Genomic DNA, 63,946 nt, shown 5'->3' on the forward strand with positions numbered 1-63,946 from the left:
GGACAATGGTAAACATTTCGGCAATTTTTATTTTCTGGCGTAAAAAAGTCAAAATTTTCAAAAATTGAAGGCTGATGTTCACGCTTTTTGAGAAATTTTGGAGGTTTCGGGGCCGATGTCGCAAAGTCTTGAGAGTTTAGGGAATACATCTAGGGGTCATATAATACCGTTTGGAACCATATATGATCATTATAATATGTCATCAGAGATTTTACTGGTAGGCTTGATTTAATTTAATGAAATCGGTGCAAGTTGTAAACTGGTAAATTGGTCGTTTAAAGGCAAATTGGATGGTTCCACCTACCAAATTGGAATCCCATAGGGTATTAGGGACCATGGTAAAAATTTCGGCAATTTTTATTTTCGAGCAAAAAGAAGTCAAAAAATTCCAAAATTGAAGGCTAAGATCCATGCTTTTTTAGAAATTTTAGAGGTTTCGGGGCCTGGTGTCGAAAAGTCTTTAAATTTTAGGGCATACATCTCGGGGTCATATAATGTCGTTTGGAACCATATATGATCATTATTTGTTGTTATAAATGTTTGTGGTAGGCTTGAGTTAATGAAATTGATGCAAGTTGTAAACCAATAAATTGGTCGTTTAAAGGAAAATTGGATGGATACACCCATCCAATTGGACTCCCGGAGGGTATTAGGGACCAAGGTAAAAATTTCGGCAATTTTTATTTCCGGGCGAAAAAAAAGTCAAAAAATTCCAGTATTCGGGGCCCGGTGTCTGAATGTCTTAAAATTGTAGGGAATACATTTGGGGTCATATAATGTTGTTTGGAACCATATATGATCATTATTTGTTGTCATAAATGTTCGGGTAAGGCTTGAGTTAATGAAATCCGTGCAAGTTGTAAACCGGTAATTAGATTGAGGTCGTTTAAAGGCAAATTGGATGGTTCCACCAACCCAATTGGACTTCCCGAGGGTATTAGGGACCATGGTAAACATTTCGGCAATTTTTTATTTCCGGACGAAAAAAATTCAAAAAATTCCAAAATTGAAGACTAATATCCACGCTTTGTGAGAAATTTTAGAGGTATCGGGGCTCGGTGTCAAAAAGTCTTTAAATTTTAGGGAATACATCTCGGGGTCATATAATGTCCTTTGGAACCATATATGATCATTATTTGTTGTTATAAAAGTTCGTGGTAGGCTTGAGTTAATGAAATTGGTGCAAGTTGTAAACCGGTAAATTGGCCGTTTAAATGCAAATTGGGTGGTTCCACCCACCCAATTGAACTCTCGAAGGGTATTTGGGACCATGGTAAACATTTCGGCAATTTTTATATCTGGGTGAAAAAAGTCAAAATATTTTAAAACTGAAGGCTAATATATATCCACGCTTTTTGAGATATTTCGAATGTTTCGGGCCCGGTGTCGAAAAGCATTGAGATTTTAGGGGATACATCTCGGGGTCATATAATGCCGTTTGAATCCATATATGATCATTATATGTTTTCATAAATGTTCGTGGTAAGTTTGAGTTAATGAAACCGGTGCAAGTTGTAAAACGGTAAATTGGTCGTTTAAAGGCAAATTGGATGGTTCCACCCACCCAATTGGACTCCCGGAAGGTATTAGGGATTATGGTAAACATTTTAACAAATTTTATTTCTGGGTGAAAAAAAGTCAAAAAAAAAATTCCAAAATTGAAGGCTAATATCCACGCTTTTTGCGATATTTTGGAGGTTTTGGGTAAAGTTGTCAATTCGGGTAAACGGGTTGGATTTGGGTCAATAAGAGTGGATCGGGTTAACTCAGGTCGGGTCAATTCGGATTAATTCCATAACTTATACGGGTCTGGTTTGGGTTGAGTCATGTTTTAGTCGTGTCACGTCGGGTCATACTTCTTATCGGGTTTAGGTCGGGTTTAGATCGGGTTTAGGTCAGGTTAATATAATAGGTCGGATGAATAATAAGTCGGGTTTAATTTGGGTTTTCACGGGTTAGGGTAATTCTCGGGTTCGAGTCGGGTTTGGTTCAAGTAAATAATTTGCAGGTTAGAATCAGGTCGTGTCATTCCTGGGTTTGAGTCGGGTTCGGTTCAAGTTAATAATTTGCGGTCAGATTGGGTCATTTTCAAGTCGGGTCATTCTCGGGTTCAAGTTAATAACTTGTAGGTTATAATCAGGTTGGGTCATTTCGAAGTCGAGTCATTCTCGAAGTCAAGTTGGGTTATGTTCAAGTCAATAATTTGCAGGTTACAATCAGGTTGGGTCATTTCCAAGTCAGGTCATATTCGGGTTCAACTAATTGTAAGTAGATAATTATCATTTTTATCAAGCTAATTATTTCCTTTGACTATAATATATATGGCAATATACTACAGAACTAACTATAGTTTATAATTTAGGAAGATAACTATCTCCTTTGACTAAACAACAAATATATACTATATTTAACTCTTAAATTTGAGGATGATGCTCCTTTCTTTTGCTCGTCTGGACCGACTTGGTCTCCCTAGCTAGACAAAATGCTTTGATCAACAATAATAAGTTGGTCTAAATTGCATTTAAGGTGATTTGAAATTTGGGTTAAATTTAGGTCAGGTCAATAACAAGTCGTGTTGATTTCGAGTCGGGTTAGTAACAGATCGAGTTGAATTTTTTGGTCGGGTTAGTTTCAGGTTTGGTAAAATTTTGGTCGGGTCAATAACAAGTCGGTTTGAATTGGGGTCAGGTCAATAACAAGTCGGATTGATTTCGGGTCGTGTTTGTAACAGGTTAGGTTAAATTCGAGTCGGTTAGAAATGGATCGGGTTGAATTCAGGTCAGGTTAGTAACAAGTCGGGCTAAATTAGGATTTTGACGGGTTAAAACAGGTTTGGATCAATTTCGGTTCAAGTCGGGATCGGTTCAATTCAATAATTAACGGGTTACATTCGTGTCGGGTCATCTCCAGACCAGTTCATGTTCGGGTTCGGGTTCGGGTCTCACATACTCGGGTCAACTCGAGTCTAGGGTTGGTTTCAGGTCGGGTTCAGATAGAACGGTTAATAATCGGGTTTGAGTTGGTATTTCGGGTCGGGTCTGAAGGAGTTATGTCTTCGATAAGTGCAACTACTAGATATATCAAGGATCACTATTATGGAGATAATAAGTTCGTTCTCTTGGGGCGTCATCATCTGTTGCTAGACTATGAGAGATGATCTTTGGGCTAGTAAAATAGTCCAAAGCCCGCTAGAATGGATCCTATGAGGTCACACACAAAGGTATTGGGTTAAGCAAGTAAGAGGCCCATTATTGGGCCTTATGAGTATTTAACTAATCATGAATAGGATTGGGCTAGTGTAGTTTGATTGGGATTAGGAATTGGGTTTGGTCATGGACTCTTATTTATGGATATGATCTATAAATAAGATCTGTGCCTAGGATTGCAGACACAAGAGTCACAATCAACTTACAGTGAATTGTGAATCAAGGTAACCAATCCCAATTCCCTCATCTCTCTCTCTCTCTCACGGCACCCCTCTCCCCCCCCCCCCTTGGACTTGCGACCGACCACCCCTCGTGGTGTTCGCGGTGGTTCGTGGTGGTTCGTGACTATTTCGTTGCTCATACCTCTCCGTAGAAGGTCGATTGAAGAGTTCGATCGCGACTAACTAGCATTAGTGGAGGTCTTAACCTGTGCCTGTGGACCAAGTAGAGGAATCACGTTTGAGGTTCTTTGTCTCCCTTGTTCTTGCTCGATTGCTAGTGGAATCACGCTTCAAAGGTATAATTCTTACTCTTTATGTGTTATGCATGAGATCCTTGGTTAGGTGCTATATGAATATAATTCATGATTATTTCCGCTGCGTAGTACCTATAATCCCCTATAGTGGTATCAGTTAGCCTCTTGCAATTACATATATTGAGTATTAAACCTTTGTTAATCCACAATTTTAATTCAATTAGGAGGGAGAATAATTTAATTATGGGTCAATTATTATATTAAATGTGATTTAACAATATAGAATCATTAAAGTTGTTTAATTTGCTCCATATTAGCCCTAATTTGATTCGAAAATTGCCCTATGAAGTTCAAAAAAAAAAAATTCGAACCTCCCCCCCCCCCCCCCCCTTAATATTTCGAAATTTTCGAAATCATTAACCCTAATTTGTGAAATTTGTGTTTTTTGATTTTGATTTAATTCGAAAGTTTTATGTTTAAAGAATTTAATCTAATTGATTTCATGATAAATTATGAATTTTTCATGATCAACCTATTTAATTTAAAAGTTAAATTGAATTGGGATTAAATTCATGAAGAACCCTAATTTTAAAATTGAATATGATTTAATTTTAAAATTGGATGGACCACACTAATTTTAATTTTAATAAAATTGTTTTGTTTTAAATTAAAAATCAAATAATAAAAAAATAATAATAATAATAAAGGGAATTGAGGTGCGGCAACCGCGGCTGGGTGGCGCGGCCACGGCGACTGCCGCACCGGTGGTGGTCCAGGAGGGAGGGCGGCTGGGCACGGGTAAGTCAAAGGGGCAGCGCAGCAGTGCACCATCCCGATAGGTGTGCTGCTACTGTTGTCCGGGCGTCGCTGCAGGGGCAGCGCACACTGCAAGGTGTGCGGCCACCGTGGCCGGCTTCGGCTGGCCACACCACGGTGGCTGACGCGGGTTTTCAAAATAAAAAAATATAAAAAAAAATTTATTTTATTTTATTTTATTTTATTTTGAATAAAATCTGTTTTCAAAAATTAAAATTAAAAGATAAGTTTTGATTTTGAAAGGATAATTAACAAAATTAAAGTTGTTGATTTTGTTAAGATAGGATAACTATGGAGCAAAAGATTCTATTTGGATAATAATTGATTAAATAATATGATTATCCCATAATTATTTTAGGATATTAATTGATTTAAAATATGTGATTGGCAAGTAATTAGGATAGAATCTCCTAAAAGTTAGGATAATCATGGAAGATAAATATGATTTATCTTCCATAATTTAAATAAGATTTGATTCTATCTCATACCTAAATTAAAATATATGATATTTTATAATTGGTCATGAATAATATATGATATTATCTAATTACAGTAATTAATTAATTAATTAAAATATGAGATATTTTAGGAGCCATGTTTCCTTTACTGTGAACATTCGATGTTGTAGTTTAGGAAAGCATGATGAGTGATTTATTATATGGCATATTATAATATATGATGTTATATATTGCTATTTAGACTAGTATGGCCCGTAGATTCTAAATACGATCTGCGCATCGTTTCGTATTTTTGTAATCTAAATACGGTCTGCGTACCGTTAAGTATTTTTGTAATTTATTTTATTTAAGTAGTAGATAGAATAGAATAAAATTACAGGTTGCAGTTAATCCAAGAATCCATGGAGTGGAGGCCCAAAGGAGCAAGGTGGATGAGATCCATGAAGGTTCAAGTGGGAGCTTTTGCTTTATTAGTTTTCTTAGGATTAAGGGGCCATACTATGTCATGTTTTATTTATGCATTAGTAGATTATGCATGTTAGATTTTATTTATGTTGTTTGATGATGCGCTAGAGTTCACTAAACAATCACCACATAATGAATCTAGGTCCCAGTAATATTGAGATTGCTTTCCCAATCAAAAACCCGATGAAACCTTTGATATTTATGATGGGTCATGCCAAAGCAGGGTGTCATATTATATCTTAGGGGGGTGGAGGTAAAACAAATTTTACACTTTTGATTGGTTATACTCAACAAGGTTACCTAAAGAGTTTAGAACCTTGAAGCTAAGGGTAATAATTAAACATGTGATGGTTAATTATTCAACCAAGAATTACTAAGAGTTGTAATCAGTAAAGAGTTTACTCACCTTGAAAATGTAATAGTTGATGGTAGGGCCAAAGTCCGGTCAATCATTGCACAAATAAAGGATCTTAGAATCATTTTATTCAATAGGGATCAATTAAAATTGAATAAATGCTTTAAAGTTGCCAATTTAATTCGCTTATGGTACTTTAAAATTTTTAATTAAACATAATTGAATTTTGCGTTTACTTTTAAGTAACATGTCGTTCTAGTTTTATTATATATAATCTCCTCGATTGAAAATAAAGTTGAGAAACGTTCTCAAAAGGTTAAAAGATAATCCATAAAACTATATTCCAATTTTTCTAAGATGGTTCTAAAAGGCAAGTTTTAGAAATCCATGTCACATGTCTAAGGTTGGTTTTATTCAAAATGTTTGAGTAAAATGTCAACACATCTTCATTTTGAAAATCGTTTCAAGGGATATAATGAGATGGGAGGTACAAACCCTCTAAAAGACAAGTATAAAAGTCCAATAACATCTCTTATCTTCAATATGATTGAATATAAGAAAGTGATTGGAAATCTCTATGATCAAAAGTTGATCAATTGACGCTATTCTTCATCCACTTTATATAAGAGTTAAATAGTTGATTAAACTCTAATATGAATGATGCTTGAATAGACTTAGCAAAATCATGAAATTTGCTTAAAGTAGTTAAGCAAAGCATCATTTTGAACCTAAGAGAAGTGTTCTAAGTGGCTCAAATGGGAAAGGTTTAGGAATATATGAGGATTGCATTAAGAAGTTATGGGCCAAGAAATGCAAACAAGTTGCTACCTCTCAAACCTAGAACTACTTACATGCTAAAAGTTGTTATGAACAACAAATGTTTCAAATTAAATGGACCAATTCCAATTGATTAGAAACTACCTCATATAGTTGGAAGGTAAAAGAATGGAAGTGTTCCAATTTAAGAAGTATATTATAGAAATTGATTTAGCACATTGCTACTTCTTGGACATATGATGTCTTGTTTAGTTCTCTCTCATTAAGAATGAGGTTGAACTAAATGAAGAAGTATGGATAAGGGAGAAATAAATCTACAAGTTTAGAAGCAAATGTTGTTACTTCACTAGTAGAATCTACAAGTCTGGAAGCAAAAGTTGCAACTTTACAAGTAGAACCTATATTTCACCTAACCTTGTTATTGGCTAAAATTAAATAAATGTTATTTATTCTTGCCATTATCAAAACACCATTCAATTTTAGTAATGACTAAGCATCGAAGATTCAAAAAACATGGAATAAATGTTATTCTATGCTTCATTGAGTCATAATGTGTTTTGAAATTGCTAAACAGGTTTAAAGTTCTATATGATAGAAATAATTAAACCATTTATATATATATAAATTATCTCTAAAATGTCAATTAATTCGAATGAAAAATGAACATTGCATGTGAAAGATCCAAAGGGATGGACTTTCAATATCATTGGATTATGAATCCATTGATATATGTAAATATCATTCTAATTTGAAAGTATTGACAAAGTCACCATTTAGAGAAATGATGATGAGAACTCAAGGTCGAATACATATCGATGTAAGAAAACCAAAGGTTCAAAGGCTAGAGATGGACAATGAAACTTCATTTGTGATATGATCACATGTGCTTAGTTGAAGCATAAGAGTGAAATTTTTTGAAAAGTTCAAAATGTTCAGTATGAAGTTCAGTATCAACTTGACAAGATAATAATTGCATTACAATATGATTGTATTGTGAAAATTTGAGTCAAGACATTTACTTGGCAACACATTCAAAGTATTGTGATATGATCGTAATAATGAGAATTTAAGCTAAGACCTTGATGAACATCCAAGAGTTGTGAAATCGTTTTACAACATACTCCGAAAGAAAACCTTGTGAAGTGTTTATGAAGGGAGCTATCAATCTATATAAGATATATTTTGATAATGGATGAAAATTACATATCTTCCAACCATTGTTCAAGGGATATACTTTTAAGATAAGCTACAAAACTAAACAAACTATATATGTCAAATCAAGTGTAGCAAAGACTCCATATATGATATGGATAAGAAGAGTTCTCATAAAGTCTTTCTACAAAGCAAGGAATAAATATTGTATTAAAGAGTTTAATGCACGATCAATGCCTACACAGAGCACGGGTTACTACTACACAAATCATACTTAACACAAAATGTTTGTTGCTCAAGTAGATGCCCTTATGGAAATTGTTCCAAAAGGTCAAGTGGGAGTAGTATAAATCTCAAAAGAGTTTGAGAAAAGCAACAAACAAACATGGTTCAAACCATGATTGGTTCACCCTATGCTAAAAGTGCCTCCTAAAAAGGCAAGTGGGAGTATAAGAATCTCGAAAAGTTCGAGAGCCTTGAAAGAGTTCAAGAAAAGTGATTTCGAAAATCTTGAAGAAATTTGAGAAGTAATCGAATCAAAGCAACAATATGAGCATGATTCACCTCATGTTACAAGTGACAACGCATGGTCTCATTAAGTGTAATGGGAATAATAACCATGTGTCGAAGGTAGTACATTCCAAGTGCATATCCTCAATTGTCGTTTCTCAATGAAACTAAACAAAGTTGTTGTATAAGTTTCAATTGTTGCATCAAAACCCATAATGATGACTAGCATATGTAAAACTTAGTCAAAGAAATATGATTTCATATTGATTAAGAGTTCTAAAATATTCATTTTGGAACATGATGATTATGCAAGTAACAAAGATGATTTGACAAGTTATAATTCCAAGTGGTTTAAAAACCAGGAAATCTGAAATAGATTCTAAGCCTGTAAGCAAGTGTATGACACTTGAATAATTTGCCTAATTGGGTGAGACCCATTATAAGCAAAACAGACAAGAAAGAAAAATGTTTTCTAACTAAAGCAAAGACTTATTACAGGATTCAACTAATTCATAGTATGACTATGACTACGATGAAAACTTTATATTAGTCATGTTGCAAAAATCTATTAAAGATATTTTAGTGATTTCTACCTTATAAGATTTGGTAGATGGATTTCAAAACACTTTCTTGAAATTGTTCATGAAATAAGATTTGTATATGATACAATCAAAAGTTTGAAGATCCAATAATCCTAGGGATGCATAGCATCATGGAGTTAGTGTTCTTAATTTTGTGAGTAAATCAAATCGTTTGATGTTTTCGTAAAATGAAGAAAAGGTCTTGTGTGTACAAGATGTTTAGTGGGAGCTATGAAGTCTTCTTGGTCTAGTACAAAGAGCAATTATTCATTTCTTGAAGGGTCAAGTGATGGCTAATGCATTTTGTATGTAAATCTTGAAGAAGAAGATGAGTACATTTGGGATTCAAAATCTATAGAGATAGGTTTTGATGGATGTTTGAGCTTGGTTAAGAAACTTATATTGATAAGATTCTTATAAAGTTCAACGTTATATTGAAAGGAGTTTCAATCCCATGTAACATGGCACATTGCTTATGATTCAATACTTTGAGAAAGGTTGATGAAATTAAGGTCTTGAGTGATGATCCTTATGCAGTTTGCAAAGGATGCATCATGCATGTCATGGACTATACTCGTCTATTTGATTCACATGTTTTAAGAACAAGTGATGATAGATTTCAATTGAAATCCAATGTTACGTTGGAATACAAATTAGAAATTTCTAAGTTCCTTGTGAAAGGACGAAGGAAAATTCTAAGTGTATGGAGATGAAAATGATTATAAAATTTAGAAATTGCAAAATTCATGTTTATGAGAATGTTTCATGAACTCTACTTACTAAACCCCTTCCATTTCCAAAGCATGAGAAACATTCTAATGAAATTGGATTGAGGCAAATGATGTAATTAGAAGTTGTATTTATTTTTGGAGAAAAATAAGTTACATATGTAATACACTCATTTGCAGAATTATGTTTAATCAGAAATTTTATTATTTCTCTTATTTAATGATGGTTTTCAATATTAAATAAAATGTCCAAAATAATTATGAATTGATGGGCTCATCAGGTTGATGACCTGGTGAATGGAACCCCACAGGTGAACTAAATTCATATATTATTTAAGTTCCTAGTTCAGAATCATTAAATTGGACATAAATGATTTCTAATAATGGACTAGCATGTAAGATTGATTGGATAGCGTAGTTTCATGGGCTATAGGAGCATAGTGAAGCTCGGTCAATCACATGGATATGCATGAATGATGCATGATCGAACTATAGACCTACTTTGAAGTTCAAGTATAGAGCTTCCGGATATATTAGTGGATTCCTTTGACATGAGTGGAACATTGATTTCATTCAATGGATGTTATGGCTGTGGTACACTCAAACGTCTGCCCGTAACTGGAGATTATAAAGGGTGTTTCCCGGTTATTTCTGAAATTGAGTGAGAGCTTTGGTTGCCACAAGATTGGATTGAGTCTACCTATTTAATTAGGAATGTGTCTTGGACCCTTGAAGAGGGAGAATTCAGAAAATGCATGGCCGTGCTCAAATGGATTACACAGTAATCATTTGTTTTGTAATTCTCACTCAGTTTTCAAGAAAAGATTTGTGGACTAATATGATCACGACATGAGATGCAATCATATTATCAAATCGGCACACATTGACTTAAGGAATTTGAATATTGCGCACTTGTCTCAGACAAGTGGGAGATTGAAGGAGTTATGTCTTCGATAAGTGCAATTACTAGATATATCAAGGATCACTATTATGGAGATAATAAGTTCGTTCTCTTGGGGCGTCATCATCTGTTGCTAGACTATGAGAGATGATCTTTGGGCTAGTAAAATAGCTCAAAGCCCGCTAGAATGGATCATATGAGGTCACACACAAAGGTATTGGGTTAAGCAAGTAAGAGGCCCATTATTGGGCCTTATGAGTATTTAACTAATCATGAATAGGATTGGGCTAGTGTAGTTTGATTGGGATTAGGAATTGGGTTTGGTCATGGACTCTTATTTATGGATATGATCTATAAATAAGATCTGTGCCTAGGATTGCAGACACAAGAGTCACAATCAACTTACAGTGAATTGTGAATCAAGGTAACCAATCCCAATTCCCTCATCTCTCTCTCTCTCTCACGGCACCCCTCTTCCCCCCCCCCCCTTGGACTTGCGACCGACCACCCCTGGTGGTGTTCGCGGTGGTTCGTGGTGGTTCGTGACTAGTTCGTTGCTCATACCTCTCCGTAGAAGGTCGATTGAAGAGTTCGATCGCGACTAACTAGCATTAGTGGAGGTCTTAACCTGTGCCTGTGGACCAAGTAGAGGAATCATGTTTGAGGTTCTTTGTCTCCCTTGTTCTTGCTCGATTGCTAGTGGAATCACGCTTCAAAGGTATAATTCTTACTCTTTATGTGTTATGCATGAGATCCTTGGTTAGGTGCTATATGAATATAATTCATGATTATTTCCGCTGCGTAGTACCTATAATCCCCTACAGGGTCAACTATTGACAGCTCTAGTAATACGTATCTACCGGAGGAGGAAAAAAAAAAAAAAAAACTGGAAATAGTCACGTGGAGATTATTATAAAAAGGAGGAAGCATAGAGTCCATTTTGTGGAGTTGATTGAGCGTTATCCTTACTAGGGCCAGCATAATTCAATTCAATATTAAGTAGCCAAGTAGGGCATATACAGATTATTTACATGCCGCACATCAAGCGTTATCCAGTAGTTGTCAAATGTATGTACAAATATTTGTGGGGACGGATATTGTGATCACATTCTTACATTATTCTATCACGTGTTATTTGTCATCAAAACTTTTTATTTATATTAGTACCCCTACACTAAACTTATATGCACATGATGAAAGATTGAAGGTGAATTTTAGGCTCTTCTTTTAGTGGAGAGAAATATTAAACTTTTGTTCTCAAAAAAAAAAAAGAAATATTAAACTTTTAGATAAGACTTGTTAAGACATTTTACAACACCGAAACCTATAAAATAAGCCTACTAATCACAAGCTAAGGTAACTTTTTAACTAACCTATATTAAATTTTGTAGACATTTGCTTAGTACAAGCACCAATTTATTGAATTTAACCCGTTATATAATAAGAGTTTTAGTGTTTTACTAATATTAAAAAATAAAATAAGATTGCAACGAATAATAAAGTTTATCCGCGCTTGGTTGGAGGAAGATTGAGCTGGGCATCATATGACGTCCTAGTCAGTCCATATATTGGTATATATGTGACATGTTTAGTGTATTAGAATTAAGTTTAGTGTATTAGAATTAGGTTTAGTGAATTAGAATTAAGTGAAGACTAACAAATGCAAATTTTTCTTTGAGGGGCTTCGCCTCTCTTAACAAAAAAAATGGCAAATTTGTTGCTTTTCATATTTGTATGAAATGTTTTACTGCATATCTGCATTGTATAGATTTTCCTATTTAAAAATATAGAAATTTTTCGCCACATTCAAATGATTACTTATTTAATTTGGAAGTTGAAAATGTAGAAATTAAGAATGAATAAGCCATATTTGAATGATAACTTATTTAATTTGAAAGTTGAAAATCATAACCATATTTAAATGATTACTTATTTAATTTAGAAGTTGAAAATTGTAGAAATTAAGAATAAAAATTTTCAAAAAATACGTGTTATACAATAATACAACGTTTTTTCTAGAACTATACAATATGTGGCTTGATAGGCCATCAACTTTTTACTTTTTTTTTTTTTACATCGGTCCAAGATCATGTAATAATTATATCAATTTTGACATTTGGTCCTTTTTGGATCTACCGACATGATACAACTTAGTGACAAACAAATTAAAATGAACAAATATCCATCTTTGCTAGTCTAGAAATATAAGGGGTATCTTGATTTTGTTTATCTACATTTTTAATACCTTTACCATTAAAAGAGATTAAGCAATGCTGCTGTTCTTTCCCTTACTAGCAATCTTCTCCCTCACCATAATATATTTGTTTCTTCTTCCAAAGAACACAAAAAATGAGCCATTACTTCATCCTCCTCCTGGACCTAAAGGAATCCCTTTCATTGGAAACCTACACCAATTCGACGCCTCGAAACCTCATGTATACCTTGCTGAGCTTGCTAAGACATATGGTCCGATCATAAGCTTGAGGTTCGGACGTGTGTCGGTTGTTGCGGTTCATTCAGCCAAACTAGCCAAAGAGGTCCTTCAAACACAAGACCTTAACTTTTGTAGTAGACCACCCTTGGTTAGTATGCAAAGGCTAAGTTATAATGGATTAGACATGGCTTTTGCTCCATATAATGAGTATCTAAGAGAAATAAGGAAGATAAGTATTGTTCATCTCCTTAGCTCTAAGAGAGTAGAGTCGTTTGCTTCGATTCGACAAGAAGAAGTCTCAAGGGTTATGAAGAAGATCTCCTCTCTTTCTTCTGCTTCCAAAATTGTTAATCTTAGTGAATTGCTTATGGGGTTTTCAGCTTCGAATATATGTAGGATTGCTTTTGGAAAGAGGTACAAAAATATCCCATAATGCTATCTTTAATTTTAGTGTTATGATATATTATAGCTAGAATCTTTACTTCATTCATGCATACAGCGATCAGTGTGATTAATGTTGTTTATATAACTTAATATTACCTCCGTTAAAAATAAACGGAGGTAGTATATAGTTCACTTCAGCTTTTTAATAGGTATGCAAGTATAAGGATTATACTATGTGACTTACTTATGTTCCCTAATATTAAGGCAAAGCTTAGAGTAAAATCAACTGTGAAGTTGACCGTGTGATGCACTTATATTACTTTTTCTTTTTCTAGTAAACTTACTAAAGATAAAAACATGTGTATATAGATTAGTGCATGTATGATGACTACTTCCATTAATTTTACTCAATTCAACTAATTAAATCATCAATTTTTGTTGCATAAAATCGAATTTTACTTATTAATTGAATGCCTTTTCTAATCAAAATATATTAAAATTAAAGTTTTATTATAGTATTTTTGTCATATGTACTAGTCACTAAAATAAATTTACTGATGATCAATATTATTTTTTAAAAGTTAAAAACTAACTAGACCAAAAATTTCTACTTGTACATCTTTCAATTATTAATTTAATATCAATTCATGTCAATCAAAGATATCGTATTTGTCCTAATACATAGGCTTGCATGCATAGGTACGAAGATGATGAAGAACTATCAAGGAGGAGCAAATTTCATAGCATGTTAAATGAAGCACAAGCCATATTTACAAGCTTCTTCTTTAGTGATTATTTTCCTACTATTGGGTGGCTTGATAAACTAAGTGGAAAGTTTTCTAGACTTGAGAAGATATTTAAGGTTATGGATGCATTTTATGAAGAGATCATAAATGACCATCTTACCCCTAACAAGCCAAAATCTGAGAGGGAGGATATAATTGACATTCTACTCCGCCTTAAAGAACATCATCCCTCTTATCAGCTCACTTTGGACCACATCAAAGCAATTTTAATGGTAAGTATGATGGTTTAAATATATATATAATCTCTCCATATCTTTTTGTTTATCTCTAAGTTGTAATGAGCGGTTATACTACATATAATCTTGATGCGGTGGGAAAAAAGCACAAAAACTTGTGTGAACCCGAATTTCTTCACGTTTGCAACTGGCTTTGTATTAAACATAGTGATCCTTATATTAAATATAGTAACTTTAATTTTAACATAGTAACATTCAATAAAATTTGTGTGATTTTTAATATTGTTGCAAATTTGAAGTATGACGTTATGATCCTAATTTTAACCTAGTGACCTATATTATTCATATTGACTGCTATTTTAAAATTTTAATTAAAAAAATTAATCTATAAAAACATAACAACCATTATTTAACATAGTGACTTTTTTTTAATTAATAAAACGACAATAGTAACTCTACTATAAGTGGTCCACGATAGATTAATGTGAACCGGGTCTATTTAAGAGTTTGTAGGAAAAAATAGTGGAGTAAATTAAAGAGGAGTTGTAACTTGTAAGGACCATCCGAAATGAGTTTGTCTCAATCAATAATTACTCATGTTTTCAATGACGTTCTATTGGCCTTTTTAGATTTCATGTAGGTATAATTATTATACCAATATGAGGTCTAAATATACCAATAAGATTGCTGGTATTTGTAGACTTTATATTAGTACAAGTATTGTGCCAACATGAGGTATAAATGTACTAACAGACACTTATTATTGTCATTCATGAAAATAGTAATTATGGGCATGGACTTTCTCAAAATAAAGCAATTTTAAAGGGACAAAACAAAAGAATTGCAGCCCAGATGAATCTTTTAAAGGTTGTATCATGACATGTTCACATGTTCATGTTAGGTCTCGTATTCACAAAATTCTATCAATAGATATGTGAAAAACTGAAAATAGGATAGTTGATTAGTTTTTTATTTAACCAATATATCTAAACAGATAGTGTTAGATTTCGTGTCGTGTAAATTTCGTGTCTTCTCTCGGTAAATTCGTGTTCATGTTCATGTTCATGTCAGTTTCAATCAAATTGTCATGTCAAAGATTGTCAACACTAGTGTGGAGTATTACTTTGATATTTTTTTTTAGGAAAATATTACTTTGATATTTGAAGGAAAGATAAACTATAACTTTATAATAAGTGGTCTCATAGTAGGACAGTTTTCAAATGGCCACTATAAAATTGTGGTCAATGTATTAAATTAAATCACGAGGGTTCATTTTTATTGACTAATGTGGACCGTTGATATAATTTATTTTTATTTTATATTTAAAAAAAAATGACAAAAAAAAATCAAAAAAAAAAATCACGTTCTTATCCGTTTCTTTTCAGTTTCTTCTTTGATTACTCAGAGCGTATATATTTTTCCCCTTTAAAACTTCTCTTCAATCTTTGTTAGTGATCCATGTATACTGATTATAACAATTGGCTCCAAGTCCAACCATTCAAATAGAGTTGCTTGAATTCAAGATTGCTTTAATTTAATTTTTTGCTTGATTACAAATTTACAGTACTTGATGCGGCAATATTGAAAAGATACCGTAGATAGTTTGGTCTTTAATTATACTTTAACTGCAAATAATTTAAATAGACAACTGGTTTACAAAAGAACACTTCACATTACATTTCTGCGTAGAAGATTAAATTATTTGTCTCCACTTCTAAACAATGAAAACAAAGAGGGAAGATTGAAGAGAAGCGGAGGGAAATAAAATATACTTACCTCCATTTTTTATTAGTTGACACGAATTTCTTTTTATGAAATTTTTTTTTTAGTTGACACGTTTTATTTTTGGGTAAGATTTATACCTTGTTTTTAAGTGTACCCCACTTGCTTTATCATTATCTCTTACTCTCTCTCATCTCCTTAATATGTGTGTCTAAATTAAACGTGTCAACTAAATAGAAACGGATAAAGTAGTAAATAAAGGAGAAACTAAAAGGAAGTGGTATGTAGCTTTTTTTTATTCATTTTTTTAAAAAATATTTTTACAAATAAAATACAAAGTAAACTATATCAACGATTTACATTAGTCAATCAAAATAAACAATTGTAATTTGATTTGATACAATGGCCATAATATTATTGTGGCCACTCAAAAGTCATCCCTCATAGTAACCAAAACTTGTTATAAAATTTATAATTAATAACAAAGGTTACTTTTTGTTTACAGAATATATTTGTTGCGGGAACAGATACAATTGTAGTGACGATTGTTTGGGCAATGACAGAGTTGATAAAACACCCGGAATCAATGAACAAAGTACAAGAAGAGCTTAGGAATGCTATTCAAAACAAGAGTAACATCAACATATGTAACTTTAAGGAGCTTAAATACTTTCAAGCAGTGATAAAGGAAACATTTAGGCTACACCCTCCAGGGCCATTATTAATTGTGCACGAAACAATTCAAAAAACCAAGATTGAAGGGTATGATGTTCTACCTGGAACATTGGTACATGTGAACACGTGGGCAATTGGAAGAGATCCTGACTCTTGGATATATCCCGAAAAGTTCATGCCTGAAAGGTTTTTAGAAAGTACAATAGATTTCAAAGGATGTGACTTTGAGCTAATTCCTTTCGGGGCTGGAAGAAGAATATGTCCTGGTTTACATCTCGGTGTTGCTAATGTAGAGCTCGTACTTGCCAGTTTGTTGCACTCGTTCGATTGGGAATTGCCTAGTGGTGTTAAGAAAGAAGACATTGACACTGATGTTCTTCCTGGTTTTGCTGTGCATAAGAAAAATCCATTGTGCCTAGTAGCTAAAAAATATTAGGGCCAAATAAAACCTTAATTTGATGTTCAAAATAAACTTAGGGTTTTATTCATTATGGATTGGAGGCGTGTATGTAACCGACTAATAAATTAACAGTTTAAAGGTAAAGTGAACGATTCCAACTACCTAAATGATCTCCTGGGATGTCGTGGAGTCCTTGGAACCCTCTAACCTCTTTTCTTTTCGTGTCTATAAATTAAAGTCAAAATTTATTTAAAAATTAAAACAAAAGATTATATGATACACGAAATCAAACTAATTTTTAAGGTTTTGGGATCCAATGTCAATTTGAGTGAATTGTTGTTTAGATGTGCAAGCTCCACCATGTGCAGGACCGCTTTTCGAAAGCGCGCGATATGTATCTACTCTTGCCAAAGCTCGCTAGCTAATTATATTTACTTATAGATAATTTAGAAGGCGAATGTGTGTGCCTGATGTTTATTTAAATGTGTGTGAAGGTTTTTAGAAAATATATACTTGCATGTTTTTTATTTAATGCACATACAGATAAAGAACATACTTCCTCTGTTTGTTTTTTTTTTTTATAGTTGCAACACTTCTCTTTTCACGCTTGCCAATATGCATGTCTTCAATCGTTTATACCTTTAATTACCTATATGTAAAAATTATAAACTCTTGAGATTGTACTGTAGAGATGTATCTAGGGTTAATTTTAAGAAGAATGAGTGGAACCCATCAGGACAAGAGGCTTTGTATTTCCCCAGAACGAAGACAACATTGTGGATCTCATAGAGGGCGGGCATAGAGGAGAAATGGATGGAAGGAGGGGCATGATTGAGGTTAGGGGGTTGGATAGATTGATAAGTGAACAACTGACTGAAATAGTCAGCAATGTGTGAGTGAAGAGAAACATCATGAATGTCCTTTTCCACAAAGTTTTTGAGACTTTGGACTCTATTTCTCCTTCTTATCAAGATAACCAAGTTTTGAACAAAGGAAGTATTTCTATCCCCTTCATTCAACCAGTTGATCCTAGATCTAATGGCCAAAAAAGCCTCCTCTTGCCTAGCTATACACATTGGCTACTCCATAATATAATTATATAAGGTTGCGAAACTCAAATTACTTTAATACTTAAAATATATATTAAACTTTAAGATAAGATATTTTAGTACTTAATCTAAAATTTTGACACGGAAATCTCTATAACAATAAGCCTATTTTTCACAAGGTAACTTTTTAACTAACCTATATTGAATTTTGTAGACATTTGTTTAGTACACGCATCAATTTATTGACTTTAACCCATTATATGATTTAATAAGGGTTTTACTATAGTTAAAAAAATAAATAAATAAAAAAAATTCGGTTTTACTAATATCACAGTCATATGTGATATTAGTACTGTTTAGTCTTTTAGTAGAAAAGACAAATGGCATTTTTTTTTAAACCACAAATGACAAATTTGTTCTGTTGTATTCCGTATTTGTATGCATTTAGATTTAGATTTTATGAATCTATTTCACTACTACAAAATTGGGCTTAAGTAACATCTATTGGTAACACTTTAAAATTTTTATGGTTGTTTGATTTTTATGTAACACTTTTGTAACACTTTGATATTAGGTAACATTATTTATAACACTTTAATATTAGGTAACACTTTATTGTAACACATTGATATTAGGTAACACTTGGTCGTAACACCTATGCTCAATCATTTTTTTTTTCTTATCAAATATTTTACGGAAATTTCACCAAATGCCCTTGAGCTATTTTTTTTATTCACCATATACCCATGAAATTTTTCAAATTCACCGTATACCCCTAAGTTTCACAAAAATGTTACAAAATGCCCAAATGACTAACGGACGTTAACTCCGTTAGTCATTAAGGCTAAATTTGCCACGTGGCAACCTACGATTAGTTATTATTTATATAATTTAAATTTTAAAATAACAATCTAATTAATTATAAAAAAATAAACAAATAAAAAAAATATAACTCACCTACCATAACCATAACCACAGCCCAGCCCCAGCCACCACCCGCCGGCGTGGTTTCCGTCAAAACCCTAGCGCCGGCGCCACCCCAAACCCGACAAAAACGAGCCTACGCCGCTAAGCCACCGCCACCCTAAACCCGACACAAACCACCCACTCCCCAATTTTAAAAGCCCCTTAATGTCTTTTTCGAAAACCCCTCTCCTCCCCACCGTCGGTGTCCGAATTCCCATCACCATGCCAGCGAACCCAAGCCGCACCTCCCCCCAGTCGTATCCATCCCTTGAACCACCACGCCGAACCCCAAAATGAAAAACCCAAGATCGAAACCCTAGATTTAATTTGTAAGGTTTCGATTTTGGGGTTTTAATGTTTAGGGGTGGTAGTTTTTGGCTAAGAGTACCGGTGAACCCAAATCCCCCTCCCCCTGCCATCTCCAACCCCATGAAACACCACGTCGATTACCAAAATCAAAAACCCTAAAAACTAAAACCTAGGGTTTTGATTTTGGGGGTTTAATGTTTCAAGATGGTGGTTTTCGACTTAGGTGGGTCGCAGCGGTGTGGGGGAAGGGATTGGGTTGTCGACGAAAGGGTTTTGGGGGTGGTTGCCGGATTTTCGGCTTAGGTTGTTCGGCGGAGAGGGGTTTTGCAATTCAAAGCAAGGAGGGAAAATAATGCGGTGGTTCGAGGAAGGAGCGAGCACCAGCGCGGGATTGGTGGAAGGGGCGGCATCGGTGTAGTGAGGAGGCTGATGGGTGGCGGTTGTGGGGTGGTGGCTGGGCTTAGGGTTCGCTGTTAGAAGGTGACAGGTTGGGGTTAAAGGTGATTTTTTTTTTGAAATTTTAATTTAGTTTTTTAAAAAAATATATATATATATAATATTTAGTTAAATAATTTTAAAAAATAACCAATTAGATCCAGCCATGTGGCGTACTTAACCCTAATGACTAACGGAGTTAACATCCGTTGGTCATTTGGGCAATTGCTGACATTTTTTATAAACTTAGGGATATATAGTAAATTTGAAAATTTTCTGGATATAAGGGGAATAAAAAAATAACTCACAAGTATTTGGTGAAATATCCGAATATTTTATTTACTTCTAATACTTTTTATTTTCTAAAAAAGGCAGCAAAGGAAAGGGAAGTTAGGGCATGTTCATATTTACTGAACTGAGCTGAATTGGACTGAATTGAACTGAACTGAACTGATTGGAGCTGAACTGAACTGAACTGAACTGATTGGAGCTGAACTGAACTGAACTGAACTGAACTGAACTTAACTTAACTGAACTGAAAACTTAAAATACATAAAACTGAACTGAACTGAACTGAACTGATTAGAGCTGAACTGAACTGATTGGAGCTGAACTGAACTGAACTGAACTGAACTGAACTGAAAATAAGTAAATATGAACAGGCCCTTAATCGTGAATTTATGAGATAGCGGCTTCTATCTCAAATAGCCTCTCTCTATCTCCTCGATGTTGAAGGTGCAGGCTCACGGAGTAACGGCCGCAGCCGCAACCAATGCCGCCCACAAATTCTTTGTCCTCTTTCCTTTTCTCACTTCTCTAGCTTGGTATTCTAGGGTTTTGCGAGCCTTCATTTATGAAATTCTCACATTTTCTCTTCTTTAGCTCGGTATTCTAGGGCTTAACAAAATTTGTTGTTAATTTCGAAAACATTCTTCCTAATTTGTGAAATTTGGGCTTGGTTTAGGGAGATCAAAAGAATTTTCTCTACGCTTCACCAATTAGAGAAAAGACGATCAAAATAGAAAGAGGAGACGATTGCTAGGTCTGGTTTGTCTTCTTCAATTGTTGAATTTCTTAACTATATTTATAATTTCTGGAATTTTTTACATAGTTTGGTTCAATTTTATTTTAATTGCAATCATACGTCATCATTAGACTATGAGTTTTTCTATCAAGCTATTTGATGTCACTTCTTAATTTGATTTTTCTGTTAATTAAATTAAATTCGACAATTATGTATCCGATTTTCTCAAGGAAGTTTCACAATATGACTGCTTTTTTTTTTTTGTCAAATTAGTTTGTTGGGAGTAGTAAATTAACTTTTGAGTTATATTTCTATAATACTGACAAAGAGTATTTTCAGGCAAACTTTTGCAAAGGCATTGACAAAGAGCTCAAAGGAGGTATCAACCAATATTAAATTTAATAGTTTATATAATTGTCAATGCACTATACTCTCATATGCTTGATAATTGGAAGGTTTAGGCAAATACTTGGTTGTGACAATTATTGTTGATGCATTTTGAAACTTGATTGTGTATAAAATGTCTATTTAAAGAGGTATATAATTGGAATGAGAGTTTTATATCTATGCTCAACTGTTCGGGTGCCCGACTATATAATTGACAATTATTTCTTTTTTCTTTTTTTTTTTTTTTTTTTTTTTACTCATTGCTTGTATGTTGCTGCTTGTTAGCATATCAAGACTACTAATTAACTAAAACATTGGTTATATAGTAATAGTCTTATCTTAATTAGTACTTCGTAGTTTTATTGCTTACTTGTAGAATTCAGAGTAGTTTTATTCTTGTAGAATTTAGAGTAGTCTTATTTAGTAGTTTTATTGGTTAAATAGTATTAGTCTTAACTTAATTAGTATAATTCATAGTAGTTTTATTGCTTACTTGTATTTTGTCTAGGTATGGACATTTATAGATATGATCAAGTGACATGTGCATCCCACATAATGACTTGAATTTGTAATTTGTTTATCAAGGCCTTGCCTTCCAAGATATGTGATGTAAATGACTTTTTTGCAGTGGTTGTTGGGGAAATTGCTAATTTGCATCCTATGCTTTTGCACCAGCTATTTTGGTGACTCCACTTGGTGCAAGTTTCTATCATTATAAAGTAAGTAGTTGGATTCGATGTGTTCTTGAAGGCTTAATTTTCAGGTATATGTTGATTTTTTTTTTACTGAAGTGTTTTTCTTATGTTATTGCTTTAGTTCTACCCTTACACATATTATTTCGAGAGAGAGACTTCATATGTTCGAGATACTTGGTTGTATATTATGTGTTGTGGGTTCAATAACCATTGATTTTCATGAACCACAAGAGCACCAAATTGAGTCTGTTGCAGAAGTATGGGATCTAGCCGTAGAGCCAAGTTTTACTCTGTTACCATCTAAATTATCTATGAATTGGTGATAGATGCTAGCTTTCTGATGTAATCTCTAGGCCTTACTCTAACACGTCTTCTGTAGCTTAGTTTGTTATGAAAGAAATTATTGGGTTTGCTATGGTGACTGGGAAATCTTTTTGTTCTTCCACCAATTTCGTGACATATTCTTACTTTCCTTTTTTTGTATTTTTTATATATGTTTCCATTTTTTTAAAAAAAAATTACTATAAAACCTGATTATCCACCATTGGTATTGCAAATGAGAAAGTACAATGTGGCAGGGAAATTAAGTATATGCTTATCCATCATTATATTAAAACGTAGTTGATATTGATAATTGCATACCTTTAACCTTCTTTTTTGTCTGCAACGAAGGATCTTTCACCTTTAGGTAAGTTGTGTGGTTATTGTTGAATCACCCCCTCCCCTAAAGTATCCGTAATTGCATTCCGCTTGATTTCTCAAACCTTCCTAGCATGGTCAATCTCAATTTGATTCTTGGATCTTTTTATTGATTAATATTCTTGGATGATATTACTGTTTCAATTCAACAATGTGGGTAGTGAAGTTTTAATCAATGCTCAGTAGAGAACGTGTAGGAATTATGGTTGTTTTGCTTTCCCTTTCCTTTTATTGGTGCAGGGATTTAATTCTTAGTTTCTTAAAAGTGTTCTTGTTTATGCAGTTTGATGACAAGGTTGCTTTATTTAATTTAGGTTTGTATTCCATTTGGTTAATATATTAGAAGCTGACTATTGAGCATTTGTTCCTCTAAATGTCTTCAATTTACTTGGGCAGATACCTCTCTTATGTTTGATTAGAAATCTAAACATGGTCTGGTTCATGATTGCTAAGTGGTTTATTTGTCCACTGATTGTAGTAATCTTAACCAGCTTTTATAATCATTTCTTCTACTTTTCTCCTCTCTCTAATTCCTTTTGTATATATAGAAGTTGTATTTTGGCATTGCCGCCTCTTTTGTGTGTGTGTGTTTATGCTTGTAGGTATAAGAAGATTTGACAAGCTAGCAAAGCAAATTGAGGAAGACAAGAGAAAATCAGAGAGGGTGTGCACCTCCCTAGGAACGGCCTCTCCTACCACTACACCACAAACTGCATCAGCCAGCAAAAATAGGAGCAGGCTACTACTACTGCCGTTTTTTGCTGTTAATGTTGTATTTTTGCTGCTACTGCTGTCTGGTGCTGGTGCTGACTCCTGCTACTACTGTATGTTGCCACTGCTTGTCCTACTATTGGTTGCTGCCATTGGTGTCTGCTACTGCTGTTTTTTGCTGTTACTGCTGTTTTTTTGCTACTACTGTTGTCTGATGCTGACTCCTGCTACTGTTGTATGCTGCCACTGCTTGTCCTACTGTTGGTTGCTGCCACTGGTGTCTGCTACTGTTGATTGCTGCTACATACTGCTGTTGGTAGCTTCTGTTAATGCTGCTGCTGTTCTTGTTTACTGCTATCGCCGACTTTTTTTTGAAATTCAGAAGTTTTTCTTTTCCTCACTTTTCCAAGCTAAAGATCAAAGTTGATTTTCTTTTTGTTTGAGTTATTATATTGTTTAGCCAAACATTAAAATTGGTGTGTATGGATTTTTTTTTTTAAGAATTATGAAATTATTTCAATCCAAATTGTTGTTTATCATATACTTGTATGTTAATTTCTCATTCATAGTAGTTGTAAATATTCAATAATAATAATAATAATAATAATAATAATAATAATAATAATAATAATAATAATAATAATAATAATAAATGTTACCTATTAATTAATAGAGTGTTACATTAGTTTGTAAAAAGTGATACATAATGTCAAATAAAGTGCTACTGTATGTCAAAAGATGATTGAGAAATGTTACCTAATAATCAACAAAGTGTTACATTTATTCGAAAAAGTGATACATAATGTCGGATAAAGTGATACTATATGATTGAAAAATGTTACTAAGGATAAGTAAGTGTTATATAAGAAGTAAAAAGTAACACTTTAAAAATGATACTAATAATATAAAAAGTGTTATATAGGAGGGCTTATTGTAACACTTTTGAAAGTGTTACCATACAATACCCAAAGTGTTACATAAGGCCTTAGGTAACATGGGCGGAAGTATCACCCAATAAAGTGTTACCTATTATCTATAATAACACTTTTACCACTTTATGTAACACCTTTTGGGTGTTACTTGAGGTTAGTTTTGTACTAGTGTTTTTTGTAAATGCAAACCTTATATTTCCCATTTCTGTTAATTTATAAAAGATTATATATTCAAATGGAATCTTGTTAGATTCATCATATTATATATTATATTAATATCAAATTTTTATAATTTTTACGGGTATAAAATAGAGATATAGAAGTTTAAAGACACGTCTTAGAAAACGTGAAAAGTCAAATGAAAACTATTTTTTTTTAAAAAAAAAACAAAAAACTATATTTAGGACAAAGAGAGTATATATTCATTTTAATTTCCAAATCAAAATAAAGAAATTGTTAGCCTGTTTTGGACGATTACTTATTTAATTTAGAAGTTTAAATTGTAGAAATTGAAAATAGATTTTTGAAAGATACGTGTGATACAATACAATGTTCCTTCTAGACACTATACAGTATGTGACTAGATAAGGAGAGCAATTTTTTAGGTTCTTTTTTTTTAAAAAAATAAACTTGGTCCATTGCATGATCATGCAATAATTTTGTCATTCTTGACATTTGGTCCTTTTTGGATCTACCAATATACTCCATGTGTCCTTATTTCTTTTTAAGGTCTTCAATGCACGTTGATATCTCCATTTTCATACACATAAAAGTTATGAAAAAAAACTAATATTAATAAAATATAAATTGAGATGAATCAAACAATACTGCACTTGACTATATTACCTCTCGTACAGTAATAGAGACAGAAGATAAATACAACTTAGTGATAAACATAATAAAATGAACCGTTACCCATTTTCGCTAGTCTAGTCTAGAAATAAAAGGTGTAGCTTGATTTTGTTTATCTACATACTTTACACCTTTACGGCTATACCATAAGAGATTAAGAGATGTTGCTGTTCTTTCCCTTACTAGCAATCTTCTCCCTCACCATACTATATTTGTTTCTTCTTCCAAAGAACACTAAAAATGATGAGCCATTACTTCATCCTCCTCCTGGACCTAAAGGAATCCCTTTCATTGGAAACCTACACCAATTCGACACCTCAAAACCTCATGTATACCTTGCCGAGCTTGCTAAGACATATGGTCCGATCATAAGCTTGAGATTCGGACGTGTGCCGGTTGTTGCGGTTCATTCAGCCAAACTTGCCAAAGAGGTCCTTCAAACACAAGACCTTAACTTTTGTAGTAGACCACCCTTGGTTGGTATGCAAAGGCTAAGTTATAATGGATTGGACATGGCTTTTGCTCCATATAATGAGTATCTAAGAGAAATAAGGAAGATAAGTATTGTTCATCTCCTTAGCTCTAAGAGAGTAGAGTCGTTTGCTCCGATTCGACAAGAAGAAGTCTCAAGGGTTATGAAGAAGATCTCCTCTCTTTCTTCTGCTTCCAAAATTGTTAATCTAAGTGAACTGCTTATGGGGTTTTCAGCTTCGAATATATGTAGGATAGCTTTTGGCAAAAGGTACATACAACTATATCCCATAAAACTATTTTTTTTTAATCTTAGTGTTATGATATGCTATACCTAGAATCTTTCTTTACTTGATTAATGCATGATAAATTAAAATCATGCATCGATTGGTGTAATTAATGTTTAATTTAGCTTAATAGTTCACTTTAGCTTTTTATGTGCAAGGTAATATTATTGTGTGAGTTACTTTCTTTTTTCCCTAATATTAAGGTGATGCTTAGAGTAAAACCAATGGATGATCAAAATTGATTTTTGAAAGTTAAAAACTAGGTCAAAAGTGATGATGTCAGCGGTTGTTATTTTAGTATTTTTGTAGATAGATTTAACATCAATTCATGTCAATCAAAGATATCGTATTTGTCCTAATACATAGGCTTACATGCATAGGTACGAAGATGATGAAGGGTTATCAAGGAGGAGCAAATTTCATAGCATGTTAAATGAAGCACAAGCCATGTTCACAAGCTTCTTCTTTAGTGATTATTTTCCTACTATTGGGTGGCTTGATAAACTAAGTGGAAAGTTTTCTAGACTTGAGAAGATATTTAAGGTTCTGGATGCATTTTATGAAGAGATCATAAATGACCATCTTGCCCCTAACAAGCCTAAATCTGAGAGGGAGGATATAATTGACATTCTACTCCGCCTTAGAGAACATCATCCCTCTTATCAACTCACTTTGGACCACATCAAAGCAATTTTAATGGTAAGTAAGATGATTTAAATGTATAATCTCTCCAAATCTTTTTGTTTATCTCTAAGTTGTATTGAGCGGCTATACTACGTATAATCTTGATTGGGTGGGACAAAAGGGTAAAAGACTTGATGTGCGGTGGGACAAAAAAAACTGAGTAAAGACGAGGTGTAGGGACCATGTTACTGAAATGAGGTTGTTTGAATCAAAAATTGCTCATATCTTCAATGACAATAACAAAGTTCCGTTGGTATATTTAGATTTTATGTTGGTATAATTATTATACCAATATGAGATCTAAATATACCAACAAAATTGTTGGTATTTGTAAACTTTATATTGGTACAATTATTGTGCCAACATGAGGTAAAATATACTAACAGAAACACTTGTTATTATCATTCATGACAATATTAATTATGGGCATGAACTTTCTCACAATAAAGCAATTTTAAAGGGACAAAACTAAAGAATTGCGGCCCGGATGAATCTTTTAAAGAGTAAGAAAATAGTTGTATCATGACATGTTCATGTTAGGTCTCATATTCTGTCATGTTATTCACAAAATTCTATCAACAAATATGAGAAATTAGGATATATAGTTGATTAGTTTCTTATTTAACCAATATATCTAAACAGATATTATTAGATTTCGTGTCGTGTTGACTTCGTGTCTTCTCTCAGTAAAGTCGTGTTCATGTCGGTTTCAATCAAGTTGTCATGTCAAAGATTGTCAAAGCTAGTGTGGAGTATTACTTTGATATTTGAAGGAAAGATAAACTATAACTTTATAATTAGTGGTCTCATAATAACCAAAACTTATAATAAAATTTATAATTCATAACAAAGGTTACTTTTTGTTAACAGAATATATTTGTTGCGGGAGCAGATACAAGTATAGTGATGGTTGTTTGGGCAATGACGGAGTTAATAAAACACCCGGAATCAATGAACAAAGTACAAGAAGAGCTTAGGAATGCTATTCAAAACACGAATTGCATCAACAAATGTAACTTTAAGGAGCTTAAATACTTTCAAGCAGTGATGAAGGAAACATTTAGGCTACACCCTGCAGGGCCATTATTAGTTGTGCGCGAAACAATTCAAAAAACCAAGATTGAAGGGTATGATATTCTACCCGGAACATTAGTACATGTGAATGCGTGGGCTATTGGAAGAGATCCCGAGTCTTGGATAGATCCTGAAAAATTCATGCCTGAAAGGTTTTTAGAAAGTACAATAGATTTCAAAGGATGTGACTTTGAGCTAATTCCTTTTGGGGCTGGAAGAAGAATATGTCCTGGTTTACATCTTGGTGTTGCTAATGTGGAGCTCGTACTTGCCAATTTGTTGCACTCGTTCGATTGGGAATTGCCTAGTGGTGTTAAGAAAGAGGACATTGACACTGATGTTCTTCCTGGTATTGCTATGCATAAGAAAAATCCATTATGCCTAGTGGCTAAAAAATATTAGGGCCAAATAAAACCTTAATTTGATGTTCAAAATAAACCTAGGGTTTTATCTGTTATGTATTATTGTATAAGTACTTATTGTACAATATTGAACCATGAAAATAAGTCATAGGACAATATTAACGATATGGTCCTCGAGCATCACCGGACAAAAATGTGTGTTATATATATAGTGTATTTTTGCTAGTAAAAAAATAAAAGATGCAAATTGGCCTCAACAGCACGAATTTTGACTTATATTAATGGTTATAGATATGTATATATTTAAACCCGTTCAAAAGTAAGGGTAATTCCAAGTTTCTCTTCTTGATAAACAAGAAGCGTTTCTCATAAGGGTAAATTTGGAATTATTAATTGACGGAGTGAACCTAACGTTACCCCCTTTTGCAATTCACCTCTATCGTGACCAAGTACCCAGAATCTAGTTCCCACCTCCGGCGATAAATCGTCGAAAGCGAGATCTAGACCAATTAGAGGTGTCGATCAATTAAAAGAACGGCCAACAGTAGGAGTAAGCTTCAATGGAGGAAATTGAGTTTAAAAGGAGTAATTCGAACTCGATGACGGCTTCAATGGAGGAATTCAAGCTCAATGACAACTTCAATGGAGGACGGTCACCCTTACCCATTGGGGTTGACCATGCCATAAATTTTACCCTTTCTTATTGGGTTTTTCGTTTGATTTTGGCGGCGAAGCCGCCTATGTTTGCCACCGATAATGGTGGTTGTCCCCGGTGTAGACGAAAGAGGAAGATGATGGTGTCGGTGGAGACGAAAGAGGGAGGTGATGGTGGAGGTGGAGGTGCTTGTTGTCGGTGGAGGTGCTTGTTGTCGGTGGAGGTGGAGGTGCTTGTGAGGTGAAGACAAAGCTGTAATGGAACGCCGCTGACGTTACAGTCTAACGTCCTCTTCAGTAGTCCACGTGACTTGCTTCAATGGAAGTCACAGTCAGCATTTATTCAGCTTTAAAAACCATTTGTTTACAATTCCCTAGGCGTTTTTATTACACATTTGCCACTAGAGAAACACTTCTTGTTTATCAAGAAGAGAAACTGGGGCGCCCCCCAAAAGTAAATGGGAGCAAAGTTAGTTGGAGAAAACTACCTTACGTAGTTACGTACCTCATTTTGTAACTCCTTACGCATTAATGAAGCTGAAAAAGATAACAAACAAGAATTATACTACCTAAGTGTAACTCTTCTTGCAGAGTAGCACATTGGCCCATGCTTCCCTCCACTATTGGAGAACACTAAATATACCAAGCTACCCCAGGCCATAAGGCCATACCGCGCCATTGCCATAATACTAACTAATAATGGATGCAGCCTATACGTCTGGACAACCTTGCATCGTCCCTGCGGGACACTTCTATGTTTCAACTCAATTCTTTTGAAACGACTTTCAATCAAATATGGACTACGACGAATATAATTAACATCTTTCATGGTTCAATATGGAACTATGGATTATTATATATGAACTATTTTTGTTTCTTTATGTTGTTTTTAGTTGGAATCTTTATTAGTCCAGTAGTACGAATAAATCATAAAATCTAACAAACTTATAAGAAACTATAAGAAAAACCATCCTCATTGAAATCTTTTTGATTTCTTATCTTCTAAATGCGTGTAATTAATATTACTTCTAAATAAGTAATGAATGACATTAATGATTAAGGTTCTGTTCTCATACGTTTATTTTCATTTCAGTTCAGTTCAGTTCAGTTCAGCTCAGCTTAGTTCAGTTCAGTTCAGTTTAGCTCATAATTTCCTTCTCTTATAAAATATTCAGTTCAGTTCAGTTCAACTCAGCTGAGTTCAGTCTATGAGAACAGACCCTAAATATGTGCATTAAAAACGCCATAACTTGGTTGTTGGTTATATTGTTCCCCATCACTACGCACAAATGAACAATATGTACATAACTGCGCATCTACCTGTCTAGATGAACATAATGTAGACGTGTAGTTAACTAGTTATAATCTATCTGCGAGTCTATATATATAGTACTGTATATGTAATGTGTCTTAATGCAGTACATGAAAACTATACAAATAAAGTAAAAAAACATATACATGCATTTGTAAATCTCTCAAATATAAGAAATGCTTTTGATCTTTCCTTTACTTGCAACCCTCTTTCTTACTATCATATATTTTCTACGCAAAAACCCTAGAAAAAATGAGTCATTTCATCCTCCCCCTGGACCTAAGGGGATCCCCTTCATCGGAAACCTACACCAATACGACCCCTCGAACCCTCACATCTACTTTGCCAACCTTGCCAAGATCTATGGCCCGATCTTGAGTTTGAGATTTGGACGCGTACCTGTTGTTATGGTTCAATCAGCCAAGCTAGCAAAGGAGGTCCTCCAAACACAAGACCTAAACTTTTGTAGTAGACCACCCATAGGTGGTATGAAAAGGCTAAGTTATAATGGTTTAGACATTGCTTTTACTCCATATAATGAATATTTCAAAAAAATAAAGAAGATAAGCGTTGTTCATCTCCTTAGTTCTAAAAGAGTGGAGTCTTTTGCTCCGATTCGACAAGAAGAAGTCTTAAGGATGATGCATAAGATCTCCTCCCTCTCTACTGCTTCGAAACCCATAAATTTGAGTGAATTGTTAATGAGTTTTACAAGTTCAAATATATGCAGGATTGCTTTTGGCAAGAGGTAATATTTTGTACTCTACTATAACGTTTCTTTCCATGCTTTTGTGTAACATGTAAAAATGTAGCCATATAAATAATAAGTGGGTATTTTACTCCCTTTGTACGTTTTGTGCACTCTTTTTAAATAGTTTTTTTTTTTTTTTCATTACATGGTCAAACTTTGACATTATTTCTCACCAACATATGCTTGTACAAGTCAAAAGCACATTATTGTTAGGTATTATAGATTTATCTAATTTTGTATTTTCTATATACGTAAACTTTTAATAACTTTTACAATCACGATAATGTTTGTGTCAGGTAATCACATAAAATACCAAATATGCTCTTAGTTTTACTAGTCATTAAGATATTTAGAGTATATAAATTTAGAAATAAAAAGCAAGCATCACGTGCATACATACATTGAACTAGTAATACAATGTTGAAGTGGTTTGCATATATAGGTACGAAGATGATGAAGGGTCAAGGAGCAAATATCATAGCCTACTAAATGAAGCTGAAGCCTTGTTAATAACCTTCTTCTATAGTGATATTTTGCCTTATTTTGGGTGGCTTGATAAGCTAACCGGAAAATTTTCTAGACTTGAGAAGACATTTAAGAAATTGGATGCATTTTATGAAGAAGTCATCAATGACCATATTAACCCTAACAAGCTTAAATCTGAGAGAGAGGATATCATCGACATTCTACTCCAACTTAGACAACAACAACCTTCTTTGGAGCTTACTTTGGATCACATCAAAGCAGTGTTGATGGTAATTATTTTCTATAATCTCATCTTTATGAATATTTTAGCTTCTTTGGTTTGTTTTTAAAATTTTAATCACTATATATCTTCATTTGTTTTAATTTAAAAGAATATAGAAATTATAAAGATGTTACATGGTTTAGTGGTTAAGTCTTCAATACTACGTATATAATTGATCAACAAGTGATTCAAGGGTACGTAATAATCAAGTTTTCAATACTCCCTCCGTCTCTTACATTCCTACTTCTAGCATTAATTCCTCACATAATAGAGAGAAATAGGAATGTAATTTAGAGACAGAGGGAGTACTTAAAAGATGAATTAATGATCTGAGACAGTTCAATTCAATCCATAGTTTCACTCAAAAATTATTATGTATTAACATAAATGTCTTCTTGACAAAAGGTTAGTTTCTTTTTTTTTCAGAATATATTTATCGCATCAACAGATACAAGTGCAGCAATGGTAATATGGGCAATGACCGAGCTAATAAAGCATCCCAATTCAATGAAAAACGTACAAGAAGAACTTAGAAATACTATGCAAAACAAGGGTCGTCGTTACATAAATAATGATGACCTTAAGGATCTTGGATACTTCAAGGCAGTAGTGAAGGAAACATTTAGGCTACACCCAGCAAGCCCATTACTAATAGCACACGAAACGATCCATAGAACAACCATCGAAGGGTATGACATTCTACCCAAAACATTAGTATATGTAAATGCATGGGCGATTGGAAGAGATCCAGACTCTTGGAAGGACCCCGAAAATTTTGTTCCAGAGAGATTTTTGGAAAGTTCAATAGACTTTATTGGGTGTGACTTCGAGTTAATTCCTTTTGGTGCTGGAAGACGATCATGCCCTGGCTTACATCTCGGTGTAGCTAACATGGAGGTTGCACTTGCCAATTTATTGCATGTTTTTGATTGGGAATTGCCTGCTGGTTTAGAAAGGGAGGACATCGACACTGATGTAATTCCTGGCATTGCTATGCATAAGAAAATTCCATTATGTCTTGTGGCAAAAACAAAATTAATGGACCAAATGTAACCTTAAGCTTAATTAAATATTATCTATTATGTACACTCTTATATTGTCATATACTTGGTTTATGCACCAAAGTGGATTTATATTGTTCTAGAATCGAAGAGCATGTTGCAATCAATTGCAATATTCTTGTTGGTCATTTATTTTTTTTAATTGTCACCGGTTTATTAGCTTAAGAATCGAAGCCAAGTTGTAGTCACTAGGTGGTAGCATAAAGGTCTATGGCAACTTTGAGTTAATAACGGGAGGCGTGTATGTAACCTGCTAAATTAACAGTTTAAAGGTAAAGTGAATAATTCCAACCATCTAAATGGTCTCTTGGGGTGACTTGGGGTCCTTGGGAAGCGCCCCAACCTCTTTTCTTTTCAGGTCTAAAAATTAAAGTAAAAAATTATCTAAAACAAAAGGTTATATAATACACGAAATCGAACTAATTTTAAGAGTTTTGGGATCCGATGTCAAAAACTCTTGAAATTGTGCTGTAGAGATGTATCTAGGGTTCATATAATCGAAATCTCATACTGCGGCGTAATTATTATTTCACCTGAAGATAAAATCTCTTCCACTCTTTTAAGGGAACGACATAAAGGATAGCTAAAAATCACTAAGGCCAACTTCATCCATTATTTTACACCGTATATCAATATGTCATGTGATAATATATATGGGTGGTCCTTCACATATCACATTCAACTGATTCAACTTCATCAATAATCTTTTACAACGACAACTCATTTGATCAAATCATCTTATAGTTACGTTTCCAAATTTAATTGTATAAAACAAAGTGTACAGAAAAAGTGCCAAATTCTTGATGGATTTCTGATTTTATCATTTACCTCTTTAGGGGTCGATTTCACAGAAAAAGGACAATCTTAATCAGAAAAAACCTAAGGTCTTTAACCAATTGTCTACGAATATGACTAAGAAATGACATTAGGTAGAATTTGTGCGCACAATAATTTTGGCACTAATGACTAATTAACATTATATTGATAGTGATTCATGATAGAGATAATTACTTATTCCAAGAGTATACGACTGATTTTAGGCCTCAATTATTTATCGAGTTGATCCTCTAACATGGTATCGATATTTAAGATGTAATGTCATCGTATCCATATTTCAAACTCAACAAGCGCTCAAGCACGTGATGTTGGGAGTGGCCTGAGAGACTTAATGGTTTTAGATCACTAATACACCAATCATGTAAAAATTGAAAAAAAGATTCCTAATTCTTCTTCATGAATGGTTGCTCAAATATTATCAAATACTCTTTGTTTTCCCATCCACTTAAATTAGTTTTTAGTGGGATTCATTTTTTGTCTCAAGTATTGGCTTGTAGTCCAGACCATCTAGCACAAAGTAAACATACAACCAAATATTGGCTTCATGTTTCTACTACTATTGTTTCTTTTAGCAATCTCCCTTCTCTTCTTTCTTGCCACAAAGTCCTCAAAGAATGGAGGGAAATCGCGGTGGTTAGTTACTCGGCCTCCTGGCCCAAAAGGGCTCCCTTTCCTTGGCAACCTCCTCCAATTCGATCCCATAAAAACTCACTTATACTTCTTTAAACTTACCAAAATTTACGGCCCCCTAATATACTTGAAACTAGGCTTTGTACCAACAATTGTAGTTTCTTCACCAAAATTGGCCAAAGAAGTGTTAAAAACACAAGATCATGTGTTTTGTAGTAGGCCAACTTTTGTTGGCCAACAAAAATTGTCATACAATGGCTTCGATTTGGCATTTGCACCCTACAATGAATATTGGAGGGAAATGAGGAAAATTTGTGTCATTCATTTATTTAGCTCCAAAAGAGTACAATCATATTCTTCAATTCGAGAAGAGGAAGTTAGTCGAATGATGCGTATCATTTTTTCCTTATCCTCGGAGTCTAACCTCGTAGATTTGAGTGCATTGCTTATGTCTCTTTCAAGCTCGATAATATGTAAGATTGGTTTTGGCAAAGGCTACAAGGCTAATGATGAAAAATCTAATGAATTTTCGACGAGTAGATTTCAAGGCCTACTTCATGACACTCAAGCCATGTTGACAGCCTTCTTTTTTTCGGATTATTTGCCTTACATGGGTTGGATTGACAAGATAAACGGAGCTTCGAGTAAACTTGAGAGAGTTTTCAGGCAGTTAGATGAGTTTTATCAAGAAATTATTAGTACACATCTTGACTCACATAAGGAAAAACCAGAGCAACAACAGGACATTATCGATGTTTTACTTCAGCTTCGCGAAGAAAACAAGGTGCCATTTGATCTTACATTGGATCATATAAAAGGAGTACTAATGGTAATTGCCAAAATCTTAAACCAGCTTCATATTTAACTTTGGCATGAATTTACACAATTATATGCTCATTGTTAAAGAAGTAATGAGTCCTCAATTTTCGTCTGTCTGATGTTGGTACAACATGTCTGTATTATTATGAATGATTCAGAAATTTTATGTATTATTTGGCAGTAACACTAATAAATCTCGAAACCATGACACACATAATCTGAAGCATTGTTTTGTGGATAGCATATTAAAAGTATCAGAGTATTCAAAAACAGAATTTTTAAGAAGCAAATAATCGAAAAGGGCTATAGGAAATTAGGCATAGACGTAATGTTTTCTTGAAGAGAATTCTCTTTAATTAATGTATAAGATAAAATCTATAAAGAAAACAGCGCAATACTTGTTTTATATGCCTGATCTTTATCCTAGACTTCAACTGCATATGAAATTTGAATTACAAATCTGATAAATTTTAGTGTAATTGATGTATAGCTCAAAAGAAAATAGCACAATACTAGTTTGACATTTTTTTCGCTTTCTGCAGAACATATTTGTAGCAGGAACGGATACAAGTGCAGCCACAATGGTTTGGGCGATGACAGAACTAATGAAGAATCCAAAAGTCATGAAGAAAGTGCAAGAAGAGGTCAGAAACTTGGTTAAAGAACAAGTATGTAGTGCAACAATCATACAAGAAGAACAACTCCATCATCTTATTTATCTTAAGGCGGTTGTTAAAGAAACATTTAGACTACACCCACCAAGTCCGCTCTTGGTTCCTAGGCAAACTATGCAAGAGTGCACCTTAGAAGGGTACCAAATCGAGCAGGGAACTTTAGTCTTTATTAATGCTTGGGCTATCGGAAGGGATCCTGAAAGCTGGGATAACCCGGAAACTTTTCTTCCTGAAAGATTTCTTGGAAGTCCTAATCCTGTTGATTACAAAGGACAAGATTTCGAGCTGATACCATTTGGAGCAGGGCGAAGAGGTTGCCCTGGTATGGTGCTAGGAGTTACTACAATTGAACTAGCACTTGCAAATTTGTTGTGTTTCTTTGATTGGGAATTGCCTGCTTCAATTAAGAGGGAAGATATTGACATGGATAATTTACCTGGTATCACTGCTCATAAGAAAAAAGCCCTGTGTCTTAGTGCCACAAATGTCATTGGCTTACAATAGATGTAACATAAATAACGTTGATTTTGGATATATTTTATTATTTTCAAGGTTACATGATGAAAAATATCATTACCGTGCTTATTACTCATTAACTAAAATATGTATATAAACAGGATATCTAACCATCAATAATGTGATAACTAAATCTGAGGATAGAAAATAGAGTATTACATGCGTAAAATACACATATGCTTACAATAATATAGTTAGACGTGTAAGATGTATACTGAAGCTTGATGTCCATTGTTATCTTTAGTACATTAAAATTGCCTTACTTGCCTAAAAAAGTTGTATACTAGTATTAGTTAATTGGCAACAAGGTGACTAGGTGAGCTTATGTTGTGATCAAAGGCGGGACAAGCCTAATTAATGCAATATGTATAATGTTAGCAGTAGCAATTAAAGTTTAGGTAACGCAAATATCATACGTGATTTTCTCATAAACCTTAAGTGGTTTAAACCACTTTAACTACTGCATAATATGTATCCAAAATGGTGGTTAATGTTATTTAATTGTTTCAATTTTGTATAATTCATTTTCCACTTTTGAGATAAGGATAAAAATTTGATCAATTAAAAAATAATATTTCTTACAAGCAATTAAAAGGTCAATAAATTAATTAAAGAAAAGCTTTAAATAAAAATCAAGAAAAGGGTTTCCTCAAAAAAAAAATCAAGAAAAGGGTATTCAGTTTCTTTAATTTATAACAGACTCAAGTAACGGCTTTAACTAACTAAAACTAACCGACCCAAAGAAGATTAATATGTGTCTTGTATTACAACTAATTACAATTATACCTATAAATATCAATCTTCCCTCAATTAAATCATTAATCAGCCATTTCCCAAGTATTCTGTTTACTTTCATCAACCCAATTCATTAGAAATTCTCTGTTTTTTCTCCAAAACTAAGAAATCTTTCTCTGCTTCTTTCTTGATTAACAATGGCTTCGACTTCTCGATACGAAAGCGAATTCGAGGCAATCGTAAACAATCACAACGATTTAGAGAGGGATCCAACACAGCAGTTCATAAGGTTCAACAAAGTCATAGCAATCGGAACCTCGAAGAAAGTATACCAAGGATTAGACACATACAACGGCATCAAAATTGCTTGGACAAAAATCGAAGTAGGAGAAATCACTGAAGAAGAATCAAACAACCGTTGTAAACAAGCTGAAATGTTACAGTCATTAAACCATCAAAACATACTGAAATGTTACACTTTCTGGTATGATGGAAGACAATTCATTAACATTATTACTGAACTTTGTTCTTCTGGTAATCTGAGGGACTACATTCAGAAACATGACCTGTTTCACTGTGATTCTGCAATCAAGAACTGGTGTCGACAGATTTTAACCGCGTTACATTATGTTCACAACAACAACATCATACATCATGATGTTAGTATTACTAATATCCTGGTTAATGGGGACTCAGGCACGGTGAAGCTAGCTGATTTTGGTGCCGCGGTCTATAAAGAAGCCGAGTATGTTAACAGCCCGAGTGCTGGTACACCAGAGTACATAGCACCAGAGATTGTAAGAGGTAAAATGTATAATCAGTTGGTTGACATACATTCTTTTGGGATGACTGTGGTACAAATGGTGACTAAGGACAAAATATACTGCGAATACGAAGGGGTTAATTACTCAAAGGATGTTATTGCAGCAATTGAGGCCAGTTTTTTTCCTGTTGCATTGAGTAAAGTGGCTGATTATGATCCTCAACTTTTAAATTTCATTCAAAAGTGTGTTGTTCCTGCTTCTCTGAGACCCGCCGCAGTTCGACTCCTTAGAGAGCCGTATCTTGTAGCGACCGCGACTAGTGAGCCTGATCGAAGCCAAGATAAGCCATCATCACCAGGCCGGTTCGGGTCCTTAAGGAGGCTGTCATTGACTCGCAAGAATAGGCACTACTCTCGATTCGACTCGATTTGATTCTTTATATAGTATGCATTTAAGGCCTTTCTTTAATTTGATTTTGTTTAGTGCAAATTATGTATGATTATTAGTCAGTGTTCTAGTCATACATGGTGTGTGTGTGTAAGAGGGGTGGGGGTTTGATTTTTCGTTTGTTATTTGATTTTAGTGTTAGTTTGATTTGAATAAAAGGACATTATTGTTTAATTTTAGTGTTAGTTTGATTTGAATTAAAGAACATTATTGTTTGATGTAAGTGTTAGTTTGATTTGAATAAAAGAACATTATTGTTGAGTTAGTTAACTGTAATTGATTGTAGTATTATGCAATTTTTTTATTAATTTTCGTTTTATTAATGTGTTTAAACAATAATATTGCCCTTGATTAGTATAACTGAATCACGACTAGATTGAACAAACTAAATACGTTGTACAATGCCTAGGTAAGGTAGTGGAATTGCAAATTAAATTAAACCCGTCATACATTATACACTAATCGTATATAAGACCTACTTTTTTCTTGTTTTTTTCGATATATAGTTTTGGACATAATTCTCGATTTTTTAATAAATACTCGGAATCTCTAGTTATCACTTCACTTGAACTACCATTCACTCTAATCTTTTGGAGAGAGTTTTGTGGGGATAGTTGAAATACTAGTAGATGGAAACAACAGGAAGGATAGCTACAAAATCACCAAAACTAAACCAATTTCATCCATTATATATACAATATATGCATGCTTTGTGATATACTTGGTATAATTTTTTTGGTGGTCCTTCACATCACATTCAATTGATTCAAAATTTCAACATCAATTCAATACTTCAACTTCAATTCAACAATTATCTACTTCCTATAGACAAGCAAACCTAGCTTAAATACGAAGTAGTTGTGATTCAAAATAAAATTAAAGTGTACAAAAGAGGTAAAATCTTGGTGGATTTCTAACTATCATCTTAATTAGCCCTTTAAAAGTCCCACTAATTTATATGCAAAAAAAGGTGCTTAAAGTCCAAACCATCAATCAGTCAATCAAAAGTAAACTTACAACCAACCTTCATGTTTCTACTAGCATTGTTTCTTGCAACCATTTCTCTTCTCTACTTTCTTGCAACAAAATCATCAAAAAATGGAGGGCAATCGCGGTGGTTAGATCCTCGGCCTCCTGGCCCGAAAGGGCTCCCCTTCCTTGGCAACCTCCACCAATTCGATCCACTAAAAACTCACTTATACTTCTTTAAACTTTCCAAAATTTACGGTCCCCTAGTATACTTGAAACTAGGCTTTGTGCCAACAATTGTGATTTCTTCACCAAATTTGGCCAAAGAAGTGCTAAAAACACAAGATCATGTGTTTTGTAGTAGGCCAACTTTTGTTGGCCAACAAAAATTGTCTTACAATGGTTTCGATTTGGCTTTTTCACCCTATAACGAATATTGGAGGGAAATGAGGAAAATTTGTGTCATAAATCTCTTCAGTTCCAAGAGAGTACTATCATTTTCTTCAATTCGAGAAGAGGAAGTTTGTCGAATGATGTGTATCATTTCTTCCCTCTCCTCGGAGTCTAAGCTCGTGGATTTGAGTGAATTGCTAATGTCTCTGGCAAGCTCGATAGTATGTAGGATTTGTTTTCAAAAGGGCAACAAAGATAATGAAAGAGCTAATGAATTTTCGACGAGTAGATTCCAAGGCCTACTTCATGAGACTCAAGCCATGTTGACAGCCTTCTTCTTTTCGGATTATTTACCTTACATGGGTTGGGTTGACAAGATAAATGGTGCTTCAAGCAAACTTGAGAAAGTATTTTGGGAGTTAGATGAGTTTTGTCAAGAAATTATAAGTACGCGTCTTGACTCACATAAGCAAAAATCAGAGCAACTACAGGATATTGTTGATGTATTACTTCAACTTCTTGAAGAACACAAGGTGCCATTTGATCTTACATTGGATCATATCAAAGCATTACTTATGGTAATTGCCAATATCTTAACTAACTTCAATGCCTCCTACATACTTTGACATAATTTTAGATAGTTATATGCTCTTTATATGCTAAATATTCTACAATTTTCGTCTGTCTGATATATATAGCTCAAAGAAGATAATGCACAATATTTGTTCTTCTTTACGCTCTCTGCAGAACATATTTGTTGCAGGAACGGATACAAATGCAGCCACGGTGGTTTGGGCGATGACAGAGCTAATGAAAAACCCACAGGTCATGAAGAAAGTGCAAGAAGAGGTCAGAAACCTGATTAAAGAGCATGAATGTAGCGCGAATTTAATACAAGAAGAACTACTTCATCATCTCATTTATCTGAAGGCGGTTGTTAAAGAAACATTTAGACTGCACCCACCAAGTCCGCTCTTGGTTCCTAGGCAAACTATGCAAAAATGCACCTTAGGAGGATACCAAATTGATCAGGGAACTTTAGTTTTTGTCAATGCTTGGGCTATCGGAAGGGACCCTGAAAGCTGGGATAACCCGGAAACTTTTCTTCCTGAAAGATTTCTGGGAAGTCCTATTGATTACAAAGGACAAGATTTCAGGCTAATACCATTTGGAGGAGGGCGAAGAGGTTGCCCAGGTATGCTGCTAGGAGTTACTACAATAGAACTAGCACTTGCGAATTTGCTGTGTTTCTTCGACTGGGAATTGCCTGCTTCAATGAAGAAGGAAGATATTGACATGGATAATTTACCTGGTATCACTGCTCATAAGAAAAAAGCCTTGTGTCTTAGTGCTACAAATTTCATTGGCCTGCAATAGATGCAACATCATTAGCATTGAATTTTCGATATTTTGAAGATTGAATGAAGATGTATTACCATGTTTGTTACTGTAAAGATTGTGAGAAATCTAAGTTCACTCCTAAATGATCTCTAAACATGATGTGACAACTAAATCTGAACTATGGAATAAAATTTTCGCATGATGTAAAATACACCCTCGTAGATGCTTACAGTTCTCCGATAGTTAGAAGAGTAATTTGAAATCCTTAGCCTGAGGTCATAAGATGGTTGTATACTTGTATTAGTCACTTCATCACTTGGCAATAAAAGTGAGCTAATATTTATAATCAACAAACAGAGCAATAAAAGAGATCAAATTTCCTTTAAATTATAAAAGTACAAACCAAATCCTCACAAAGCATCATTTCTCGTGACATAATGTTAGCACTAAACAATTAAACTCTCACTAAGTAAGAACCTAGCCTTCCTCTTCCTCACTTTTCCTTCTTGTTTTGAATGGGAAAAATGAATAGTCAACAGGTCCAAAGGCCTAAGTAGTACACCTCTACACATTTAGACAAAATTTCCGCTCGTTTAGGCGGGAAATTAAAATTCAACACCTCACTTCGACTTCACTTGCGAGCCTTCCCTCTTGACCCTTTAGGGCGACCACGGCCTCTGCCGCTGCTTTTAGTCTCAACTGGACTTTTCGTGCTAGGCCTACCACGGCCTCTACCCCCAGCTTTCCCACCCCGTTGCCTCACGTGTCCATTTTCCATTTCTTCTTCACTTTCATCATCACTCCCATTGTCACTATCTTGGTCTTCCTCCTCTTCGGACTCAGACAAGTCCTTTGACTTCTTTCTCTTCTTGGAATTGTCAGCAGGGCTTTTCTTGGTAGTTTTCTTGGCAGAGGTCACAGGTGTTTCGACCTCAGCAACTACATAATTCAATCCGCATTGTAGATCAGATATATGCCAATTACTTGCATAAAACACCAGCACATGACAAAGGACAAAGTAAATTAGGAGATTTGTTACTACATACCTTCTCCAGAAGCTTTTCCATCATGAACATCAAGCTGTCACAAAACAAAGATGTTAAAACTAGCACCAATGCTTACAGTTAACTTAAATTTGCATCTGGGCCTCAGAGGTAACAGTCAACAAAATCAGCGTAACATAAAAAATAAATAAAATAAAAAGGCAAACCCATTAATGTAGAACACAAGGAAGTGAAGGAACCTTATGGAAATTAAAGCTGTGCTTGATTTAGAGAAACAACATATTTCGTATTTGAGAAATCGGATTTCCACTGTTTACTTTGTAATGAGTAAAAAAAAATTCTTAAGTTGAAAATAGTTATCCGAACAGTGAAAAAATAATCTCCATTGTTCAAATTACATCTACAATTTTTTTTTATACCACACCTTTCCCTCCTCTCCTCCCTTCCAATTCTCAAGAAAACCAAAAACTGAGATGTAATATATTTCCATTGTAATATGTTTTCCATTGAAAAAGGTTTTTCTCCGTGACAAATGCAGCATATGTCATATGGGTATCAGAAGTCAGCTAGATTTTTCCTAACTAGAAGACTATAAAAGATAGAAAGTGCAACTATTCATAAAAGAAAAGGACAAGAGGCAATGAGGCAAACAACTACCCATCGTATTCCATTGTTTCCCTTTTCTTTGCTTGATATTTAGTTAGCTTGATCTTTGGAAAACATAACAAGCCAATTGGTAATGGTAAAATATTGATACATGCCTCGTATTATATGAAAAGAGGGGTGGAGGGAACAATATGGACAACAAGAATATACCTGTTCAAGACGATCAAGAACATCTGTTCGATCAACCACCACCATGGCATGTGCGAATCCACATGCAACACTATAAACACAATAAATTGATGTTAAAATTGCTCAAAGTCCATTGCAAGATAAATACAAGTATACGACTAATAAGTTGCATATATCTTCAACCTGATAACATGCATGCCCTCAAGGATTTCCACTTTCTTGGGATTAGCTGAAGATCTAGTAAAAAGAGTAAACAGATCAGCAACCTCTGTGCAAAAAGAAATTATAACTCTAATCCACAAGAGAGAAACGAGGTGTACTTCTGCCCGTTGGGTCCATAACCCAATTCTCCATTTTGTGCATGACCCCAACTAATACATGACGAATCGGCACCAACATAATGGAACATTTGACCAGAATTCATACATCGCATATTCCAGCCACTGCATACATCATATGAAAATAACAAGATGATATACCAATACTTTATTTTAAAAACTACTCCGTAATAAATAATAAATGCCAATTTTTAAACTATTACAAGAGACAAAGAATACACAGCCTATACCGACAAACAAACAAACAAACAAAAAAAAAAAAAAAAAAAAAAAAAAAAAAAAAAAAAAAAAAAAAAACCAATAAAAGAACTGAATGACGAAAAAAGTGCCCCAAGTCAGCACAGCATAACTAAAAAAAATGGAGGAACTGAGGAAGTAGACATTAAATCACGTCCACCTCACAAAAGAACAGAACTTGGAAGCTTGGCCGATTAGAATTGAACACTATCAATTGTAAAAGGCTAACTATCTAAATTAGCAGCTTATCTTCAGCAATTAGACAATAAAGAAAACAATTTTCATTTTATTCCCAAATCATAAAATGAGACAGTAAAGCAAATACTAGGAAAAAATAATGGACAGACTACCTTAGATCCATAACTGGCTTTGGATACATCCAATCATCACCTGTATTCTTCATTTTTCCCCACATGTATAATTGACCACCAGCTAAAAAAAAAAAAAGGATGAATCCATAAATAATTCAACATACAGAGAGTTAACTAATCAAATGAAAACTCGGCGATCAACAAACCAAATCAATACAAGAAGAAAAAGAAAAACAATCCACCTTAAGAGAAACCAATTTGTAAGACAGTAACAGTAATTACTGAACGTTATGATGCCTTAGAATCCCAAAAGAGCAAAAATTCCGCAAAATCAAAACTGAAGGTCAGGTCAAACCTTAACGCAATTACCATTGGATATATTTCACCTAGTAATTGCATTCCGCTAGTAGTTTAAACGAGGGGGGGAGAGAGGGAGAGAGAGAGAGGTCAAAAACATAAAAAATAAGAGCTTAGTCTCCAGGGTGTTTAAGAAACCTCATACTCAAAACTACAAGCAATCATCGCATAATTAGTGATACTAGGTGTCTTCCTCTCACCAAGTCACCCATGATATGAGAATGGAAACACCCATTTTGAGCTAATTTACAGCACAAACGATGAGATAAGGCCTATAAAAGGGAGAAACACCATACACACACAAGAGACCACAGAAATCAGTAATTAACTCAGCTGAAGGGTGAATCAGAGCCATACCAGCAGTACATGCCGAACTGACACCACCAGCTGAAACTATTGCATCAGAAGGTAGAACATTATGCCTCGTAAACACATCTAAACGTCGTGGAGACCACTCATCCTTCTGTTCCCGGTGTCCCAATCTATTAAAGATAACAATTTCTTCAACATACAAGCAAATTACCTATAAAGAACTAAATACTCGAGACCTTAAGACCAGAAAACACGCCAAAAACAGATTTCATGATCATTGTTATGTGGCTATGTTCATAAGAAAAACTAAATAAATAAAATAAAAGAGATCAAAATAGCATACAAACCTTCCATAACCACCATAGCCCCAGCTGCAAAAATGACACAAGCCATTAGAATCCACAACACACATAATTGAACAACATTAAACAGCTGCGAAAAAAGATACTCACGTGTATACATAGCCATTGGAATCCACAGCCACTGCATCACAGAAGAAACTTAAAGTAAAAACACCGTACAGCCAAAGCAGAGCAAGGACTAATTGTAGAAAACAAATTAAAAGTCACCAGAATGATTCGTTCCACATGCAACTTTAACAATTGTTTCTCCAGAGAAGGAAGCTATTGCTTTTGGCCGCGGTTGAGCTTCATAAGCAAGTCTTACAGAACTATCCTTTGTATTGTACTGAAAAGATAAGTCACAAACATATTAAATCAGAGAGGCAACACACTTCCATGAGCACAAAACACCATATATATTTGCACTACAAAGAATCAGCACTAGTTATTGAAGTCGTCGCAAATACAGGATTTCACATCTAACATACAATTCATACTATAAGTATTTAACTAGCCATCAGTGTTCAAAAGGTCAAGCCTTGTTAAAAGTTTATGTGATACAGAGGAAGAAATACCATGACGATATTCAATAGCAATAACCCATTACTTTCACACCATCCACACAACCCTAATATCCAACAATGAATCAAGAATTTCAATGCTTTCCAGCAATTTTACTTACTAAAATGTAGTGTCCAGCTTTGCAATGTCACACATCTACAAATTTAACACAAAATAAACAGAAATTTGTGATGGTCTCTTTTATATCCAAGTAAACACGTGCTCCTTCTACCTAAATATCAGCATAACCTAGTAAAGCCACACAAGTTGTGAAAGTGTGAACCTTAAATATGTACAGGATGGAACAAGCCAAAATCCCTCAAATTCAGTAAGTTGAACAATGATTCCATCAATGAGTTGACCATAAAAATAAATTCATTTCAAAGCCTTAAAATCCAAAAGTATTAAATGAATAGAAGCTTCAAAGAAAAATCATACCTCATTGTCAGTTCCATGACCAAGTTGACCATATTGGGGAAGACCAGCCGTTCTAAGAAATAACAATATAAAAATAAATCAGAGACTTGCTTAAAGAAAAGCATGGAAATAAGCCATTACCGAAACCTTCCAAATTCAGAAAACAAAAATATTAGCACAAATCACAAACCATACAGTATAGTAGCTCCTTCAGTAGAAGATAACCATGCAGTGAATTCCCCGCCACAAGCAACTGCCTTGACTTCAGATACTTGACAGCGTATAGGAGAAGACTCTATTTCTAAAAAGGAGAAAAATACATATAAGAAGAGCAGCTGCATAGAACATCAACTTGCAGGATCCAGATTTCAAAGTCTCCATGCAGATTTTAAACTTTTAGATGATAATAAGTTAATAACAAAAAGTGCTCCTTGCAATTGGCAAAAGTAGCATATGATATTTTAAGACACCTAAACAAAAAAGATCTCCGACCCCGTGTTAGAGATTAAAAAAAAATCAACTAAAATTATACAAGAGAACTCCTCCACATCATCCTCATACATTATATAAACACAAACATTGTTCCTACAAGCCTTGAACATTTAAGTTTGGCAACTTTCAATTTTCCTGGGAAGATTGATGAAGGCCCAAAGTCAACAATCCTCTTCCTTTGAAACCTTAACCAATGTAACAGATCAGCAGCAAGGTGGAAGAGTACTGTAAGTGCAAAGTAGGGAAGCTGACTTGGAGATGAGGCAATTAGAGACCGAGGGCACTTAAACCATGTTGGACAAAGTTTAAAGAACCAAGAAAGACCAGCCTCTAGGTAGCTCAATGACCTAATCAGCATAAAACTAACTAAATTGGTGCCACAATCAATTCCTTATCGCCAATTCAATCATGCTCCTATATTTCTAATTATACATACAAGATAAGCCCTTCATATCAATTTCACAATTTAATGAAAGTGATGGGAAAAAATTGATTGTATATTTACACACTTCAACAAAGAACAATGCTTCAAGCAACATAAATTATATATATAAATCCTACACGTGTTCTTGGATCAAAGAAGAATTAGTCCTACCATTTCGAAGTGAACCAGTTCCCAGCTGTCCATGCTTGTTCCAACCAAAGGCAAAGGACTGTCCATCATCAGTCATGACCACTGTATGTGACCGCCCGGCATCTGCTTTCACTATTCTATGCCTGAGAGAAAATAATAAGTAATCTTCAGAATAAATGTGGGACACAGTCCGATGGTAGAAAGACATGACCAGTATAGATAAGCGAGAAAGAGATAGAGAGAGGGTGGAAGAAAACAAAATTTAAAAATCTCATCGGGACAAAAGGTCATATTATAAGAAAATATCTCAAAGTTTTATTAAACTTAATATGGATGGATAGCAAAAATCTTATATGAACACACTAGAAGACACAGATCCTATTTATAAGAATCAGGGATGATTTATTAGAAAGATTAAAACTTTTTTAGAAGATAAACTAAGAGAATGATAGTGATAAGGATCACCAACAAAAACAACAATGATCTAGGTACCAACAACAAATTAATCACATCAAAAACATACTTTGAGAGCTCAGATATAACTGTGGGCCTATCCCGTTGCAGAGTATCACCATGTCCCAACTGTCCCCTCTGTTACAATAACAATTTCAACGTTAACACCTCAACCAACAAATATGCAGATAAAGATATAAAACCTTCAAGTTAACACATCCATACCTCATTTCTCCCCCATGTATAGCACCGACCATCGACATCCAATGCCACGCAATGACATGAAACTACACGAACATCAATTCAGCATGATAGAAATTCTTAATTACAAAATCTTCATATAATGTAATAATAAAGACAAGTACTTTAACTCAACATTCCACAAGCAAAAATGCATCAGCATGAGAGCCTAACCAACAATTCAAAGGATTATAGCATATAGTTAGCTAATTTTAGCTCACACAAACCCACTAGCATAAATCTATAGCATATTTAAGGATCATTGGCTTCAAACTCACCCACTTCATGGCATAAATCACACATAATTACATGAATCATTCATAACCAACATTTCCAATGATCATAAACATCATAATTCACTAACTAAAAGGCATAAATCACAAACCCCATAACCAAAATTTACTAAACAACCAACAAAATTAATAATCCCAGCACAAAATCTACAACTTTAACAAAATCCCACCTCCCCTGAATAAAGCAAATTCTCTTTAAATGGCTGAATTAACAATAGGAAACTCACCGCAACCGGAGGCGACAAAGCGAATGTCGATACCGACAAGGGGACGAAGCCGAGTAGGCGAGTACAAATTACCTTCAATCCCAGTTTTCTTCCTACCAACAGTATCCCAATTAGTAGAACCACAAAACAGCAACTCTCCTCCTTTCACCTTCTCCTCCTCACATTTCTTCTCAACTTCCACTTCCGCCATTTTCACTGAAATCAAAAACAAACCCACATAAACAAAGGGGTCAAATTTACAAGAAATTAGCAAAAACCCATAAACCAAAATGTTCAAAAACAACGGATCTAACGGCTACTAACCGTTGAGGGAGAAAGCAGTGAAGGGTAAGAGCAAAAATGGCGGGAAAAGGGGAAATTTTGAAGAAATCGGCGATTAGGGTTTGTAAAAGCCCTAGATCAGAGAAAGAAGAAGAAGAAGAGGAAGTGGGTATTGTGAAGTTTGGTGAGATAAAATACAGAGAAAAATTTGGGAAAAACAAAAATCGGGGAAAGTGTAAATATTAAAGAAAAAGCGGGATTGGGTGTTGGAGTTCCAAGAGAACAGAAACACCTTTTTTTTATTTTTTATTTTCTTTTTGCATTGATTAGGGTGGATAAAGCACTCCTAGTACTAGTACTAGTGCTTTTTATGAGTAGTTTAACATCCACTAGATACCACATAATACTATTTTGAGTAACTTTTTTGGGATATTTGTGTGAGGTAAATGTAATTTATTTATTTTTATGGTTCATTGTTGGTTGACAATAATAAATGGTGGATTGATGGTGATGTTTTTTTGGAGTTGAATTGGATTTTTATCAACTTGTGAAATTGAAATGAGTTTTGATTGGTAGAAAGTCGGTTTATGTAGTAAAAATTGGTAAATAATAACTCGCTTATTATTGTATGCCCTCCGTTTTTATTTACTTGCTTCATTTCTCCATGCCTACGTGCGTGAAATTTTAGGAGAAATGGAATAAAGTAATAAATTAAGGAGATAGTGGGGTAATTGGAAGAATAAAAATTGTAAAATGTAAAAGTACTTGAGAGAATTGAAGGACAGATAATATGAAATTTATAAAATTTGATTTATGTTGGGTCTATTAGTTGAAAGAAATGAATTAAATATTATAAAAACTTTTCAAATAAGGAAATGGAACAAGTGTTTAAAAACGACTGGAAAAAAAATGTGGAGCAAGTATTTAAAAACGGAGGGAGTATTCGACTAAGGTTAGCTTTACCCTTATCATGTCCTTGTGCTCAATTGCTTCCTTCAAGGTCACAAACTCAAAGCAAAAATTCCTCCGTTAATACTTCTCATCCTACTATTGATTAAATTTGTTAGAACTTATTACAAATTTTTTGAACTTATTACAACTCATTATTTAAGCATCGAACTTACTCATTTAAACTTATTGGATCTACATATAACTTAATTTAAATCATCTAATCTTCTTTCATGAAAGTTAGAATAAGTTATATGGAAATTAGATCACTATATATAGATAGCGTTTCTAAATCATGTGAATAGCTTAATAGAATTAAATTAAAATAACATTTTAATTAATCCGAGTTATCTTAAAGGTATCATGACCAAGCTAGCTTTTTAAATCTGTCAATAAAAATCTCCTATCCATCTAATTAATTGAAAGTGAAGTTTATCAATTATCACACATAAATAAAAACAAATATAATGTATTTAGGGAGGGGGGAGAGAGAACAAATCCAAAGCTTCAAAATTTTTAGTTTGACAAGCATTAGATGGACATAATGTAAGATTTCCATAATATAGATTATGTAGGAATTTACTTATCTAATCCTCCTAGGTAAGTAGAAATTTCTATACAAGTATATAACCCATGTTTCTATCCAAATTCATATGTAACCCCAATTTCTAACCAAACAAATTTATGCAATTTTCATGATATTGATTATGAAATTTAATTTTCATAAATAGAAGTTTATGAGAATTTTTACTTCCTCTTCCTTTGTTAACCACAACCACTAATGCTTTGTTAACCAATCAAAGCTTGGTTTAGTGGTAAGGTCTACATCTCCCAAGTCCTAACTACGAGGTTGTGGGATCAAATTCTGTTGAAATATGCCTTGAATTTGGGTTTAGGAGCAGCGAGCTATAGCTCGAGAGGTAGCTTGGTAGTTTCGGAAGCATATGGAGTTGCGGCGAAATTGGAGCTATAGCTCCTATGTGAGTGAGCTATAGCTCACGAAGACAGATTGGTTCGACTAGGCCAAGCGATAGCTCCCTCGGTAGCTCGCGTTACAACAAATTCCACAAATTCCATTAGAGGCACTTTAATTTGTTCTTTTCTCACATCTGTTACAACAAAGATATAATTTGTTCTTTTCTCACATCCGTTACAACAAATTCCATTAGAGGCACTTTAAGGTAGGGATTCTCTATTTCTCTTACCCTCCCCCCCTCCACTCCTAAAGCGTAACCTGCTAACTCAAAGTGGAAGGACCTACGAGAGTAAGGTGAATAGAACAAAGCCTTAATCGTGCATTTTACTTGGAAAAAAAAAAGAAAAAGAAAAACAAAGGAGTAGATGGAGAATGAAGTGGCAGGCTAACAGATAAGAAGCTACGAGTAACAGACAGCAGAAGTCCTGTTATCTCAAACTGAAACCTCATCCTTTTCTCTCTCCTCCATCCATGCCCTCACTCCTTTCATGGCTTCTTTACCTTCAGTTGCTGTCAATGGCAATCTCAAACTCGACCCTGACTTAAGAAAGTCGACACCCATCCTTGAAAAGGTATTCAATTTCATCATCACTACTTCAATTTTATTCTACCTATTTTTCCATGATTGTGTAATTGTGTTACTGCTTAAAGTTGTGATCTTTCTGTTCATTTCAATGCAAATTCTTCAATTTTGTGTATTTATGCATCAATTCACCTTTCTGGGTTAGTTTAACTGTCATTTTCAATTGATTCAGTTACTTCCTTGCTTAAATTTGGAAATTTTAATGAATTTTACACCCCCTTTATTAAGTTATGATGATTTAGCATATGATTATATAATGGGTGTTGAATTTTTGGCATAATTGTTGATTATTTTCTGTAATTTTGGAATTTCAGAGTCCAAGTGTTAGCTACCCAAATGTTAACTTGGAGAAGAGTTTCATAACTTTAAAAGAGGCATTATCTACCTTTAATGAAGGTACACAAGTTGAATCTTCATTCTATGTTCCCTTGTTGCAAGAATGTGTTGCGAAACGATCTTTGTCGAATGCTCGAATGGTGCATGCCCACATTGTTAAAACTGGAACCCATGAAGATACATTTGTTATGACTTTTCTTATTAATGTGTATGCTAAATGTGGGCGGATGGAGTATGCACAAAAGGTGTTTGATCGATTGCCTGGGAGAAATGTTGTTAGTTGGACAGGGCTTATGACGGGTTATGTTCATGACTCGCAGCCTGAAGTAGCCATTCGAATTTTTGTAGATATGTTGGAAGTTGGGGCGTACCCAACGAGTCATACGTTTGGTACGCTATTAAGTGCTTGTTCATCTATGTTACTTGTAAAATTGGGGAAGCAAATTCATGCCTACATTGTTAAATATGGTATAGAATCTGACACGAGTGTTGGCAATGCCCTTTGTAGCTTTTACTCCAAGTGTAGAAGGTTGTCTTCAGCTGTTGATACTTTTAGAAGGATAGAAGATAAGAATGTTGTTTCATGGACCACGGCCATTTCTGCTTGTGGCGATAATGGGGATCCTATGATGGGCGTAAGGTATTTTATGATGATGCTGTCTGAAGATATTGAGCTCAATGAGTTCACATTCACCAGCATCTTGAGTTTGTGTTGTACAATGCACGCTTTGGAAGTAGGGAGACAAATACATTCCCTGAGCATCAAACAGGGGTTTCAAGGGAATCTGTTAATTGATAATTCAATTATGTACTTGTACTTGAAATGTGGATTGATTGATGAAGCAAAAAGACTATTTGATGAGATGGACTCTGTCAGCTTGGTTACATGGAACGCTATGATAGCAGGCCATGCCCAAATGATGGATCTTGCAGAGAATCGGATTTCTGCTCACCAAAGTGGAAATCAGGGATTAAATATCTTTTTGAAGATGAATAGATCTGGTGTAAAACCAGACCTTTTCACCTTGTCAAGTGTCTTGAGTATATGTAGTTCTCTGGTGGCCTTGGATCAAGGGGAACAGGTTCATGCTCAGACCATAAAGAGCGGGTATTTGGCTGATGTTATTGTGGGAACTTCCCTGCTTAATATGTACAATAAGTGTGGCAACATTGACTATGCTGCCAAATCTTTCGAAGAGATGCATACGAGGACTATGATATCTTGGACATCTATGATCTCAGCTTTTGCCCAACATGGCCGATCACAGGAAGCACTGCAATTATTCAAGCAAATGTTAGTAGCTGGAGTGAAACCAAATAAGATCACGTTTGTTGGTGTATTAGCTGCTTGTAGCCAAGCCGGACTGGTTAATGAGGCCCTTGAATACTTTGAAATGATGAAGAAAAGCTACAAGATTAAACCGATACTGGAGCATTATGCATGTTTGATAGACATGTACGTAAGGCTAGGGCAATTGGAGGAAGCCTTTGCTCTGACCAAGAAGATGAACAGTGAACCCAATGAAGTGATCTGGTCAATTTTGTTTGGAGGTTGTAGAAATCAAGGAAATATGGAATTAGGCTGTTATGCTGCTGAACAATTGCTCAAGTTGAAGCCTAAAGATAAAGAGACTTATATTCTAGTGTTAAACATGTATATTGCAGCTGAAAGATGGCAGGATGTCTCAAGAGTAAGAAAAATGATGAATACTGAAAAGCTTGGAAAGTTGCAGGATTGGAGTTGGTTAAGCATCAAGGACAAAGTATACTCGTTTTCACCAAAAAATTGGTCGTATCCTCATAAAATTGAGATCGAGCAATACTTGAGCGTGTTGCTTGATGAGTTCAAGAGTAAGGGATATCAGTCTCAAAGCACGCAAGTAGTTGACGGGGAGGACATTGAAGTAGAACCTGCATCGACTGTAAATCACAGTGAAAAGTTAGCCATTGCTTTTGGATTGTTGCAGACAAGTAAAGGAATTCCACTAAGAATTGTCAAGAACATTAGTATGTGTAGGGACTGTCATACATTCATCAAGTTTGTCTCTGAATTTACTGACCGTGAAATCATAGTCCGTGATAGTAAGCGACTCCATAGATTTGTCGATGGACATTGTTCTTGTGGAGATTTTGGCAATCTATTATAATTTAATTATTTTCTGTTTGCTTGGGTGATTTGTTAAATCATACTGCCCACCGTAAAATCAACTTCGTATTTCAGACATACTCGCACAAGTAGAGCACGAAAAAAGTGAGTTGAGTGAATGAAAGGGTAGGGATGGAGGGAACAAACTGACCACCAGAAGAGCTGTTGATGGTAAGTAAAAACCGCCGAAAGTTTGAATCTTTAAGCTAATTGAAGAACGTAGCAAACCTATTTTTTTAATATAAGCTTAACAGCTAAAATACTGAAAGTCAGTAGATGTCACAAGCTAATTACTAGTACTACACAATCCAATCTGGCCATTAAGTGTCAGTGACGACAATAATACATTTGATACATCTATTCTCCAAGTATGCTTTTAAATTATGTCATACATATAAATATAGTTTTCATCATAGTCGACAAAACAATGATTTAAGCCAAACTAAAGATTAAATGAATAGATTTCATGACAATGAATTGGGATATACTGTAAATACACATATATAACATATATACGCTATCAGACTGCTAATCATCTTAGAAAGGTGCCACCGACTTCTGAAAAGATACCACGTTGTCTAACTCTTTGGAGCCTTGGCATCTTGCTGAGACTCTGTAGACTGGTTTTGTTGATGCTCTTGGGTCTGTTGTGGTGCCTGTTGTTGTTTTTGGTTGTTTTGTTGCTGCTGCATCTGGTACATGTTGTATAGAGAAGGCTGCATCTGCAGCATCTGGTTATTTGACATTACCTGATGGGGCAAGCAACTCTGAGGTGTGTCACCTCTGAGTTCACCAGATTCAATCTTCAGACGCTGGACTTCTGCCGAAAGTGCTTCATTGAGTGCTGCAATATCAGGAAAAAGAGAATTATAAAGCATAAATGGTCACAGTTTGAAGCTTTTCGATCCCTTCCTGATGAAAGTAAATCTCAACACAACTCAACAATTACAAAACATTAACACAGCAGATATTCTGACTTGTAATTTTAAATAAATATGGAATCAGACTGCCAAACCCCAAATTCCCACAGGCTCAACCAGAGTCTGAAATTATTTACGTCGCCTCCTTGGAAAAGGGGGGGGGGGGGTCAAACACAAGATAGAGTGGTAGACAACAAGGATATGCATAAAGCCATAAATATGTCAGATGTTCAATGATGCCCCAACAAAAATTTTACTAGTACTAAAGACAATGAGTGGGAAAATTATTTGGTCTTTAAGTTAAGCTCTACATCTGACCTGGATCAAGGGCTGAAATGCTAAAAGTAAGATCTTAAAGTCAGTAAAAAAATTATTTTTAAAAGAAGAAAGCTAAACCATAGAATCCTTGACTCTTTACAAGACCTGTGCATTCAGGGCAACCAAGCCCCTTGAAAAAGTATCTACTTCCCGAAAAAGGAGGATAAAGAGCACTAGAGCAGCCTTTTTTGTTACAATGCATTTGGTTGGACAACAAAGGGTGTATATAGCTTAGACACAATAAGGACACAAAAAGATTTTAAAACCTCCTATAAAACCAACTGGAGCTTTTGTTTCTACAAGTTTTATAAAGTAATAAATTGATTCAAAATGTCAAGCCTTAATAGCACATATTGTCCCTGAAGTTGTAATATACGGTGTACTTATATAACTACTTGTTCATTTAATGTAAATTTCTTCATCAAAACAATGCATCTCTATTATATAAGCCAAAGGGTAATGTAATGGACTAATGGTGTCCAACTAAAATATCCTTAAATTTTTACTTATAGGTGCATAAATTTAGATTTCCAAAGCATGCATTGCGTGCATATAGATCTAGTAAAAAACAGTATCAAAACTCTCTCAAGTTGTTAAGGGGTAGATATTTCTACAAATTACACAAGACTACAAACTTATATTAAGGTTTCCAACTAGGCCAACAAACCATTTGATAGCATCACCAAACATCACAACAAAGCTCAGCTACTGACAAGAGTTAGAGGGATGTCTGACCCACATCCTTACCTATTAAAAAAAATGTAAAGTGGCTTCTAAACTCTCAAAACATTTTTTATTTTTTGAGGGAAATCACAAACTAACATCCTTCAAAAACTCATACAAAAGAAGATGGATGTCAATCTTTAAAGCAAGGGCTGCCAAATTATTGACTCATACTATTCAACTGGACAAGGACAGGACGAACAATTAACTAAGAATTTATATGTTGTACAGTCGGCAGACTTTATCATCTTAACCAAGAGGGTGTTAATGTGTCACTCATTATCGCTAACTGATTATAGAATCTGCTGTTACACTTGTTTCCAGCTAAATCTCATCTAATGCTTTTTTCTCTTGGGGCAATCAAAGTGATATTCTTTCCAGCATCATATATGCATCAGTATCACCCTATATGCAAGTACCCAAACCGCATAGAAAATTTTCAGATATCAGCCAAAAAAAAAAAATTGTTGCAGTTTGCATTTGGTTTTAGGCTTTTAGCACATAATGGACAAGTGCTTAATATTCTTCACATGTGGAGCTAAGTTTACAGTTGAGCTTGAGCTGCATTTAATACATGATGACACACCATTTTCACAACATATTCATCCTTTATGTAAAATATTTCAATTGTTAACTTCGAATTCAGTAAAAATATTATTCAGGTTCAGGGCAATAAATCACTTCTATAAACCCAGTTTGTTTGTTTTTTTGGTATGACCAATACAATCAAAAAAAAAAAAAAAAAAAATCCTAGAAAAGAAAATGACCATTTTTTCTTTTACTAGCTAAATGAGCCTATCTATTACAAATCTATGATCACATTCCCTTACACTTTTAATAACATCCTTTTCATTTACGCTAAAATATAGTATGTCTTTTCTACTAAATAAAGATATGTAGATGCCACTCCCACTACAGAAGATTCTCATACTTTTTTTATAAAAAAACAAGTGCAACAACCAGAATTGGGAGTTTTCATAACACCATTACTCTTGATGCACACTCTCTGTTCTAACATGAATTGCAAGTTGACAATTTGATAAGCTAAACTCACAACAAACCTTTCAATATAAGACAGGACCACCCAAAAGGACTAACACCTTAATTTCAAGCAGGGAATAACTTATTTTTGTTGTTATGCATATGCTAATCAACGAACCAAAAATTATACCAAGAGGCCATCAAACCAACCTCAGATTTCAAGGAAAATTTTCATTTCATAATCAAAATATAATATTGTAAAAAGGTTAAAACTGCCCAGGAATCAATCAAAAAAGTTTTGTGATGATTGATTGGAAATGCCACAAAGATCTGAAATGATGATAAGAATGAGAGGAAGAAAGTTCTAATATTAACATTTACAAATTAAACCCATTAATTTAATGACAATAATCAGGATAAGAGTTAAATTAAAGATTATATTCTAAGTGGGCTGGATACATTCTTCGAGATCTATTTTATAAGCACAAACACATTGGATCACTGCAATAAACAATTAAACAAAGCATATGACTTTCTCCTCTAATAAAGGTATTTTAAGCAGAAACTGGAAAATGCTAGAGGGTTCAAAAGCAATATCTGGCAAAAATCAATTCTTGATTAGTAAGAAAAATACAAGAAAGCTAGACTTCATGATCATTTTCTGACCCTTCACCTTTCTTCAGGATTAAAGGGAATGAATTAACTCAACTTTGACAGGAGATGCTGCTTCAATTACTGAACATTACTCCGTATGACCAATGCAGAAAGGAATAAACAATTCACAATATTATACCCAAAAATTACCTACTTACTTTTCCCATTACTATAAACTCTTCCCATCAATAAAAAAGGAACTAACAATTCAGGATACAACACCCTTAACCACATATTAATTTTTGCCAATTTAAACTCTTCCCATCAACTACTCAGTTCCAGCCTAATATATCTTCAGTAGGCCATAGGGCAACCAATTACTTTATCTACATCATCAATAGTCACACCCAACGCCATTTAGCATGAAAAAAACTAAAGTAGAGAGTGCTCTAAGGGGTGAAACTTGGTATCAAATTTGTGAAACGGGTAAGGATACACAGTTTGCTACCTAGTTTTGTAAAAATAGTTCAGAAATGTACTATTCTACCAATATGCATGTAGCAATTCGCACGTTTCAGAACAAAATGTAGGTCAGGAACAATGCATAAATCACATAAGAAGTAGAAAATGATGAAACAGCTGAAAAGCATACCATCCCTAAGTTGGGCCTGTTGCTCCATGGCTTGAAGACGGAATTTCAACTCATTGTTCTGACTAGTCAGTCCAGCAGAATCCCTCTAAAGAAAGAAACAAATACACTTGTTTAAGTCTCAGCTGGCAATAGCAATAAGTTAAAAGAAAAGCAAGGAAGCACAAAAGCAGATAACCAAAAACATTAAATTCATACACACCTGAAGATGTGTAAGCTGAGCAGAAAGTGTAGTAGCTTCTGTCTGTAATGTTTGCACCTTATGCTCCAGCTCTGCAATGTATCTCAATTTCCGTTCCTTGGAACGAGCAGCTGACTGGCGATTGGCTAAAATCCTGAAGCAAAAAGCATATAAAAGTAAGAAAACTAAACGATCAGCAATATCAAAATATAAATACATTAGTTTAAAAACAATTTGAACATTGTTCAAAACCTTTTTACACGCTTTGGGTCTGACATCGCGATTTCAGCTAATTTCTCATTTGCCATAATCTTTTTCAGTTCTGCAGGACTAAAATCACCATTGGCAAACTCCAAGCTGAATTGACTGTTATTCCCATCAAATGAATTGCTAGGTGAATGCTGAGCTGACCGAATACCAGGCGAAGGTGGAAGCTTGGGCGACTCATCACTAAAATTCAGGTTCCCCATAAAACTATCCATTGAAAGACTTCTGAAATGCCTACCAGTTGGAGCAATATCTCCAGTGGCACACCTTTTGCCCCTCTTCGAAGTAGCCCCATGAACACCATGAGAATTCCCAGCAATGCTACTTTCAACTTCATTCTCACTACTATCATTAGTCCTCGTACCACTCGCCCTACTATCCATATCCTTATCCTCCATACTCGACGAATTCAGGGCATCAAGATTGTCCAAATTCATATAAGCTGAGAACAGATCATCCACCACTTCACCCTCAAATTTCCTCTCACCACCCCCTTCACCACCAGCATTCCCCGCCGTCCCACCCCAATCCGCCTCACGCTTCAACACAAGCTGTGCCGGCTTCTCCCTCTCCCTCTCCTTCTCCTTAACCGTAAACTGATTCACCGGAGCTTTCCCACTCGAAGCAAACCCCAATGGAACATCACTACTAGACCGTCTATGTCCTCTACGAGGCGGTAACCCCTCATTCACATAAACCCCACTTCCACCCTTAAACCCACCATCTTTCTCCTCAACAGAAACCTCATTACAACCCGAATTCGGTACTCCAGCCTCCCTAAACACCGTGGGACTCAACGGCGGCAAATTATCAAACGAAAAGAACGACGATTGCGACAACGACCGCGAATGCGTCGGCCCTGAATTAAAATTCTGGGTTCCTCCCCCAACTTGCTGGGGAGCAGCAATTCTGGGAGATATAGAATGTGGGTGTGAAGGAGGAATTCCAGCAGGTCTCTTACTATTACTACTATTAACACTATAATTACTCTGATTAATCCCTTCTAATACACTCAAATTCTGCATTTGACCACTAATCCCCAATTGATTAACACTTTGCTTATTATAAACTGAAGATGAACAATTCCCAAAAGATGATTGAATTCTTTGCATAACCCCACTTTCATCACTACCCTCCATGATTAATACCCTAATTTACAAACCCAAAACCCTAAATCTCCCCCAAAACCCCCAAATTCTTCAAAACAACAACAAATCAACAAAAATCACAAAACCCTAAAAATCAGAACTTTCACTAAGATCGGAGAAAAAAGTGAACTTCACCTTCAATAACAGAAGATTGAACAAGAAGATTCTGGAAAATTGTAAACTTTATAGTAAAATCGTGAAGAAGAAGAAGATGAAAGAAGATAAAATGATTCGATTGAGACTAGCGCGAAGATTTTTAGCAAATTTCTCTCTCCTCTATACTCATAGAGTCGAGTCATAGTCATGTGAGTGAGAGTAAATATAATTTTTTAAAATTAATTTGAGAAATAAAAAAATGAAAGTGAATATTTGGAGATTTGGTATTTCATGTGAGTTTGGTGTGAATGTCAATTTCATTCCGACGCGTTTTGACTTTTTAAATTGATATTTAAATTTTGTAAGAGAAGAGATACCCGTGATTTTCGGATTTTGGTCTGACCGCCTTATCTTATCTGACCGGGTTCCTTGAATTTCACTGCCTTTTGAGTAGACAACTAGACATATATCACCCGTAAAAAAATAAAAAAAATTGACATTATCGGATTATTTTCATTTCAGTTAATCTTTTAATTTTCTTCTCTTATAAAATATTCAGTTTAATAGATGAGACAAGCCTCTATTGTATGATATATCACATAGTTTTAAGTTTTACTCCATCTATCCTTTTATATTTGCTTCATTGTCATTTTTGGGTTATACTTCGTACTTTATAAACTTTGACCTTAAATTAGTTAGATTCGACTAATTACATAGTTTATTAATATTCAATTTTTATAATTTTAATGTGTGTGGAAATAAAGAAAATTAGTTAGATTCGGCTAATTACATAGTTTATTAATATTCAATTTTTATAATTTTTACGTGTATGGAAAAAAAGATATGTGTGTTTTAATATGCGTCTTGAAGATCGTGAACAAATAAATGGGGCAAATAAATAGGAATAGAGGGAGTAAGTTTTAAGTCACCACTTCTTCACGTTGTTGCAACTCTTGTAAGAAAGATATACGGAGTATTTATATTTTACCTATCGTAAAGGCGTAAAGCTAATTGTGTTTCATATTATCTTGCGGTCTAAAACTCTAAACTCATTTAATTCTTACATGTAAATTAATTAAAATCCCTATTCATAATAATAAGTATATGAATAAATAAACCATATAACTTGACATTTTCACAAAGTTTATATATAGCTTCTTACACCATGTGGTCGGAGTACGGTTACTTGGTCACTGGTTGCTCGGTTAGTCAGGGGTTACACATTTAGGGGTTACACGCTTAGTGTTTTAATTTTTTTAGCCGACCAGCCACATAGATTACGCGTTATAACCTTTTTATATGTCTTCTAAAATAAAAATACGTAGTAAAAGATATACATCAACACAGATTTTTCTACTTGTACTTCAAATTAGGGTTGTACACCGGTCCAAAATTGAACCAGACCTGTTGATACCGGGACCTGAATTAAAGAATTTTGAGGACCGAAGACCGGACCTGATTCAACATGTTCGGGTTTGGACCAGAACGGACCTGTTTCGTGATTTTTTTTCGTTTTTTTAATAAATAACCTGTTTGACTTGTATTTGAACCTGTTGCATAATTTGGACATGCTTTTATTTTTGAAAAAAAAATGATTTTTGAAAAAAAACAAGAATTTACCGGGCTTCAGTTCCGGACCTGAAAACCCCAGTTTTAGACCTGATCTGGACTGGATCCGAAATCCTTGAATTTCAACGACCGGACCTGAATAATCTAGGGATGCATTACCAATTTCTCTTTAAAAATATTATTACAGTGGAAAATTTCGTAATTACTACTTCTACCCTACACTTAGGGCTTGTTCACATTTACTGAAGTGAGCTGAACTAAACTGATTGGAGTTGAACTGAACTGAACTGATTGGAGTTGAACTGAACTGAACTAAATTAAGCTGAAATGAATAATATTTTATGATAGAGGGCAATTAAGAGCTAAACTGAACTAAACTGATTAGAGCTGAACTGAATTGAATTGAACTGAAATTAAGTAAATGTGAACAACCCCTTTTATTGGAGCTTGAACAAATTTTGAAGCTCGTTTAATAAATGAGTTTGAACATAAATATAGATATGATCGTTCAAATAAGTTCATAGACAACTCATTTATTTATATATACGAACTACTCGTTTATTTAGATTCATGAATTATTGATTTATTCACAATTGTTAATTTATTCTTTTTTTTTTAATAATTAAGATTAATTCTTAGGTTAATAATTAGGATTTATTATTATGCTAATTTTGAGATTTTCAAATGTCAAGAGAAGCTCGTTTATTACTATACTCATTCATAAAACGCTTGTTTATCACACTACAAAAAAACCAGTGAATTGCGACCGCCAGCACCGGTCGCAATTTTTGAGGAAAACGGTCGCTATTAACAATTGCGACCGTCACCGGTCGCAACTGCACGGTCGTAATTTTAAGGGTCGCAAAAAAAAATTGCGGCCACGTGGCGGTCGCATATCAAATTGCGACTGTTTTTCGTATTTTCAACGACCGTTTTTTTAACTGACGTAATTTGTTAATTGCGACAGGCATAGCGGTCGCAATTGCTGGAAATTACGACCGCCTAAGACGGTCGCAAAAATCGGGTATTTGCGACATGCAGTAACGGTCGCAATTTTCAGTGAATTACGACCGCCTAAGACGGTCACAATTACCTGTGATCTGCGACATGCCGTGACGATCGCAAAACCATGGGATCTGCGACATGCCCAGACGGTCGCAATTGTCAGTGACTTACGACCGCCTTAGACGGTCGCAATTACTTGTGATCTGCGACATGCAGTATTTTGCTGTTTGTTGTCTTTGAAAAGGAGAAACTTTATTGCACAAATATCTTCAGGTTAGTTAGGTAAGTAATACGGAGTACGTTGACAGTTGGCAACATAAACGCTATGATCACATTTCCAAATCAAGAAATAACAGGCAACAATCTAGTAGAGTGCTTGACTTTGGCAACATAAAAGTATCAAATCACAACTAGAAATCTTCTTTTGAACAGGTACACCCTCAAATAATCTATAGGCTCACTCCATTTAATTGTAGCACCATATAGGCAAAGGAACTAAACTCCATTATTTAGTAAACCATTTATATTTTAACCCCCCAAAACATCTATAGTTTTGCCCAATTGAAATCAAGACCCATAAAACAGAAAAGGCAAAGGTAGTAAAACATCTCATCTTGCAATCTTTACTCAATAAGCTAAAATTCTCCAAAGCAGTGAAGCACATAGTCCTAAGAGGCTCAACCACCATAATGAAAGAAAAATCAAGTATAGATATCAAATGAAAAATAGTTTTTTCCCAACGCTAAAATTATCATATCACAATGCCACACTGATATAACCTAGAGAAGTTCAAAAAATAATTCATTCAGAAAATGATAATCGAACTTAATATACGCACTTAACACTTCACACCATCCATAAATAGTTGCCATCAGTAGTATCTCCAAAGACAGGCAATAACTACTTTTACACAATCAGCAATACCACATCCACTTTCACATCTCAAGACATTATAAAAAGTCCAACAGGCCCGCAAGATGTACCATACTAAAATGCATAATACTCAAGAAGGAACATGCAAGCAACCTTTGCAGATCAAAGATTAAACTACTAAGCTTAACATAGCCTTAAATAAGAGTGACAGTCTAGACTCTACAGTCTTCTACTAGTTCCAAAGAATGCTAATTTAGAACTTAGGATCAATGACATTAGGGCACAGGTTTACTCACTTTCCAGTTTGATTAATTTTCATAGCTCTCTAGTCCCAACCTTCAGCAGTGTATGCCTAAGGGAATAAAAACAGGGTAACAGAAACAGCAAAATGTTATCTTTAACGTATGAATGTATGATTCACAATTGAAACTTTTAGGGTGTTCCAAGTGCTGACAATTTCACAAAACCCTAATCTAACGACTCATCACTAGTCAAACACAAATTTCACTCAGGTGATACATAACACAAAACTCAATCATCTTTGCCTACATCCCCAAGTTCAATTAATGGTGATGAAAATCTGGAAGCAACAGCCCAAAGAACCCAGCAGCCGTTAACATGTCCATTCAGTAGTACCAGTGTACCACACACGGTAGGCAACAATTCTACTCAACCTCAAACATCACTGCTATTGTCAACAACTGACATCAAATCTGCAACAACAAAAAGAAATCACAATGCTGCCCAGATTCATATGAGACATTACGCTGATGAAATAGCTAATCAAAAGTCCCAATTTCCACATCCAGTGACAAATAACTTGAATAATAAGAAGTGCAACCATTACCAGTTTACCACTCTAACACATTGTAAAAGCCCATGAATATCATTAATAATCAATGACACAAACCAAGCCAACAAATAGAAGGTAAACACAAACATGATATATATTATTCACAGAACTTCATGAATTCATAAACACTAACCAGAACATAATACCAGAGTGAAACAGATTTCCCATCAAAACCCAACCTCATACATCTAATAACCTATTCAAATGCGGGAAAAATTAAACAGAAGATATTTTATTCACAGCAGAATAAGAACTTGCATGAATTACCTGGAGTACGGTGGACATCTAACGGAGGAGGCGAAGAGAGAAGAGGACACCGACGACGGTAGGCCTGCGAAGGAGAAGTTTTTTACCCAAATTTTAGGGTTTTCGCTCAAATAAACTGAAATTAAAAAAAAAAAAAATTAACATCCACTTACCTGAGTACCGCCGTCGGAATACAAAGGAGGGAAGAGCAGGAGGGGAATTCGGCGACGGTGGGCCTGCGTGGTGTTGATTTGCGACCCTAAGTTAGGGTTTTCGCACAAAATAACGGCCTTAATAAAATTATAAAAAAAAAACAAAATTAAAACGACATACCTGTGTAGCGTCGACGGCTGGAGTGAGGTTGCCGGTGGGAACAACACCGGAGCAGCGACCGCTTCTCTTCGCTGTTTGTGGTTCACCCTCTTCCCCCTTCTTCTCTGTTCTTATTTCCCTTTCCCCTGGTTTAACAAAAGCAAAATCGATTTGTTTTATTTTGTTATAAAAACTGTTACGACCGGTTCTACGACCGTCAGACCGGTCGTAATTATTTTTTTTTTAAAAAAAATAAATTCATATAATTGTAACGACCGTTATAACGGCCGCAATAATAAAAAAAAACGGTCGCAATTAATGAAAATTACGACAGGCTATAAATCGGTCGTAATTAATATAAATTGCGACCGTTTTTAAGACGGTCGCAATAAAACAGTCG

At 34.6% G+C, this 63,946-nt stretch overlaps 7 protein-coding genes, 1 long non-coding RNA gene and 1 pseudogene across 8 annotated transcripts; 7 read left to right on the plus strand and 2 right to left on the minus strand.

Moving 5' to 3' along the window:
• The first annotated feature begins 12,669 nt into the window (after nucleotides 1-12,669).
• Nucleotides 12,670-17,057, plus strand: LOC145638283 (6,7,8-trihydroxycoumarin synthase-like). Its single transcript, XM_081689250.1, has 3 exons — nucleotides 12,670-13,272; nucleotides 13,942-14,260; nucleotides 16,452-17,057. Exons 1-3 carry the CDS (start codon nucleotides 12,695-12,697, stop codon nucleotides 17,055-17,057), a joined length of 1,503 nt encoding a protein of 500 aa, XP_081545376.1. The 5' UTR covers nucleotides 12,670-12,694.
• Nucleotides 17,058-20,484: 3,427 nt separating this feature from the next.
• On the plus strand, nucleotides 20,485-23,839 carry LOC145638284 (uncharacterized). Its single transcript, XR_014114642.1, has 3 exons — nucleotides 20,485-20,822; nucleotides 21,144-21,183; nucleotides 21,820-23,839. It is a non-coding gene; the product is annotated as an uncharacterized LOC145638284 (long non-coding RNA).
• A 1,303-nt stretch (nucleotides 23,840-25,142) lies between these two features.
• On the plus strand, nucleotides 25,143-28,207 carry LOC145638285 (6,7,8-trihydroxycoumarin synthase-like). The gene is made up of 3 exons (XM_081689251.1): nucleotides 25,143-25,822; nucleotides 26,219-26,537; nucleotides 27,393-28,207. Exons 1-3 carry the CDS (start codon nucleotides 25,242-25,244, stop codon nucleotides 27,996-27,998), a joined length of 1,506 nt encoding a protein of 501 aa, XP_081545377.1. The 5' UTR covers nucleotides 25,143-25,241; the 3' UTR covers nucleotides 27,999-28,207.
• Nucleotides 28,208-30,025: 1,818 nt separating this feature from the next.
• Nucleotides 30,026-32,626, plus strand: LOC145638286 (cytochrome P450 83B1-like). The gene is made up of 3 exons (XM_081689252.1): nucleotides 30,026-30,672; nucleotides 31,118-31,430; nucleotides 31,850-32,626. The coding sequence occupies exons 1-3, from the start codon at nucleotides 30,101-30,103 to the stop codon at nucleotides 32,474-32,476; spliced, it is 1,512 nt and encodes a 503-aa protein (XP_081545378.1). The 5' UTR covers nucleotides 30,026-30,100; the 3' UTR covers nucleotides 32,477-32,626.
• Nucleotides 32,627-33,742: 1,116 nt separating this feature from the next.
• On the plus strand, nucleotides 33,743-36,150 carry LOC145638287 (cytochrome P450 71A1-like). Its single transcript, XM_081689253.1, has 2 exons — nucleotides 33,743-34,780; nucleotides 35,313-36,150. Exons 1-2 carry the CDS (start codon nucleotides 33,866-33,868, stop codon nucleotides 35,946-35,948), a joined length of 1,551 nt encoding a protein of 516 aa, XP_081545379.1. The 5' UTR covers nucleotides 33,743-33,865; the 3' UTR covers nucleotides 35,949-36,150.
• Nucleotides 36,151-36,892: 742 nt separating this feature from the next.
• On the plus strand, nucleotides 36,893-40,648 carry LOC145640604 (cytochrome P450 83B1 pseudogene; annotated as a pseudogene).
• A 323-nt stretch (nucleotides 40,649-40,971) lies between these two features.
• Nucleotides 40,972-48,066, minus strand: LOC145639359 (uncharacterized). Its single transcript, XM_081690584.1, has 17 exons — nucleotides 47,865-48,066; nucleotides 47,562-47,756; nucleotides 47,027-47,088; nucleotides 46,872-46,939; nucleotides 46,370-46,491; nucleotides 45,478-45,583; nucleotides 45,304-45,355; nucleotides 44,533-44,650; nucleotides 44,416-44,446; nucleotides 44,311-44,334; nucleotides 44,009-44,133; nucleotides 43,334-43,415; nucleotides 42,729-42,851; nucleotides 42,592-42,645; nucleotides 42,430-42,499; nucleotides 41,656-41,689; nucleotides 40,972-41,548 (listed from the first exon to the last, which is right to left on the minus strand). Exons 2-17 carry the CDS (start codon nucleotides 47,749-47,751, stop codon nucleotides 41,241-41,243), a joined length of 1,569 nt encoding a protein of 522 aa, XP_081546710.1. The 5' UTR covers nucleotides 47,752-47,756; nucleotides 47,865-48,066; the 3' UTR covers nucleotides 40,972-41,240.
• Nucleotides 48,067-50,153: 2,087 nt separating this feature from the next.
• Nucleotides 50,154-52,827, plus strand: LOC145639360 (pentatricopeptide repeat-containing protein At4g14850-like). Its single transcript, XM_081690585.1, has 2 exons — nucleotides 50,154-50,318; nucleotides 50,644-52,827. Exons 1-2 carry the CDS (start codon nucleotides 50,235-50,237, stop codon nucleotides 52,810-52,812), a joined length of 2,253 nt encoding a protein of 750 aa, XP_081546711.1. The 5' UTR covers nucleotides 50,154-50,234; the 3' UTR covers nucleotides 52,813-52,827.
• A 355-nt stretch (nucleotides 52,828-53,182) lies between these two features.
• LOC145639361 (bZIP transcription factor 29-like) lies at nucleotides 53,183-58,908 on the minus strand. Its single transcript, XM_081690586.1, has 4 exons — nucleotides 57,430-58,908; nucleotides 57,199-57,331; nucleotides 57,000-57,084; nucleotides 53,183-53,655 (listed from the first exon to the last, which is right to left on the minus strand). The coding sequence occupies exons 1-4, from the start codon at nucleotides 58,581-58,583 to the stop codon at nucleotides 53,390-53,392; spliced, it is 1,638 nt and encodes a 545-aa protein (XP_081546712.1). The 5' UTR covers nucleotides 58,584-58,908; the 3' UTR covers nucleotides 53,183-53,389.
• Nucleotides 58,909-63,946: the final 5,038 nt, after the last annotated feature.

The sequence above is a fragment of the Chenopodium album genome, chromosome 7, assembly GCF_948465745.1.
Source record: "Chenopodium album chromosome 7, dcCheAlbu1.1, whole genome shotgun sequence".
Taxonomy (NCBI): Eukaryota; Viridiplantae; Streptophyta; class Magnoliopsida; order Caryophyllales; family Amaranthaceae; genus Chenopodium; species Chenopodium album.

What these genes read in the sequence shown, in the direction of transcription:
- LOC145638283 (XM_081689250.1), top strand. Translation starts at nt 12,695, where the DNA reads ATGCTGCTGTTCTTTCCCTTACTAGCAATCTTCTCCCTCACCATAATA. An exon ending in AGGATTGCTTTTGGAAAGAG is followed by an intron (nt 13,273 to 13,941) that starts GTACAAAAATAT and finishes TTGCATGCATAG; the next exon opens with GTACGAAGATGATGAAGAAC. An exon ending in ACATCAAAGCAATTTTAATG is followed by an intron (nt 14,261 to 16,451) that starts GTAAGTATGATG and finishes TTTTGTTTACAG; the next exon opens with AATATATTTGTTGCGGGAAC.
- LOC145638285 (XM_081689251.1), top strand. Translation starts at nt 25,242, where the DNA reads ATGTTGCTGTTCTTTCCCTTACTAGCAATCTTCTCCCTCACCATACTA. An exon ending in AGGATAGCTTTTGGCAAAAG is followed by an intron (nt 25,823 to 26,218) that starts GTACATACAACT and finishes TTACATGCATAG; the next exon opens with GTACGAAGATGATGAAGGGT. An exon ending in ACATCAAAGCAATTTTAATG is followed by an intron (nt 26,538 to 27,392) that starts GTAAGTAAGATG and finishes TTTTGTTAACAG; the next exon opens with AATATATTTGTTGCGGGAGC.
- LOC145638286 (XM_081689252.1), top strand. Translation starts at nt 30,101, where the DNA reads ATGCTTTTGATCTTTCCTTTACTTGCAACCCTCTTTCTTACTATCATA. An exon ending in AGGATTGCTTTTGGCAAGAG is followed by an intron (nt 30,673 to 31,117) that starts GTAATATTTTGT and finishes TTGCATATATAG; the next exon opens with GTACGAAGATGATGAAGGGT. An exon ending in ACATCAAAGCAGTGTTGATG is followed by an intron (nt 31,431 to 31,849) that starts GTAATTATTTTC and finishes TTTTTTTTTCAG; the next exon opens with AATATATTTATCGCATCAAC.
- LOC145638287 (XM_081689253.1), top strand. Translation starts at nt 33,866, where the DNA reads ATGTTTCTACTACTATTGTTTCTTTTAGCAATCTCCCTTCTCTTCTTT. An exon ending in ATATAAAAGGAGTACTAATG is followed by an intron (nt 34,781 to 35,312) that starts GTAATTGCCAAA and finishes CGCTTTCTGCAG; the next exon opens with AACATATTTGTAGCAGGAAC.
- LOC145639359 (XM_081690584.1), bottom strand. Translation starts at nt 47,751, where the DNA reads ATGGCGGAAGTGGAAGTTGAGAAGAAATGTGAGGAGGAGAAGGTGAAA. An exon ending in GTCATGGAACTGACAATGAG is followed by an intron (nt 44,651 to 45,303) that starts GTATGATTTTTC and finishes TTATCTTTTCAG; the next exon opens with TACAATACAAAGGATAGTTC. An exon ending in TCCAATGGCTATGTATACAC is followed by an intron (nt 44,335 to 44,415) that starts GTGAGTATCTTT and finishes TCATTTTTGCAG; the next exon opens with CTGGGGCTATGGTGGTTATG.
- LOC145639360 (XM_081690585.1), top strand. Translation starts at nt 50,235, where the DNA reads ATGGCTTCTTTACCTTCAGTTGCTGTCAATGGCAATCTCAAACTCGAC. An exon ending in CGACACCCATCCTTGAAAAG is followed by an intron (nt 50,319 to 50,643) that starts GTATTCAATTTC and finishes TTGGAATTTCAG; the next exon opens with AGTCCAAGTGTTAGCTACCC.
- LOC145639361 (XM_081690586.1), bottom strand. Translation starts at nt 58,583, where the DNA reads ATGGAGGGTAGTGATGAAAGTGGGGTTATGCAAAGAATTCAATCATCT. An exon ending in CTCAGCTTACACATCTTCAG is followed by an intron (nt 57,085 to 57,198) that starts GTGTGTATGAAT and finishes TTCTTTCTTTAG; the next exon opens with AGGGATTCTGCTGGACTGAC. An exon ending in ACAGGCCCAACTTAGGGATG is followed by an intron (nt 53,656 to 56,999) that starts GTATGCTTTTCA and finishes CTGATATTGCAG; the next exon opens with CACTCAATGAAGCACTTTCG.